The sequence below is a fragment of the Oryx dammah genome, unplaced genomic scaffold (genome assembly GCF_014754425.2).
Source record: "Oryx dammah isolate SB20612 unplaced genomic scaffold, SCBI_Odam_1.1 HiC_scaffold_19, whole genome shotgun sequence".
Classification (NCBI taxonomy): domain Eukaryota; kingdom Metazoa; phylum Chordata; class Mammalia; order Artiodactyla; family Bovidae; genus Oryx; species Oryx dammah.
This window is the reverse complement of record NW_024070203.1, coordinates 41,040,075-41,112,163: the sequence shown is the minus strand read 5'-3', so window position 1 is coordinate 41,112,163 and position 72,089 is coordinate 41,040,075. Positions and strand designations below refer to the sequence as shown.

At 42.3% G+C, this 72,089-nt stretch overlaps 1 long non-coding RNA gene across 1 annotated transcript; it reads right to left on the bottom strand.

Annotated features, from left to right (window-relative positions):
- Nucleotides 1–36,029: 36,029 nt before the first annotated feature.
- LOC120878619 lies at nt 36,030–50,944 on the bottom strand. The gene is made up of 3 exons (XR_005724591.1): nt 50,934–50,944; nt 37,450–37,456; nt 36,030–36,466 (listed from the first exon to the last, which is right to left on the bottom strand). It is a non-coding gene; the product is annotated as an uncharacterized LOC120878619 (long non-coding RNA).
- Nucleotides 50,945–72,089: the final 21,145 nt, after the last annotated feature.

Here is a 72,089-nt window from a genome sequence, read left to right as displayed (position 1 = left end):
AGGCCCTGGTATGTTTGTCACGGTGATCCTTAGGATGGGAATCGTTTGGCTAGATTATATATACTATGTTCAGCAGACAAAGCTCTACTGAAGACTTTTTGGTCCAGTCCTACAGGTATTATTTACTAGTGAAGTTTCTTAAGGGAGAGTGCAAGAAGGAAGTACCATAGCTTTTGTTAAAAGTGCCTCCCTCTGGGCAGGACTCAGTGTTCAGTCCAGCCTTGGTTATGAATCCACTGTGTGACTTTGAATAACTTATGTAAACTTTCTGGGATGCTGTTTCCTAACCTGGAAAATGAAGAATTTTTCTGAGAAAGATTCTCAATCCTCTTATTAGAATCTGAAAAATTACTTCCCTTTGTAGGAAAAAATTTCTTAATGGTTAGCATAAAATTCTACTGTGGAATTCTCCAGGCAAGAATATTGAAGTGAGTAGCCATTCCCTTCTCCATGGGATCTTACTGATCCAAGGATCAAACCTGAGTCTCCTGCATTGCAGGCAGATTCTTTACCATCTGAGCTACCAGGGAAGCCCAGTATTCTACTACCAATGACCAAAAGATATAGACTGTGTAACTAAGAAGTATAGATTGAAAGGACATATTTCTTAAAAGGAAAAAAATCCTAACGCTCAATATTTACCAATAAACAATCCAGTTGTCAGTTGAAGTCTTTTTTCGTCGCTAATGAAAAAATACAACACAGATGGTTACTGACTCTACCTTGAAGAGCAGAAATGACGGAGCTGGGGAGAGGATGAAGAGGGTTCATTCTGTTGGATCTTTGCAAGGTTCATATGTACATCACTGCTGCTGCTGCTAAGTTGCTTCAGTCGTGTCCAACTCTGTGTGACCCCATAGACGGCAGCCCACCAGGCTCCCCCATCCCTGGGATTCTCTAGGCAAGAACACTGGAGTGGGTTGCCATTTCCTTCTCCAGTGCATGAAAGTGAAAAGTCAAAGTGAAGTCACTCAGTCGTGTCCGACTCTTCACGACCCCATGGACTGCAGCCCACCAGGCTCCCCCGTCCATGGGATTTTCCAGGCAAGAGTACTTACGTCAGCTCTCTTGAGTCAAGTCATTAGACAGTTTTAGAGATCTCTCAGGTGATGCTAGTGGTAAAGATTCTGCCTGCCAGTGCAGGAGATGCAGATTCAATTCCTGGGTGGGGAAGATCCCCTGGACGAGGAAATGGCAACCCACTCCAGTATTCTTGCCTGGGAAATCCCATGGACAGAGGAGCCTGGTGGACTATACAGTCCATGGAGTTGCAAAAAGTCAGATACGACTGAACGACTTATAGTACAGTACCACATTTCTAAGCTTCAAAACTTTGGAGTCCTTGAAACCCTTTCAGTATAAAGAATTAAGTACATTTAGCAGAAAAGGCACACAGCATAGACAAAATCCATTTTTAAACTCTGGGCACAAGATAAGTCAGTGAATTTCTCTGAGTATCGGTTTTCTCAAATAGAAACCCTTGGGGGAATAATTTCAAGATTCACAAAACTATTATGCAAAGCTAGTTAAATAGAATGTTTAAGTGCTGAAAATTCTGAGATTTAGCCGTTTCTTCTTTTTAAATGATGCCTAACCCTTATGACTGCCATCTAGTGGCCACTTTGTAGTAATTACATGCCTTAAATTCCTTGGGCTCATGAAATCCAGAACAAACGTGTATGGCAAATGGGACTTAAAAGTGCAGTTTCAGTCCGTTCCCCAAACCAGTAAGTGCCAAATATAACCTAAATTATTTTATTTAAATGTTTAAATAGATGTATTTTATTAGAAGCATTAGGTATTTGTTTGTGTTTTAACTACTTTTCGCCTGGGAGATCTACTCTGGGAATGTGATTCAAGCTGGAATTTGGATCTTGAACAGATGACTACAAGACCGAAAATGGTGAAGAGTCTGCCCGTGACAGCGAAAACCTCTCCTACCTCTTGGACCCACAAGTCTACTTGTTACTTCTCATTTGTTGTGTCTAACTCTTTAGTTTTCCATCAGGTTTTAAGGGCTCCGTATACTTTGAATAAAATCTCCATTAATGTGAAAGTGACAGTTGCTCAGTTGTGTCCAACTCTTTGTGACCCCATGGACTATTCAGTCCATGGAATTCTCCAGGCCAGAATACTAGAGTGGGTAGCCTTTTCCTTCCCCAGGGGATCTTCCCAACCCAGGGATTGAATCCTGGTTTCTCTCATTGCAGGCAGATTCTCTACCAGCTGAACCACAAGGGAAGAGCATTTAATGTACGCGAGGCAGATTTTATTATGTTCTTTCAGCCAAAGGACCTTAACGTATACCTTAAGAACCAGAGTATACAAGGCAGCTGCAGTATTATATGCATCAAAGCAATGGCCTTAAGAGCTGCCATTTATTACCCATCCTATGGGCTTCCCAGGTGGCTCAATGGCAAGTAACCGCCTGCCAATGCAGGAGACATGGGTTCAGTCCCTGAGTGGGGCAGATCTCTTGCAGAAAGGAATGGCTACCCACTCCAGTATTCTTGCCTGGAGAATTCCATGGACAGAGGAGCCTAGGGGCTATAGCCCACAGGGTCACAAAGAGTCAGACACAATTGAACGACACACACACAAAGAATACTTAGCACAAACCCTAACCTAGTAAATTCTCAATACCTTTAGATATTACTATTACTAAATGAACTAACAAATACACATATGCCCAAGTTTAGGTAGTTAACAAATGCTAAGGTAATATTTGTAAACCGTGAAGCACTATTCAAATGACAAGTCTGAATATTATTAGCATTTGCCTTAGTGATGAAGCTTTCACTTCAGTCATGGTCCAGTAAGAGATGAGTCAGAAGGGAAACTAGGGCACACAGCAGATGGCTCTCCTAAGCATATGACCTACACAGTCTTGAAAATCAGCCCAGGCACTGGTCAGCTACAATCCTTGGGTATTTTTCATCTGAATCTCCATCAGCTATTTTCTCCTCTTTCCATCCTTGCTAAAAAGAATGACCTTTCTTCTCTAATGCACAGAATACTCCAAGGAAAGCATTAGAAGGAGTAAGTTCAAGTCTGGCCTCTGACTTTATCCTCTGCCAGAATCAGGGCTTCCCTGGTGGCTCAGATGGTGAAGAATCTGCCTGCAACGTGGGAGACCCAGGTTTGATCTCTGGGTTGGGACGAGCCCCTGGAAAAGGGAATGGCAAACCACTCCAGCTTTCTTGCCTGGAGAATTCCATGGACAGAGGAGCCTGGTCGGCTACAGTCCATGGGTTGCAAAGAGTCAGACACAACTAAATGGCTAACACACTTTCCCCTGGCATCATTCTCCTTCCTGCTGCCTGCATTTCAGCCTGGACCATGGGAATGGATTGGAGCTCACACCTGGATGTGTCTAAAGTCCCTTGTCTATAGTTTCTCTGAAGACATCTGAATGTGGCTGAGCTGTTCAAGAAGAACTTGACGGCCTGCTGATGGTTCTTGGACTCATCGACAGTGAAGCTGTGTGTTTCATAGGACACAAGACCTTCTGCTTCTCTTTCCTAATTGTCTTCATTTATTGCTTTGTGTCCCTCTTGTTGGACACTATGGGCATCAGATAATAAGCAGGGCTTCTGATAGGCTTGGGATACAACAAAATGGGCCAAAACTAATGCAGAGGCACTGCCAGGATGGGCTGAGTAGTTATTGTAGTGTTAGACCATGATTTTGATCCTGTTTAAATGTGTCTAATTTAATGAACTCTTGCAATCCTTTTCAAGGATGCTGATGATCTGTTGGCACACCACAACTCCACTTCACCAGTTCCGAAAGCAAGCTTTGTGCATCTTTGGAGGTCCCTGAGATTCTGGGGGTTCCCTGAGGCCAAAACAACTGTCATAATCATGCCAGGATATTCTGGGACCTTTTTTATTGGGTGGACATTTGCACTAATGGTGCAAAAACAATAATGGGAAGAGCTCTGGAAATCAAGAGAGTGGTATCTAGCTGTACTTTTCATTTGCCATTTTGTTATTCAACACCACACACTAATAGTAAAAAAAAAACAGAAAATGTCAGTTTCACTTAAAATGCCCTTAAAGAGGCAGTAAACAGTATTCATTTCATTAAATCTAGAGTTTTGAATGCATGGAACACCATTTTTACTTAAAAAAATGACTGACAAACAACGGTTATACAGACTGGGATATGTGGCAGAGAGTTTCTTAAAAAGCTGGACAAAGTAAAACCTATGACTTGAAGGAAAGCAACTCACAGGATTGATTGTTAGTGGTAAAAGTTGAATTCAAATGAAAATTAGAATTTTTGAAAACAAATTTACCGCTGTGGGTGTGACAGTTTCCTAGTACTTAAAGAATTTTCCGGTGAGATGTGTGCTAAGTCACTTCAGTTGTGTCTGACTTTTTGAGACTCTATGGACTGTAGCCCGCCAGACTCCTCTGTCCATAGGATTCTCCGGGCAAGAATACTGGAGAGGGTTGCTATGCCCCCCTCCAATGGGATCTTCCTGACGCAGGGATTGAACCCACATCTCTTATGTCTCCTGCATTTGCAGGCGAGTTCTTAGCACCACTGGTGCTAACTGGGAAGCCCAATAGGCAGTGATATTAACAAATATGACTTTTTGATACTGCATAATAAAAATCTGTGAATATTTGGAAAATTTACATAACTCAGTACTTTCACAGTGACCAAAGCATGGTGTTAAAAGTGGACTTTGATCTTACACTGCAGTTCACCTTTAAGAAATGGCCTTTCAATGAATTTTGTTGTAGTTTCAAAGAATATTCAAATCACCTAAAAATGTTATTAAAAAACACCTTCTTTTTCGAACTACACATCTGTATGAGACTGGATTTTCTTCATCGACTTCAACCCAAACAACATCACAACAGATTGACGTGCAAAATCAGATAGGACGATCCAGCTGTCTTCTATAAAACCAGACATGAAAAACATTTGCAGAAATAGAGAAACAATGCCAAATTCATCACACCATATAGCTATTTTTCATAAAAAAATATGTCATTTGAGTAAATATGCTATTATGCTATGTAATGTTTTGTGGTATATTTTTAATATATTCCAGTTTTGGTTTTTTCCTATGATAGATTTTGATAGGCATAATTAACATAAACTACAGCTCTTTGGGATCCTCAATAATTTTTTAAGAGGGTAGAAGGGTTGTGAGACCACAATGTTTGAGAAGTACTGCTCCACTTGTCCGAAAATCCTGAAATATTAAACAGCCGTTAAATGAGAAATAAAGCCCCATTGCCTGCTATGGTGACCTTACTATAGCTGCAACCATCTTTCCATCAGCTTTCCCTCCTAGGGTGCCCCTCCCTCACTCTTGCTGCCTGAGAAACGGTGTGGGTGTCCCCTTTAGTGAGGAGGAGCACAGAGTGCAGTAAAGATGCCGTTGAATCATTTATATACGGCAGTTCTTCCAGGTCTTTGTCTCCTTCAGGTCAGTTATCTGATTTCTTTTTCCACACCTGACCTATCCTGGGACACTCCTCTGGGTGCACAAGCACCTCTCAGCCAAGATGGATCTCAAAGTGAAGGCTTCTGGGAGGAGCAAGACTCATTATGGCCTGCTGTTACCCCTTGACTTTTGATACATGAGAAACCTTTCTGCGCATGTATGGTATCTCCCTTGTCCCAGAAGAGAAGAGAGCGGAGGTCCTTTAATCCTTTACTCGAACAGGGTTTTGCCCCTCTTTGTCTTTGCCATGACCATTACCTTGATTATTGTCATGACTATTACTTTAAGGTGTTTACAAGGGTCAAACACTGGCTATTTACCCTGTTTCTGTTGTTACTTCCATTTCAGAGGGCAAACAGGAGGCTGACTGTAAATGCCTTAACTGGAGGCCACCTATCTCTTGTCTCAAGAAATGCTAACTATTGTAAGTGCCAGCATGAAGCCCACTTCTTAAAGTCCCATGAAATGCAAATAGAGGCCAGTTGTAAATGTCTAACCTGGAGCCCACCTGTCTCCTAACTCAACATCACCTCCCAAATAAACTGCCTACCACCATGTCAGAGTCCCAGGCTCTCAGTTCAGTTCAGTTGCTCAATTGTGTCCACTCTTTGCAACACCATGAACTGCAGCATGCCAGGCCTCCCTGTCCATCACCAACTCCCAAAGTTCACCCAAACCCATGTCCATTAAGTCGGTGATGCCATCCAACCATTTCATTCTCTGTTGTCCTCTTCTCCTCCTGCCCTCAATCTTTCCCAGCATCAGGGTCTTTTCAAATGAGTTAGCTCTTCGCATCAGGTGGCCAAAGTATTGGAGTTTCAGCTTCAACATCAGTCCTACCAATGAACACCTAGGACTGATCTCCTTTAAGATGGACTGGTTGGATCTCCTTGCCGTCCAAGGGACTCTCAAGAGTCTTCTCCAACACCACAGTTCAAAAGCATCAATTCTTCAGTACTCAACTTTCTTTATAGTCCAACTCTCACATCCATACATGACCACTGGAAAAACCATAGCCTTGACTAGACGGACCTTGGTTGGCAAAGTAATGTCTCTGATTTTGAATATGCTGTCTAGGTTAGTCATAACTTTTCCAAGGAGTAAGTGTCTTTAATTTCATGGCTGCAATCACCATCTGGAGTGATTTTAGAGTCCAGAAAAATAAAGTCAATCACTGTTTCCACTGTTTCCCCATCTATTTCCCATGAAGTGATGGGACCAGATGCCATGATCTTAGTTTTCTGAATGTTGAGCTTTAAGCCAACTTTTTCACTCTCCTCTTTCACCTTCATCAAGAGGCTTAGTTCTTCTTCACTTTCTGCCATAAGGGTGGTGTCATCTGCATATCTGAGGTTATTGATATTTCTCCCTGCAATCTTGATTCCAGCTTGTGTTTCTTCCAGCCCAGTGTTTCTCATGATGTACTCTGCATATAAGTTAAATAAGTAGGTAAATAAATAAGGTGACAATATACAGCCTTGACATACTCCTTTTCCTATTTGAAACCAGTCTGTTGTTCCATGTCCAGTTCTAACTGTTGCTTCCTGACCTGCATATAGGTTTCTCAAGAGGCAGGTCAGGTGGTCTGGTATTCCCATCTCTTTCAGAATTTCCCACAGTTTATTGTGATCCACACAGTCAAAGGCTTTGGCATAGTCAATAAAGCAGAAATTGTTGTTTGTTTGGAACTCTTGCTTTTTCCATGATCCATCGGATGTTGGCAATTTGATCGCTGGTTCCTCTGCCTTTTCTAAAACCAGCTTGAACATCTGGAAGTTCACAGTTGACATACTGCTGAAGCCTGGCTTGGAGAATTTTGAGCATTACTTTACTAGCGTGTGAGATGAGTGCAACTGTGTGGTAGTTTGAGCATTCTTTGTCATTGCCTTTCTTTGGGATTGGAATGAAATCTGACTCTGAGACACACTTAAAACTTGAAGCTTACTCCATGTGGTAAAAAAAAAATCCAACTACCAATGCGGGAGTTCGATTCGTGAGTTGGGAAGATTGCCTGGAGGAGGAAATGGCAACCTGCTCCAGTATTCTTGCCTGGAGAATCCCACGGACAGAGTAGCCTTGTGGGCCACAGTCCATGTGTTGCAAAGAGTCAGACACGACTGAGCATGCACACTCACTACATGCGAGCCCTGCCTGGCAGCTGAGGATGGAGTTGCTGAACAAAGCCGGTTGTACGAAGAATGTGAGTCTCCACTGTGTTGGTGATGTGCAGCTATGGAGTGATTTTAGGCAGATGGGAATTTAATCAGGTTTTTCCATTAAATAGATAATCTGAATTATCTATTTCAATGAATGTATATAATCACTGTACACAGAGACATTGCACTCAAGTACCCTCTATCCACAGTGTGAAATGGAATATTTCCTGCCATATCAATAAACAAGGATGTCACAGCCATCCACGATTCTGGCTCTCCAAATGTGAATTTCTGAGCCTGTAGGGTGCCCAGAAGGAACGGTGCCGGCTATCTGGCAGCCACTGGTCACTCAGACTGCATCTTCACATACATAGAAAAGTGCTAAATTCCTTGAGATACCTGATTTTCCTTAATTAGCAATCATCTTTTGATGTTCAGACTGCCTGCTCCTTGCTGCAAACTTCTATATAACCTGACTTTTCTTCCACCTCTTTGAAATGGTTCTTTCAGGATCACTTGAGATGCTGCCTCCTGGGCTTGAAGTCCTAAAGATTCCCATTGAATAAAATGTAACTCTCAATTTCTAGATTGTGACCATTTTTCAAGTCAACAACAGAAAGAAATAGAACATTAGCAGTGCCTCAGAAAACCTCTGTAGTATGATCAGCTTTTACTTTTTAACAGGTTATTGTGGGGGCAGCATAGCTCATGAACTGGAAGAAGATTCTTAGTATTGGGGAGAAAAATGAACACCCACTCATCTTTCAAGCCTTGGCTATTAAATCCCTTTCATGTAAAGTCTCCTCAATCCTAGGTTGAATCACTTCCTTGCTGTCCTTGACAAACTCTACATTTTATTGTGGCAATTAAAATCCTTTACAGTGCTTACTCGACTGTTGTTCTGTCGCTAAGTCGTGTCTGACTCTTTTCGGCCGCGTGAGCTGCAGCACCCAGACTTCCCTGTCCTGCACCGTCTCCTGGAGTTTGCTCAAACTCATGTCTGTTGCGTTGGTGATGCTATCTAACCATCTCATCCTCTGTCGCTCCCTCCTCCAGCCCATAGCCTTTCCCAGCGTCAGGGTCTTTTCCAGTGACTCATCTCTTCACATCAAGTGGCCAAAGTATTGGACTCTGCTTTTCTAAAATCCTTCGTGGTGCTTACTTGACTCTGCTTGTCTATCTTCAGATATAATTCACCTACCTTACAATTCACCCATTTAAAGTGTACAGTTTTATTGGTTTTAAGTATGTCTACAGGTTTGTGTAACCATCATCACCATCAATCTTAGAGGCATTTTATCACCTTAAAAAGAAGTTTTATCCTCTAGCTTTCACTCCCTCCTGTCTCTTCAACCTCTGTCCCTACTCTCAGCCTCAATAACCACCAGTCTACTTTCTGTCTCTATGATTTCCCTCTTCTAGACTTTCCTATGAACAGGATCCTATAGTACATGGACTTCTGTAACTGGCTTCTTTCACTTAGTATAATGTTTTCAAGATTAATCCAAAGTGTAGCATGTATCAGGACTTCCTTTCTTTTAATGGCTGAATAAAATTCCATTGTATGGATACAGCATTACATGGGTACTGCATGACCTTTTGTTCAGGTCAGCTGGCTACTTATTAGTCCTCCGTATTTGCAGCTCCATGATGCAATGCCCTTCACTCTCATTTTCCTCCACCATGACCTTATCCCTTCTTCAGTGTTTGGGGTAAACGTGATTGCTGTACAACGTGCTCACTCCTTCCCTGACTTCTTAGCTGGCTGGGATTTCTTTTGCCTCTGAAATTCTAGAGTCCTTATTTATGTTTCTATTGCTCAGCCTTCTACTGGGAAATGTTCTTGCTTTCTCTCAAGGGTAGCTTTGAGAACAAAGACTGTGATTTCCTCTTCCTGGGTATATCGCCTAAGTACAATTATTGTTTGATAAATATTTAAGCAAATAATTGCTGGTTAAATGCGTGAACAAATATTTAAGGAAAATTGTTGGATAAATATTTGAGGTGGCAATCACTGATTAAAGGAGTAAACAAACATGCAAGTGGTTCTTACTATGAATCACCTTTATAAAAAAAATGTGGAAGGGGTGGTAGTGTGATGGCGGCACCGTACTTTGTGTGGGTGGCTCCAATCATTATTACTCAGTTGTCTACTTGGAAAAGTCATTGGTCATAAGATGAATGGGATGGGAAAGTGGCAATGACTCAGGACAAGCTCACCCAGGGAAACAGGCTTAAGCATTTGTTTTACTGAAAACTTGTTGGAAACATAATCCTTTCATATGAAAAGAAGCTCATCATCACCTCACATTCCTAAGCAAATTTCATAACAACATCAGCAACAACAAACGCAATCTAGTGACTTAAAACACAAGGATGTTAATGACCTTGTGTTCCCTTATAACAGGCTACAGGTTAGGTAGCATCTGACGATGTGGGCCCTTTGAGAGAGGTAGTTCTAGCAACAAATTTTCAGGGCCATGTTAGATTATTGCACTTCTCTCCACACAGAAACCCAGGGTGTGTCTAAATAGCCACCTTTTGTATTTTACTCTTGCTTTTTGTAGCACTTGGTGGTAACTAGACAGACTGTGCTGACGTGAAATTAGCACTAATATAAGGAGCAAGAGATGCTGAGAGAAACTCCTCTAGACAAGTCTTTATGCACGTGAGACTTGTGTTCTCACTGTGAGGCCTAGGTATGTGGTGTGTGTGTGTGTGTGTGTGTGTGTGTGTGTGTGTTAGTCACCCAGTTGTGTCCGACTCTTCGCGACCCCATGGACTGTAACCCGCCAGGCCCCTCTTTCCTTGGGATTCTCCAGGTAGGAATACTGGAGTGGGTAGCCATTCCCTTCTCCAGGGGATCTTCCTGACCCAGGGGTTGAACCCAGGTGTCCTGCATTGCAGGCAGATTCTTGATTGAGCCACCAGGGAAGGGATGGTGGGGTGCATGTTTTCAAATAAAAAAATCATGGGGTTTCCATTTTGGAATTTTCACCATTCTAATTCCTGATGATGATAATGAAATATTTTGTGTTCCAGTTAAGGTATGGGTTTCAATTTTACTTGCTCCATTTAAAAATACACTCAAATTTTATATAATATTCTCATAGAAACGAGCATTTTAAGCAATTCATCATTATTTCTATGTTTACTCTTTGGTATAAAGATGGTTCCAAAATCTTTGCTTATTTGCTTTTATAAATCATTATTTAATCTCAGTATGATCACTTTTACCTTTAAGTGCATTTCCTGTGAAATACGTTAGTAATTTTTTCCTTTTCTTTCCTATGATAACTTTCAAGTTACAGCATGAATATTAAGCATTTCCAGTTTCCTTATCTGTAGTGTTGTTGTTGTTGTTGTTAAGTCCATTGAGTCAGTGATGCCATCCAACCATCAACCATCTCATCCTCTGTCACCTGTTTCTGCTCTCAAAAAGAAAAGACTGTATCAAACTCTTGGGAGAACGTTTTCTCAGCCTATCTTTGTCAGTTGCATCGGTCACTAGATGGCACCAGCAGCTAAGCTGATGAGTGAAAAAGCTTTTTGTTAAAATCTGTTGCCAACTTCTAGCAGGAGTTATCATTATCATCACTCTGATGTTTTTGTTTGGAAGAGTAGTCACTAATTAGAAAGAGAATATCGCTACCTGATTTTTTTGCAATTAGAGGGATATATTTTAAACACCATGCAATAAATATTTCCAGATTTTAATATTTCTATGTAAGTAGTTTTCATTGAGGCAATTTATTCTCCACCTATAAAGACTTTCTTTATGACCAACAAAGATAGCATGTTCAAAAGCAGAGACATTACTTTGCCAACAAAGGTCCATCTAGTCAAGGCTATGGTTTTTCCAGTAGTCATGTATGGATGTGAGAGTTGGACTGTGAAGAAAGCTGAGCACCGAAGAATTGATGCTTTTGAACTGTGGTGTTGGAGAAGACTCCTGAGAGTCCCTTGGACTGCAAGGAGATCCAACCAGTCCATTCTGAAGGAGATCAGTCCTGGGTGTTCTTTGGAAGGAATGATGCTAAAGCTGAAACTCCAGTACTTTGGCCACCTCATGCGAAGAGTTGACTCATTGGAAAAGACTCTGATGCTGGGAGAGATTGGGGGCAGGCGAAGGGGATGACAGAGGATGAGATGGCATCACGGACTGGATGGACGTGAGTTTGAGTGAACTCTGGCAGTTGGTGATGAACAGGGAGGCCTGGCGTGCTGCAATTCATGGGGTCGCAAAGAGTCGGACATGACTGAGCGACTGAACTGAACTAATAAAGACTTTCTAGTAACTGAAAAAATAATGGATACAAGTTGCCAAAATAATTCAAACTCCTAAATGGAGACCTGGGTCCGATCCCTGGGTTGGGAAGATCCCCTGGAGAAGGGAATGGTTACCCACGTCAGTATTCTGGCCTGGAGAATTTCCGCTAAAGTCCATGGGGTCGCAAAGAGTCGGACATGACAGCGACTCTCACTAAAAACTAAATGTTCTTGGGCTTCTCTGATGATCAGACAGTGTAGAATCTGCCTGCAATGCAGGAGACCCGAGTTCTATCCCTGGATCAGGAAGATCTCGTGGAGAAGGCAATGGCAACTCCAGTATTCTTGCCTGGAGAATCCCATGGACAGAGGAGCCTGGCAGGCTACACAGCCCACGGGGTTGCAAGAGTGAGACAGGACTGGGTGACTCGCACTTTGACTTTCGAATGTTCTCACGTATTGAATTTGTCAGGTAACTCAGTCTTCCTCCTCTTCCTACATTGGTTCCTCAATCCTGGAGAGCCCCTCTGCAGGCCTCTGGCCGATTGCGAGGAGCAACTGAAATGGACAGGCAGTGTTGGCATGCACATTCGGCCGGTAGTGCGGTATGCATGTGCCTCGAGCCCTCTATTTCCATACAAGCTCTGCTCAACTGTGGACAAAAGCCATCTGATTCATCTAAGAGCTCTAGACTAGAATTAATTATGTCTAGAAATCTATATTGGAGAAGGCAATGGCACCCCACTCCAGTACTCTTGCCTGGAAAATCCCATGGACGGAGGAGCCTGGTGGGCTGCAGTCCATGGGGTCACTAAGAGTCGGACACGACTGAGCGACTTCACTTTGGCTTTTCATTTTCATGCGTTGGAGAAGGAAATGGCAACCCACTCCAGTATTCTTGCCTAGAAAATCCCAGGGATGGGGGAGCCTAGTGGGCTTCTATCTCTGGGGTCACACAGAGTCGGACACGACTAAAGCGACTTAGCAGCAGCAGCAGAAATCTATATAAGGACAATCCTTTCCATATTCATGAATGACTTCCCATTTCCCTAAGATTTTCCGTAATTGCCATCTAAGATTTCTCTCCTGTCTTGGGGAACCGTGTCCACAGGGGAGGTTAATCAGCCACACACCACTCATACCCAAAGGACGAACTGCAGCTTTGTTTCCCCGCGGTCTCCTTCCTGAGCGCCCTCACAGAGCCCTGTGTAGTCTTTCCACTTTGCCTTGCACTTTTGGTTGAGCTCTTCTCCTACCTGGATCCCTTATCTCTTCCCTCTACCAATGCAGTCAGCTGTTTCTTCAAGATTCACCTCCTCTTGACACCTGCTCTGTCTCCCTCAATCTGATGTTTTATTTTGTCTTGATTCTCCTAGGACTTTGATTCTCTATTAGAATATACAGTTGAACACATTGGTCAACACTTCTCTAGATACTATGCTGAGGGATGAGGACAAAGCCCTGAATAAGAGACATATACCTCTCTCCTCACAGGCTTCCCTGGTGGCTCAGATGGTAAAGAATCATCCTGTAATGTGGGAGACCTGAGTTTGATCCCTGGGTCTATATATATATTATATATATATATATAATATAATTCTACAAAGCACATGTCATGTACTAAGAGTATTATAATGGCCAAAAAAACTTTTAGTTCCTTTTGTGAAATTGTGAGTTAGAGTAATTTTTTTTTTTCTGTTACTCCAGTTGACATGTGGTCAGCACTTGGGATGTTAGTTTCTGGCCAGGGTGCCCCCTGCATTGGAAGCACAGGCTTAACTGCTGGACCACCAAGGAAGTGCCTAGAAGCAACTTTTACAAAGAGGAATCTTCACTGGCTGGGCCCCAACAGCCTCTATGTTGCAGATTCTGCTTCCTTTTCCTTGAAAAGCTCCAGAAAAACCCTCCATCCTAGAGAGAACCTCCTGATTCTCACTTAATTGATAGAGATGTCTCTATAGCTTGGATCTTCCCTGGGGGCTCAGATGGTAAAGAATCTGCCTGCAAGGAAGGAGACCTGGGTTCGATCCCTGGGTCAGGTAGATCCCCTGGAGAAGGGAGTGACTACCATCTCCAATATTCTTGCCTGGAGAATTCCATGGACAGAGGAGCCTGGTGGACTACAGTCCATAGGGTAGCAAAGAGTTGGATGTTACTGAGAGACTAACACGTTCTATAACTTAGCTGATAGAGGTGTCTCAATGCATGGTCTCTGTTTGTAGTCTCTAATTTGAGTTGAATGTTGAGTGTATGAACAGAACCCCTATAATTTTATGTACTACAAGAATACAAGAACACAAGAATGATAGTAAGATGAAACTAACCACAGGTCACTGTATTCAGTCTGTTTGCTTTACATAAGCACCAGAAATATGGTATTTGACATTTAAGAGAACATTCTGAAAAGTGGTCAGGAAGTACTGTGTAATATGGCTTTCTTTTCTGCTTTCCTAATCTTATTGATTATTTTTCCAGTCATAAAATAAACTCCCAGACTCTGCCCCATGGCTTCCTGTTATAGCAATGGAAAGGATGCCAAGCAAAGATGCTGAGGGCACAGATACCTTCTCTGCTGGACTGTGCACACCCCACTGGATTTGCCTTAAATGAGCTTAGTTGGCAAACAGTGCAGAAGAGACCCCCGATTCTTGAGTACTTGCCTCTCTATTAAAAGTTTACCGCAGTTAGAGAAATGGTGGACTCACCATTCTGAGTCTGAGGAATGATCATGGAAATAGAAATAAGAGGGTTCACCTGAGGAAGAGGGAGAAGAGAAGCCAAGTTATCTGCCTTCTGTGATTCAGTTAAGGGCTCCTTCCGAGTGACTCTCTGAATGCTTGGGTTGAACACTGCCTTGTGGCTCCATGGGAAGTGAGGTCCCAGTCCTGTTTATTTAGGATGTTTAGCAGTATTCCTACCCCTCATCCATTTGCTCCAATCGTAACACACCTTCCCCCATCACAGTAATTTAAAGCGTGTTCAGACAGTACCAAACAGCTCCTGGGGGTAAAATTGGCCCCAGTTGAGAGTGGCTGGCTTCACTTAAGCGTCACTGGGCATGTAGATGACTTGCGGGCCACTTGCTGAATGACCCAGGATAGTAAAACAAGGGCAGAGGCCTAGAGAACATAATTCTCTTTACACCTTACATGTAACAAAAGAAAAAAAAAGACTCAGAGGCATAGTGGATACTAAGCTGTGAAGGACATCTTGGAGTTGATTTAATTATTTGGGATTTTCTTTTTACATAGAAAAGGATAAAGATATCCCTGGTGGCCCAGTAGTTAAGACCTCGAGCAGGGTACATAGGTTGGATCCCAGGTCAGAGAACTTAGATCCTGCATGCCTCCCTGTGTGGCAAAAAAATAAAAATAAAAATAAAAAAGAGAAGGTTAGAGAGAGTGCAGCCCCAGAGGAGACCTGTTCTTAGACAAAGAGCTGGGCTAGGACTTAAAAGCCCAGCTGATTGCTGAGCCCCACATGTGTTTTTCACCTGCACTTGTAAGGTTTATCCTTTCAAGAAAAATCCCTAGCTAATTTATAGATAAGCATAGTTTAATTACTGCACAACATTATATCTTATAATGGGAAACCACTCTGAAGCTGGAGCCGTATAGCTCAAGATAAAGCATGAAAGGGCTTCCCAAGCCATCATTTAAATTAACATGTCCAATGACAAGATAGAGAAAGTATTGGGAAGGAATATACTGTATTTATTTGAAAATGCGCATATCTATATACGGGTATCCCTGGTGGCTCAGTTGGTAAAGAGTTCACATGCAATGCAGGAGACCCGGGTTTGATTCCTGGATGGGGAAGATCCCCTGGAGAAGGAAATGGCAACCCATTTCAGTATTCTTGCCTGGGAAATCCCATGGACAGAGGAGCCTGGTGGGTTACAGTCCATGGGGTCACAAGAGTTAGACCTACCTTACTGACCAAACCATCATCACCACAGGTCATAATGCTCAGTCATGTCGGACTCTTTGCAGCCCCATGGACTGTAGCCCAGCAGGCTCCTCTGCCCATGGAATTTTCCAGGCAAGAATACTGGAGCAAGTTGTCATTTCCTACTCCAAGGAAACTTCTCTACCCCGGAATCAAACCCAGGTCTCCTGCATTGTCTCCTGAATTGGTAGGAGGATTCTTTATCACTAGGGCCACTTGGGAAACTCACCTCCATGATATCTATATATACATATTCAATTTGACTAATGAGAACACTGTCAGGCAATAGATAAAATTATTATGCATTTATTTTTCCTATCTCTGTCATTGATCCAGACAGTCCTCCTCACAAAATATCCAAGTAAGAAGCAGTTATACAGAACCTGGGGGGAAAGGTGAAGCCCTTCGACACACACTTCTGTCAGCTGGTTCAGGACTATGAGCAGTCAGAGCTGGAAAGCAGAATACCCAGGCCACTCAGGCAAGGAAGAAGCCATGTTTTAGTTTGGTAATTGCTTCTTCTTGAAAAGAATCACTCTTTTAAAATATTTATTTACTTATTTGGCTGCATTACATCTTAGTTGCAGCACACAGGATCTTCATTTGATGCATGGACTCTCTAGTTGTGACCCATGGGATCAATAGTCACGGCAAGTGGGCTCAGTTGCTTCACAGAATGTGGGATCTTAGTTCCCTGACCAGGGATCGAACCCAAGTTCCCTGCATTTGCAAGGTGGACTCTTAACCACTGGACTGCCAGGGAAATTCCAAATCACTCTTTTAAAACAAATTGAAATCTGAGTTTCAACCCTAGGTCAACCAAAGTCTGAAAATAACAGAAAGAAGGAAATGAAAAAGAATCCCTTTATTACTCCTGCAGTGGGATGTTCTAGGATTTCCTTCCCTGGGAATCTTTCAACGCAGAGCAGACAGCCAGCTATCTAGGCTGATGTGACTGGGCGCCTGCCTGGAGAAAGAAACATGGTCAGGCAATTTGGGGATTCCTGTAGCTTCCTGATTTTAGGACATTCTCTGTCTTCTCAAAGGTGTATGTTATTGAATGAGAATAAAGAGCATAAGGAAGAGTTCTCAAGGGGCAGAGTAAACTCTGGTCATGCGAAGTGAAAGTGAAAATGTCACTCAGTTGTGTCCAACTCTTTGTGACCCCCACGGACTGTAGCCCGCTAGGCTCCTCTGTCTGTGGAATTCTCCAGGCAAGAATACTGGAATGGGTTGCCATTCCATTCTCCAGGGGATCTTCCTAACCCAGGGATCCAACCCAGGTCTCCTGCATTGCAGGCAGATTCTTTACTGTCTGAGCCTCCAGGGAAGCTGCATGCTCCCGTACCCACACCGCCCCACACCCCCCCCCCCCAAATTAAGAAATTTTAAAAATGAACACATAAAAAAATATCTTCTGCTAATCCATCTTAAATCGTTAGTTATAGACACTCCTAGATGTTAGGTCATGAGGCAAGGGGAAAACATAAAGATGCTTAGAAGTGGACCCATTCTTCCAAACAAAGGTGTTATTCAAAAAATACTAATTTAACTTTAATGCCCCTTTGGCATCTTTTCTGCTGCCTTCTCTAAATTTAGGATGCCCTAGGATAAACATGTTTCTGTGCTCATTACACTCAAGTTTAACTTCAGATCTCCAGGTCTCATTGGCCCAGGTGCACAATGAAGCTGCTATTAATGGCAAAGACACACAGGCATCTCCTGCCCTTCCAAAAGCTCCAGTCCCTTTAAATCCCTTCCATCTGCCTAAGGGGACCTCAGGGGCTCTTCTGCACTCTCCCATGAAGAGTATGACTCTCTCCACATCTGCCCTATGAAATGTATTATTCTCTCTCTCACGCCTGATACAGCACTCCCTGATCCCTGTGTTGGCTGCCTTCAGCTCTAAGTTCCTTTTCCCAGGGCTTTTAAAGTTTTTATTTGTTTGACCTCAGCTTTATTAGAGACTCTGATTCTATTTGAAGTGCTATGATCTCGGTTGCCAGATTTAGCAAATAAAGCTACAGGGTGCCCAGTTCAATTTCTATTTCAGATAAATAATAAATAATGCTTTCACTTCATACCTCAAATATCACATGGGACATAATTCACTAAAAAATTATTTGGTGTTTATCTGAAATTGAAATTGAATTGGGCATCATGTATTTTATAGGACCATCCTAGCCCCACCCCCTGAAAGTGAAAGTGTGAGTCTCTCAGTTTCAGTGGACTCTTTGCGACCCTGTGGACTGCAGCATGCCAGGATCCTCTGTCCATGGAATTCTCCAGATAAGAATACTGGAGTGGGTAGCCATTCCCTTCTCCAAGAGATCTTCCTGACCCAGGGATTGAACCTGAGTCTTCTGCGTCTCCTGCCTCAGCAGGCAGAAGCTTTACTGCTGCACCATTTGGGGAGCCCTTTTCATCTATGTGGGAGATTAGCCACTAGCCCAAGAAAAAGACGTAGAGCTCTAATATCAGGCGGTTTCCCAGAGGCAACCACACTGATGTACTTTAACCTCCAAGTCAACAAGCCCCCTGTGCTCAGACATTCCAGGAACCGTTCTAACCCCTACTTGTGACAGCAGAAAACTGTGGATGACCAGACATTTCTGAACAGCCTCTGTACAAGAGTCAGAAGACAAAATATACCCACTGAAGAAAAAATGAGAAAAATTCAGAAGCCAATTATTTTAGGGCAAAAAGTAAAGCCCCGTTATTAACTACTACTACTGCTACTAAGTCACTTCAGTCGTGTCCGACTCTGTGCGACCCCATAGATGGCAGCCCACCAGGCTCCCCTGTCCCTGGGATTCTCCAGCCAAGAACACTGCAGTGGGTTGCCATTTCCTTCTCCAGTGCATGAAAGTGGAAAGTGAAAATCGAAAGGGAAGTCTCTCAGTCTTCGAAACCCCATGGACTGCAGCCCACCAGGCTCCTCTGTCCATGGGATTTTCCAGGCAAGAATACTGGAGTGGGGTGCCATTGCCTTCTCCTCCATTATTAACTATAGAAATATAAATCTAATACATAGTATCAGAATGCAGATCAGTGGTTGCCTAAGACCAGGAGTGGGGGCAGAAATTAACTGGAACAAAGCTCAGGAAACATTGGGAGGGTGACGACAGCGCTCTGTGTTTTGATTATAGTGGGTTACTCAGGCGTATGCATTTGTGAAAACTCATTTAACAGTGGGCTTACAGTAGTGCGTTTATTGTGTTCAGAATGAAGAGCGTTACCTGCCATGTCAGTAAACAAAGGATGTGGTTGCTATCAGGCCACTGCAGTCCACCCCCAAGGTGAGCCCTGAGGGAACTTAACGTGGAGACAAATGGGCCGCCCACTCCCAAGCCCTTAGCCACTGCAGCCACCCCCAACAGTGCACCCTGAAGCGGACTCAGGATGGGAGAGAACAGGGTAAGGGCCCTAGATGGTTAAGGTGCATATCAAAGGAATGATTTCAGCGAGCCCAGATGATTGCATCTTCCCACACAGAGAAAACTGCTCAATTCATTAACCTGAGATATTTGAAGAAGAAAGGTGAAGTCATTCAGTTGCGTCTGACTCTTTATGACCCCATGGACTGTAGCTTACCAGGCTCCTCCGTCCATGGGATTTTCCAGGCAAAATTACTGGAGTGGGTTGCCATTTCCTTCTTCAGGGGATCTTCCCAACTCAGGGATGGAAGCCAGGTCTCCCGCATTGTAGGCAGATGCTTGTACCGTCTGAGCCACCAGGGAACACAGTGATCTTTTGATGGTCCTGTTCTCTTGTCTTTGTTGCAAAAACCCCAGTGTATGCTGGCTCCTTCCTTGCCACCTCTGAGCAATCCCTCTGAGCAGAGAGGCTCCTTCCTGTGCTTTAAGTCCTCAGAAAGACTACAAACAAAGTATAATTCTCAACTTTTAGGCTATGCACTTTTTTTTTTCAGTCGATAGTATGTAAATGATACTTTAATAAAGTTTCCTTTCAAAATCCCTGTTATTAGTAACTAACATCTTAAGAAGGGTAAGAAGTTATTGCATCCATGAAGCAAGAATGAGATGCTATATAAAGGTGAAGGAGACGCATTCGGGGGGAAAAAGAACTCTTTGATGTGAAAAAGTCAAAATGAAAAAAGAAAGTTGAAATTTCCCAGAAAGTAGAGCAAGAAATAATGAAATAGAAAACAGGAGAGGAAAAAAAATAAGACAATTAAAGGACCTAGGTATTTTAATACCTAAATAGTAGGAATTCCATAAAGAGAGAATATAGAAACTAGTGAGAAAATAATAATTCATGAAGACAGTATAGACCTGAAAGACATGAGTAGACAGTGTCTACGGAGAAAAAAAAGCACAACCTTAAAATGGAGTTATGTTTTATTCAGTGGACAAATCTGAGGACTTAAGCCCAGGACACAGAATCTCAGATAATTCTGAGAGACTGCTCTTTTTACTGAAAGATGTGGTGAATCTGGCTGCTTTCCTCCCAAAAGCCAATAAACAGTCCCTCTGTACCTGATGGTTGCTGTTGTTCAGTCTCAAGTCGTGTCAGACACAACCCCGCGGACTGCAGCACACCAGGCTCCCTTGTCCTTCACTATACCCTGGAGTTTGCTCAAACTCACATCCATTGAATTGGTTGGAGATGCTATCCAACCATCTCATCTTCTGTCGTCCCCTTCTCCTTTTGCCTTCAGTCTTTCCTACCATCAGCATCTTTTCCAATAAGTCAGCTCTCTGCATCAGTTGGCCAAAGTATTGGAGCTTCAGCTTCAGCATCAGTCCTTACAATGCATCAGTCCAGTTCAGTTCAGTTGCTCAGTCGTGTCCAACTCTGCGACCCCATGAACTGCAGCATGCCAGGCCTCCCTGTCCATCACCAACACCCGGAGTCCACCCAAACCCATGTCCATTGAGTCGGTGATGCCATCCAGCCATCTCATCCTCTGTCATCCCCTTCTCCTCCTGCCCTCAATCTTTCCCAGCATCAGGGTCTTTTCCAATGAGTCAGCTCTTCCCATCAGGTAGCCAAAGTACTGGAGTTTCAGCTTCAATGTCAGTCCTTCCAATGAACACCCAGGACTGATCTCCTTTAGGATGGCCTGGTTGGATCTCCTTGCAGTCCAAGGGACTCTCAAGAGTCTTCTCCAGTTCAAAAGCATCAATTCTTTGGTGCTCAGCTTTCTTTATAGTCCAACTCTCACATCTATAGCTGACCACTGGAAAAACCATAACCTTGACTAGATGGACCTTTGTTGACAAAGTAACGTCTCTGCTTTTTAATATGCTGTCTAGGTTGGTCATAACTTTCCTTCTAAGGAGTAAGCATCTTTTAATTTCATGGCTGCAATCACCGTCAGAGTTAATTTCTTTTATGATTGACTGATTTGATTTCCTTGCAGTTTGTTTTGAGACGGGTTAGTTTTTCTTTTTCTTTTTTTTTTTTTTATCATATCTGGTACACACCTGAAATCTGGTTTGCACATCAGTGTTGCCAGATGTCCCCACACTGGTGAACCCTGTGTTTCCCAGAACTCACTTGTGACTTTGCCCACTGACTTCCTCAGAAGCAACTCTTGGAAACTGTCAAAAATTGAAGCCAGACTCACAGAATCAGGACAGTTTATCTGTTCCTGGAAGCTCCTTCCTGACAGTGGCAATATTACCTTTTTTGTACCCAGCTAGATTTGAGCTTGCTGCTCACTTTTTCAAAAATAAATAGTTACCACTTAGGGATGCCTGTGTAAGTGGTAGAATTTTAAAGAAAAGCAGAAGAATGATTAACACAAAAGTCAAGATGGCAGCTACCTTTGAAGGGGGAGGAAGAGGCATTGTATCAAGGACAGATATACAGAAGCTTCTAAGACAGAGTGGTGTTGTAGGACCTAACCTATAGAGTACATACATGGTTGTTTATTTTATATATATTTTGGGCATGTGTATGTTTTTATTTTTTTTAATTGGAGGATAATTGCTTTACAATGTTGTGTTGGTTTCTGCCATACAACAACACGAATCAGTCACAGTTTTATATATATATATATATATATATATCCCCTTCCTCTTGAGCCTCCCTCTCTCCTTTCATCCCACTCCCTAGGTCATCACAGAGCACCAGGCTGGGCTCCCTGTGTTATATATCAACTTTGAGAAGTTCAAAGTCATTTTTATCCCAGATCCTTTATTTTTGATAAGGATTGATTTTATTTTGTCCTCTAAAAGCTTGTAGAAACATCTTTCTTTTTTCCCTCTAGCATTTCGAAAGTTCACAGTGATAGTCTTTGATGTAGCTTCCCGTACAGAAGCGTATACGCTGATGCTAGTCTCTCTGTTTGTCATACCCTCTCCTTCCTCCTCTATGTTGTCACGCCCCTTCCCTGCATCTGCCTCTCCATTTCTTCCCTGTGTACTTTAGATATTACTTAAATTGTACATATATACTTGTTCGTATACATGATACAATTTGTAATTAGCAACATATCCTATGGCAAATGTATTACGCCTTGCAAACTGTAACTGTTACATGTTAACTGTTAAGACGTTCAAGTACGGCTCACATCTTTCCAGATGCCCTGTGAGTTTCTATAGATGTGAAAGCCTTGACTAGCAGGATTGCTACAAATCACGTTTCAGACATTTTATCTTCAGATATGTTGACTGGCAACGTTTCAAAGTTGCTAAAGACATATAACTTGATTTCAAATGATAAATATTCAAGAAGACCTTTCCTTCTTTTCTGTCAGTTCGCCACTATAAACAAACAACATGGTAATTTAATTTTAATTGATCAATATACTTTATGTTTCAGATGATAAAACTGGTCTGTAATTTCCAATGACATTCTTTTCCCAGAAATTCTTTATTGACTGGTAAGACCCAGAAATGTCTCAGTCATTCTTCCCCAGTCAGTGGAAACCAAGAGAAGAGAAACTGCACAGGCTATGAGAGAACCTTGACTAGACTGATGGCATGTGAAGTGGGAGAGACACATGAGACGTTATTAAATGATTAGCTTGGATACTGATGGTCTGGAGAATGGTGAGAAAATGAATTTCCACATCTCTGTTGAAAAAAAAAATCAGAATTTATTGGTTTGGTTGCTGGGCTCATTCAAGTCCTATACTTGTTAAATTTAGAAAATATTTCTCATGGGGTTTCAAGACTATGCCACAGCTAAAGGACTATAAATATTTCCCAAATATTTATTTTGATTAAAATGCTTTACCATGCTACTCAAAGAAGGAAGCCCTGACTGAGAGAAAGTAGGTGGTAGTTTGCTATCTCTGTTTTCTAATCTGGAAGATGGAGCACCAAAGACTGTAATATCAGATTCATCTACTCTAATAAGGTTGTTCATTGTGGACTCCTTGCTTTAAAAGACATTGTTAAGAAGATATTAAATAATAAAGCTATTTGAAAGCTAATTCAAGTCTTTCATAGAATTTCTATAATTGCAACTCATCAGGAAGATGACAAGTGTTTAAATGAGCTAAAAACCTAATATGCCTTGGATTTCTAATACAGTGTAGGTTCTTACTCAATGCCGACTTGTACTTAGGAGGACAGGCGGCTAAGCATTCTCCTTGCACCCACATTGGAAGAATACTTCTCCAGTTAGCCTTGAACCAAAGGCTTATTTTGAATAAAGGATAAAAACAAAAGCAAAGTAAAACTATGATCTAATTTTCCTGCTACGGTACATACTGACATTGAGCAGACTAAAATTAACTCCAGCTAATTTTCAAGTAAGGGAGGAGTGCTTTTATGCTTCTCTAGACAATTTAGTTTCTTGGTTCTCTTTGCAAGTTCCTCCCAAATTTTAAGTTGCCATTGTATTATAACTTCAAGAGTCAAAAAATGGCTGTCTCAACAATTGTATGCATGTGGCCTACAATTTTCTCAGAATATGATCAAGGGCATTTTCTGAACCCAAACAAAAAATTCAACTTCTGGTTGAATATACTGCTTAATGCAATATATTTTCCATAGTCTTTTTATTGAGTTTTCTTTTCCCCTCTATAATAAGCTATGATCCTTGTGTTCATTTAAAAAACTTAGATAGTATGTCTGGTGGTTATTCCTAACGTTGAAGACTCTATCAGTACCTTTTATCTTTAAAAAGGGCTCCTCCTGTTGCTAGGCAGTAAAACAATCCACATGCATTGCAGGAGACTCCGCAGGGGACGTGGGTTTGATCCCTGGGTGGGGAAGATCCCCTGGAGAAGGAAACGGCAACCCACTCCAATATTCTTGCCCAGGAAATCTCATTGGCAGAAGAACCTGGAGGGCTACAGTCCATTGCATTGCAAGAGTCAGACACAACTTAGCGACTAAACAACAATAACCTTTAAGAAATGTTTATTTAGGCTATCCAAAAAGATACAAAGCAATCAATATGATGAGCACCAATGTACCTGGCTTAAATAAAAAGCATAGTCAGTAGAATAAGTTTCGCCATTTGGGAATTTCATCTCCTTTTCTTTCCTCACTAAAGATGATTATACTCCAGAATTGCTTTCTGTCATTCCCACAGTTTTATTTATACTTTACTAAATGTAAATGTAATAGTTCTCTTTTCTCAATATTCCTGACAATGTTTTTTCTGTAAGACTGTGTAAATTTCCTCAACTTGATGCAATAGTGATGACAATTCATTGTACACAGATTTTTAAAAACGTGGTCTGTGTTGTGGGAAGGTCTTCAAATGATGATAATTTGGACACATGTGTAATTCTTCTCTAACCGGGAGTCATCAATATTTATTTGAGACAGCTAAAGATTGATCCCAGAGGACCCAAAAAGTATGACAACATTTCTTTCATCTTTAGAGCTTTGTCTCCATCCTTCACTCCCAATCCGCAAGCCTTGGGAGGAGGGATAGGAGGGGTGCTGTAGGGTCACTCTGGACCACTCTGGATGATGTTCAACCAGAGGCAGCATGTATTAGGGGCAGTTTGGATGCCTTGTCTCTTCATTTGCACCTACATCGGGCAAATCATCTGCCCTCCAGATGAACAGGTAGAAGGATGTAGACAAATGCTAGCACATTAAATCAGATCTTGTCTTTGAGAGGCTAGATGAACATAGTACTTTTGAGGACTTCGAAGGAGGTCCCACCCTTCCCTTCAGTTTTCATTTTAGATGGGATTAGCTATGTAGAGCTATCGCCTAGTTATTCTGATCATATATTCATTCAGTAAGTATTTTAGAATAAAAACTGTAGAAGGTATGGGTGGTCCTCTGAGCCTAGTGGGATAGAGAGCTACACTAACAAATAATTATGATGCCACAAATCTTTACAAAGGAGATAATTTTTTTTTTAATCCCAGATAGGCAAGGACATAGAGAAGAAAAACACTGACTTATTTAGAAAATGACTTTAGGCATGATGCTGAAATGAAAGATGAAGCAAAGTCAAGAGAAAATAAGAGACTTCCCTGGAGTCCAGTGGCTAAGACTCTGTACTCCCAATGATTAGGCTTGTGTTCAATCCCTGGTCAGGGAATTAGATCCCACATGCTGCAACTAACACTCAGTGCAACCACATAAATAAATATATGAGAAAATAAAAGTCAAGTTTGTCTATCAAGTCTAACTAGATTCCTGATTTTAGGTACCAACCCCACCATTTACCAGATGTGTATGTCTTAGACAAGTCAGGTAAACTCTCAAAGCCTCAATCTCCTAATAAAATAGAAAAAAAGATAACTGTCCACACCTCTTAGAGTTATTGTGAATAAATCTATTTGTTGCTGTTGTTCAGTCACTCAGTCGTGTCCGACTCTTTGTGACCCCATGGACTGCAGCACACCAGGCTTCCCTGTCCTCTACCATCTCCCAGGGTTTGCTCAAGTTCATGTCCATTCAATCAGTGATGCTATCTAACCATCTATTGTTCATTTGCTAAGTCATGTCTGGCTCTTTGTGACGCTATAGACTGTAGCCCACCAGGCCTTCTGTTGATGGGTTTCTCCAGGCAAGAATACTGGAGTGGGTTGCCATTTCCTTCTCCAATCTAACCATCTATGAACATATGTAAATTGCTGAAAGAATTCACTGCCACTCAGTTGACAATAAATATTAGATAGTCGAGGGTCATTCAGTCATAATGCATGGAACAAAGTAAAGTTTTCTTTGTGCCCAACATGGGGACTTAACTCTGAATTTCCTAATTTTATCTGAATAATCTGGAGACAGATATTACCTGCAAAACCACAAATTCATTCACTTTGAGGCTCCGTGATTTTTGGTATCTACTGAGGATTTTTGACATCAGCTGCATATTTGAGTTGGATGTCAAGCCCCATGAAATTTCTAACTTTGTCCCTTTTGTAGGATGTCAGGACATTTGTCCACTGTGCCCCATAGGCACTTTAATCTCTGCTCCACCTTCTGAGTCTTTTATATCTCATTCTGCCTCTGGGAATGGTATTCTCTGCCTTTCCCTTTCAATATCATTGTTGGAGTCTTGTGTCTAACTGTACTCAAAACTTCCTATCTTCACACGGGCTTCTTTGGTTTTTGAATGCCATTATTGGGAAGATGAAGGAGATAAATATAGAATTTCCATTTCCTTTTCATGTGGAAGTCTTGAGAGCCTCAACCTTGGGCAGTTGTCAGTAGCAGGCTTTTTAGAAAGCATGCTCTGTGCTTTTATTAAACCCAGACTTCTCTGGTGTGTGAGTGAAACAGTCACTGGCAGAGCTCTAGGCAATCTTTCCACAATCCCCTCTTTTCTCTCCCCTTCCTGGGCACACCATCACCCTATTGGAGTGGGATTCAGGGTAGGGGAAGAGAGCATAAGAATAATTTATCTATGGAATAAGAAGGGAAGGACTTGGGAAGGAATGTGAGGGAAAGAGAGGAAGGAGGGAGAATGGAGCAAGAAATCAACATGTGTATACACCGTGTCATACCCAGGGGACTGTGCTTTAAACACGTGATCTCCAGTCATCCTTTGTAGGTGTGCATGTGAGGGAAGGAGGAGCTAAGCTGTGGTGTGAGAACCTCTTTAGCAAGTACAGTGCTTCACGAGCTCTCTTTGGAAAGTAGGTGGGGCAATTCTTGGTGGTCTAGGCTTAGAGAGTTTGGTTAGGACTTCACGGTTTCACTACAGAGGGCACAGGTTCATTCCTGATCGGGGAACTAAGATCCTGAAAGTCGTACAACGGTGGCCAAATAAAAGAAAAAGAGGAAGAAAGAAAGTAAATAGATATTTTGGAGATGGGAGAAGACACACTTATACATAGGTGTTTTGTAATATTGTTTCCAGTTGTTGGTAAGAATATTTAATGAAAGTCTTGGATTCTGAAGTATTTGTTTTTAAATAATAATAGTAGTAGTAATAATAGACATTTGTTTTCACTTCAATTTAACTGCAAGTAAAAGAGACTCTGAGAATTATCTATATTCATTAACTCATTGTCAGTCTTCGAAAGAATTGAGGAAGTACTCGTGATGTATAAAGAAGTGTGTTCGGCACTGCTGTAGATACACACCGTTACAAGCACCAGAATCCATTGTACTAGACCTAAAATCTGTAGTCCTGAAAATAAAGTTAACTATGTAGTCTGAGAAGCGCAGCACTGAGGAATGAAATTTGATCAGGGTGTGGATGATGGCACATAGGTAGGCAGGTAGGAGGGAAGAAAAGAACTTCAGTAGACAGAGAAAAAATGCAAATGAAAGTCAGTGATTTTGGAATCACTTGAAAAGGAGGGCTCTGTGCTATAGTCTGTGTTTAAAAATATACCAAGTCACACACACAGCAAGCCCATTATTATCCTCTAAATGTGACATCATGATAGAGAACCAGTATATGTAATTTTTTATTTGCTCTTTATAGAATTAGCACTCTGAACAAAGGCTACTGAGTCATGGGTTAGGCTGTGAGCTTCCTGTGAGTAAGAGTGAGTGAGCACTAGATTATCACTGAAGAATATGACTATTAAAAGACAGTGGTTGGGGTGTTTATTTTGCTACTGTCTGATGGCTCTACAGTGAAGAGTGTATGTACTTACTCCCAGAATGTTTCTCTCTTTCACTTATCTCAATTTCCTATAACCCAATACTGATCCTTAAAAAGAGCAAAGAAAATCTATGCCTATGGATGAAAGATATTCTTATACTACTCATTAATATTCGCTTGGGGGAAATATTCAGAGAAGTTTCAAAAATATAATTGTGCTCCAAGGGAACTCAATTATATTTTTGAGACATTCTTATGGAGATGACTTTCCATATCAAATATAGCATTTAGCATTTGATCAGAACTAAGGCTACAATCTTGCCTCGCAAACACAAAAGCTAAGACATAAGGACAGTTACGAATATGCTACTTGATGTTCGGTGGCAGGTAGAGGTTTGTATGCAGCCTGGATGCAAGCCAGTGAGAAACTCCCAGATTAGCGTGATACAAGGAGACAAAGAGCAGTGGATTTTGCATCAGAAGACAGCGAGCTCCAGTTCCAGCTCTGGAGCTGTCCTGTCCTTAAGCTTCTTACCATGTCAGTTTCTTATATCATACAACAGGAGAAGTCTTTCCTCATGGCAGAGCTGTGGGACTTGTAAGCCACACGTGTGAAAATGCTGCAGAAACGATCAAGTGCTAGACAATTGAAGTTTAATGTTGTGATTACAAGGGGCTCAAGTGAACGGTACTCAGACTAGCACTTAAGGCAACCCTGGCAACTACAGAATTTCTAGCATCTTTAGCCTCTGTCTGATGGACACACTGCTGAGGTCTGAGTATTTGAAACAGCAGGGTTGAAAACTGTTAATGGATTTTGCTACTTTGTAGAGTTTAAAAACTATGCTTGTTAGAGGACAGTTTGTTGGTAACTGCATTATACCATTATTAATTGATTTTTGAAACATATAACAGTGATTAGTCTGAATTATTTTCAGTCTGAAAGATAATATGCTCATAGCCATGTGATTCTGTCCCAGGGAGAAAGTGTCCTCAATATGTGAGTTATCACCAGCCCTCAACGCTTTTGCATGAAAAAGTGACGATACCAAAAGGCAGAGATGTGTAAGAATACACATAATTGGTCATGTGGAAGCTAGCATCCTAGTAACTGAATTAATTGTTGTTGTTTAGTTGCTAAATGCTGTCTGGCTCTTTGCAATCCCATGATTTTAGCCTGCCAGGCTCCTCTGTCCATGAGATTTCCCACCTAAGGATACTGGAACAGGTTGCCATTTCCTTCTCTAAGGGATCTTCCCAACCCAGGGATCGAACCTGCATCTCCTTCACGGCAGGCAGATTCTTTACCTCTGAGCCACCTAGGAAACCCAATTGAATTAGTTATCATGTACTTAATACCACATTGGTGAGGATATGGAGAAAAGGGAACCCTTCTATGTTGTTGATGGGAATGTAAATAAGTGCAGCTACTTTGGAGAATATTATGAAGGTTTTCCAAGAAGTAAAAATAGAACTACCATATGACCCAGCAATTGTATACATGGGTATATATCTGAAAAAAAAAACAACACTAATTCAAAAAGATACATGAACCCCAATGTTCATAGAAGCGTTTTTATAATTGCTGAGATGTGGAAGCAATCTAAGTGTCCTTCAGGGATGAATGGATAAAGCTGTGGTATATATATAATGGAATATTAGTCATAACAAAATAAACGAAATTTTACCACTTGGAACAGCATGGATGGACTTGAAAAGTATGCTAAGCGAAATAAGTCAGAGAAAGACAAATACTGTATGATTTCATTTATCTTTGAAATCTAAAAAATACATCAGGCTAGTGAATATAACAAAAAAAGAAGCAGACTCACAGATATAGAGAACAAATTAGTAGTTACCAGTGGGGAGAGCTGAAAGGGGGAAGGGAAATAAGGGTAGGAGATTAAGGAGTACAAACTATTATGTATAAAACAAGATACAAAGATGTATTGTACAACACAGGGAATATAGCCAATATTTTGTAACCTTTAAAAACTGAGTCATGATATTGCACACCTGTAACTTATATGATGTTGTACATCAACTATTCTTAGAAAACAAATAATTAAAAATAAATAAAATTACCTTTTTATTTCTGTGCTATCAATGACTACTCTTATGAAAAGAAGAGAAACAGTGAACTAGTATTTGGGTTTTTTCCTGCTGTTGCTGCTGTATTAATACATGAGAGCATGATGACAAATTTATGTACACTAGACCTTGAGCCACCTTCTGAAGAATCCACAGATCCTTCTGGGTTCAGATACCACATATTGTGTTAACTACATCACTGGTGACAATTCTAAATAAAATACCGCTGTTTCAATAAGAAATCATGGTGTCCTAGCCCTCTATAGCAAAAACTGATAGAACCTTCTTCGGAAACAACAAGTACATTGTAAAAGTTTGCTATATATATATATTTTATTATGCATTAAATTAGATAGCATTGATACCATGCCTTATAATTAGGTGCAAATCAAATGCTAAAGAATGATACATACCTTTCCAACATGATCCAATTAATTCTAAATCTGCTGATTATAGTCTCGTGTATTAAGGACTTATTCCCACTGCATTAAATAAATGCATTGTTAAAGACTGTCTCCCCAGATAGATAAAACGTCATTTATTAAGTTTCATGCAAAGCTATCTAAATGGAGGGTAATGCACTTGGAGTCGGTGTCAGATTTCCTACCGTTTCTCAGCCTTCTGTGGGTGATGTGTCTGTCTCTTTGCGTGCAGTCTGAACGTGCTTTAGTTTTTCTTTTTCCTGACCATAGCCTGCATATTGTTCATGTAGCTCAAATACTCTCTCCTGAAGTTTGGGCACAGCAGCTGTCTGTTACCAATTCCTGTCTCAGGGTGATTGGTCAGAGAGACTGGAGACAGAGAACGCCATGGCGCTCATGTACGGGGTGTCCTGCTTGTTCAGGAAGAGCCATGATGTCCTTATGTGCTATCGATTAGGACTACGACTCAATTCTCTATTTGCTAACATTGGAGTTTAGAGATGTCCGTATTTTTGCAGGTGTCTTAAAATTTTTCTTTATTGCACGACATTTGCTTTACAATATTGTGCTGGCTTCTGCCATACACGGACATGAATGTATCAACATGCTCTTGCCTATTCAGGAAGCACCATGATGTCCATACGTGCTGTATATTAGGACGATGACTTATTTCTGTTTACTAACACTGGAGTTTAGAGATGTCTATACTTTTTAATAGGTGTCTTAAACTCTTTTTCTCACTGATGCACATTGTTATCAAATTAACACAGAAAAAGTGTAAATTGCCCCCACAGCACTACAAAAACTTGGACGCTTTTCAATACTTCCCCACCCCCACCCCAACTCTCGTCCCCTGTAATCAGAGAGATGGAAAACAGGGTCAGTGTTTTTGAGGTCCTGAGAGTCCTTCACGGAAGGCTTCCTGTCTGTACTAGAGTCTCCACGTTCTTGTGAAACTGGCTTCTTGCTTCCCGTGTTCTGTCGCTGGAGAAGACCCAGATGTTCCTGTGAAGAGTCCTTTCTGACTTTCAAAAAGTAGCGACTGACTCGACAGGATTCATGCAGTGGATCAGGTCTGGCTCTAAAGGCATGTAAGCCCCTCGCCCTCTTGGATCCTATATGCTCTTGTTTGGCTGGGATTCCTGTGCTGTATTAGGCTAAGACAAAAAGCACAGCCCACACAGCAAGGGCTTTCATCGGCAGGTAATTTATTTTGGGAGTAAAGCCAGGGAATGGAGTGGGATGGCGGGGAGCGGGAGGCAGATAAAGAAACTGCAACAGGGAAGGAGGAAAAATCCATCCAAGTGTGATATGTGAGTTGGCTGTGTTGTAGACTTGATCCTGCTAGCATCATATGAGCAGTTGTATAGAACCTATCTCGGTGTTATTCATCTGGGGGACTGAGGCTGCAAGGCATAAATGTGAGGCATCTAGGCACCCCATGGAGTCCTTTATTCACAAAATGCTCCCAAATACCCTGAGACAATGTCCAGTCTTAGAGCAACACTCCTGATTTCCTACATGTCAAGTAAAAACAAAGTGCTCTCCTTGGCAGTTTGTTGCACATGGATTAGATTATATCACATCGCCATTACTATTAAGGTTGTTGTTATTAGAATGAATTGAATTTTGGAATATATCTTAGTTATCTAATTCCATCCTTTCATTTTTCTAATGAGAAAACAAAGCCTTAGAAAGGTAAGCATATCTTAAGTCACTTCGTGGTGTCTGACTCTGTGACCCTATGGACTGTAGCCTCTATAGGCTCCTCAGTCCATGGGATTCTCCAGGCAAGAATACTGGAGTGGACTGCCATGCCCACCTCCAGGGTATGTTCCCAACCCAGGTATCAAACCCGTGTCTCCTGCATTGGCAAGTGGCTTCTATAGCACTGAGCCACCAGGAAAGCCCCTAAACCTTCCTTACACTGCACCTTTTTCTAAGACACTGTAGCAACACCTTCTTTTTTCTCTTTTCTTTGGAATCAGACCTGCATTGCATCTGACAACCCATGTACCTGTAAGAACTGCTGCCACCCATTTTCTCAACAACAACAAAAAGCATTGTACATTTAATTCCATCTTGGCATTTACTTCTCAAAGAAGTCAGACTTACTCTCCATGTCAACTAAGATTTCCCCCAAGTATTGATTCTTTCTGGATATGCCTATCTAGTGATGAGATTCACTATTTTTGAACTGGTAATTTCCTTTAATTCATAGCCAGAAATTTTAGAGCTACAGAGATAGTTGGCGAACTGGCCCAGAGTTTTTCAAAATGTACACCAATTGCATTAGAACCAGCTGTGCTAAGTCGCTTCAGTTGTGTCCGACTCTGTGCAACCCCATAGACGGCAGCCCACCAGGCTCCCCCGTCCTTAGGATTCTCCAGGCAAGAACACTGGAGTGGGTTGCCATTTCCTTCTCCAATGCATGAAAGTGAAAAGTGAAAGTGAAGTTGCTCAGTTGTGTCCGACTCCTAGCGACCCCATGGACTGCAGCCCACCAGGCCCCTCCATCCGTGGGATTTTTCAGGCAAGAGCACTGGAGTGGGTTGCCATTGCCTTCTCTGAGAACTAGCTGTGGTGCTAATTAAATGTATCTCAGACCTGCCTTCTGAAATGAAATATGTGAGGATGGGCCCTAAAAACCTAAATTTTAAGACTAGCTCCCAGGGTATTTTTTACTTCATTTTATGGAGAATCACTGCTCAATTTCATGTAAATTGGAAATCCAGTGAAAGAAAGAAATCCAAATTACCCAACCAATTAAAGCTGGAGTTCAGCCTAAAACATTGGTCTCCAAATTCCAACGTAGGCAAATTAGGTATTTACGTGGTATACCATATTATGACAACCACATCTCAAAACCGGAAAAATTCCTCCCTCGGACTCTTGGATGAATTGAGTAATCAGAATTTATAGGAAAAGATCTTTGATGCTTCGGCACACAGGACATCTATTATTATCTTAAAAAATCTGACAAATATCAGTACATTTTCAAAGACTTGGTCAAGGTGATACACAACAGTTATGAACAATCAATTGGAAAGACAAAAATGATCATTTTTTCCTAAAGCCATAAACCTAAACACTTCAGAGCTACACAATGCAGATTAAAGAAGAGTTTTAAATTATATCTGTGGGAGTATATTGGAATAGACTTTTGAGTGATTCATTAATCTGATGCTTATTTTAAACATATGAAATAATGAGGTCATGAAGAAATTGGTCTAATTATGGTGACCAGTTTAATGACTCAATTAGATTTGGTTAGTGACATTTATAACCCCTGTAGAAAAACAGTATATAAATTGAAAAGAATCTTGATTGAAGAAATAGCTCATTAAAATAAAAGAGAGAAAGCAAACAGAAAAAGGAAAAATGAACAGGAACAAAGCTGCTGCTTATCAGAGGCGTGCATAAATGAGAGATAAGGGCAAAAGCTCCAATACTCTGGCCACCTGATGTGAAAAGCGCACTCACTGGAAAAGACCCTGATGCTGGGAAAGATTGAGGGCAAGAGGAGACCGGGGCAACAGAGGATGAGATGGCATCACCAGTTCAATGGACTTGAGTTTGAGCAAGCTCCAGAAGATGGTGAAGGACAGGGAAGCCTGGTGTGCTGCAGTCCATGGGGTCGCAAAGACAGACACGACTTAGCGGCTGAACAACAGAAGGGCCAGATGCCAACTTTGGACACATATACATGTAGTAAAAATGGGAAATCATTTGACATGGGAAGTAAAAATCGGTGACAAACTGAAAAAAAGTATAATCAGTAAACACTAAGGTCATGCATGAGTAGTAAAACCACAAGTCCTGTGCAAGTTAATAGTTTATCATCAACATTAGATTAGCTTATACGATTAATGGTTTGCTCAATTGATCTTCAAACTTGAAATGGAATAGTTAAAAGCATTCATTGTGGTGGCCCCTGGCATACATCGACATGAATCAGCTACGGGTGCACATGTGTTCCCCCATCCTGAACCTCCCTCCCACCTCCCTCCCTACCCCACCCCTCTGGGTTGTCCCAGAGCACCGGCTTTGAGTGCCCTGCTCCACCACAATATCGTAAAGAAATTATCCTCCAATTAAAATAAATAAATAAAACTTAAACAAACAAACAAGAAAAGAATTCATTGTTATAAATGGCAGAGAGAAGTGGGTTTACAACAAAAATATAACTGTATTGGGCTTATTTATCCTAAAAGAGTAAAACACAAATCAGCTTTTATCATGAAGAAAATGCTAATTGTTGAAACAGGACTGAAAGATATTAATAAAAGGAGTTAAATTATAGAACATTTATGGGAGTAGAAAATTTAACATTGAGAAAGCTTCTGGATAAGACTATAAGCTTCATAAAGATAGATCACATTTCTTTCACCTGTTGTGTAACTCGGATGAATGAGAAGGGCCTAGCGCGTAAGAAGCAAACTGATGAAATGAATGAACAAATACATATTTTTAATCATTGGAAATCCAGGAGAGTTTGGGTGTTTACCATGACAAGAAGCCTTTAAGGAAAAATTAATTCAGGTCCTTTTATACATCTGATTCTGTGACTGAAGAGTGTGTTTAATCTTACTGGTCTAAAAACTTACTTTGCTGGGTTCCGTTCTTCAATTCAGATAAGGGGAAGCAGGGAGAGAGAAGTGGAAAGACAAAGTAGAAAAAACTTCATTCCTTGCAAGGACATTCATGGATTTAGAAAATGTTAATTACTGCAGAAATTTGTTGCAGTAACAACAGCAGGAACGTGGAGAGGAGAGTATGAAAGAACCAGCCAATTTTTTACAATGTTTATTAACAATTCTCTCGTACCATGGGGTTTTACTATGTCAATTAGCTAATAGCAAAACGATAGCTGCAAGACAGATGAGTCCAGGTCACAACTAAAGTTGATTTTATTTTTTCTACAACTACGTTTTAAATGGAAATATAATCTCCAATAGATATTCACTGTTACTAGCTTCTCTCTCTGTACATATGTGTATAGTACACACCCACCACTACACTTTTCCTTCCAGTTTAACACAACTGTCGGGTGCTTACTACGTTTAGATATTTGTGCTTTCTGAATTGAAAACTTTGGTAAAAAGAATCCTTTCACAGAATCAGAATCCCTTTAGATATATCCAGGTTGTAAAAACCACTTTATTGAAGAATGTATTCATGGAGTGCTTGTAGCCAGTCTATCTGATTATCTGATCTCGGCAGAACAATTAAAGTGAACAACTACTGTAGCCTAGCTCTGGGAATTGAGAGCATCAAGTCAGGCCAAGACATCCAGAGAAGGAATCAGTTCTGGAAAACTAATGCTACACAGCTCTTGGCAAAAGAATGTCTTTCTCCACTTGATGTTTTCATAGCCGCCCAAACTCCATTACCTTTGAAATGACATTGGCCAAGGTTGTTAGTATTTAACACATCAATCTGGGACTCACTTCTCATACTGACATCACCTAATGGGAACTCATGAGAAGGCACTGATTAAGTCTCCTGTGTATCTAAATATATCATGAATATTGCTTAGAACACTGAAATCAGCAGGGAACAACGTATCACTGTTTTGTATTTAAGCAAGTCGACAGAGGAAGATATTTTGCCCACATATGCTATAATAATTCTATAATATTATTATAATTTTAAAAGTTTGAGCTACCAACAAGGAAAGGAAAAATACAATTATGCTCTTCAGTCCATGGGATAAGAGTTGAATAATAAAGTAATATTTTGTCAATTTTATTCTCATTTTTTTCCCTCTATTTTTCTTTAACACAACAAGATCAAAATTGCAACACATTTCAGTGAAGAAACACTCTTTGAGATAACATCTAGTAATTCCTTAAGAGTTTTCTACATAAATATCTTATACTGAAATATTAAAAACAGCATTGAACTTAAATGTCTTCTTAGTTCTTGCTTCACGTTTCTCAAAGACTTAATTGCTTTCCATTTCACCCCATTTTGCCTTGGTAGTATTTTCTGCTTCCAATAATGAGATTTTTTATTTTCCTAGGTATTTGCTATTCATTGTAAATATTTTCCCCTGCACTTTGTAACTTCTGATCTTCTAAAGGATAATCAATTCCAATTTCTTGATATTCTAACTTTATTCCATCTTTTTTTTTTTAATTTTATTCTCTCTTACAGCACTATTCACCCATATTTCTACTGGATTATACCAGTTCTTAATAGTGGCTGATGGAAAATGCAGTGACAGCTGAACTCAATACTGGATTAAAAATGCTGGGTATGTTAAAGCCTATTCTTTCTAATCTGAAGTCTGCGATTAAGGCTTTTATTTTTGTGATCAACAAGTATTAAATTCTATATTAATTTCACCGAGTGGGCATAAAAGAGGGTACAATTATTGTTGTATTTAATTCTTAAAAGTATCAGTAATTAGTTGCTTTTACTATATTAGCATGACCTGTAAAATTAATGTTTAGATGAATATTATTCCTATAAAAGTAAATGTTTCCATGGATTCTAAATAACCAGAGGAAGTTAGAAGGAGTGTTTCAGTTATAAAACACTACTCTTGTAAAAATGCACAGTAAGCACTAATTACATACGAATTCGAATGGCAAATATTTTTGTATGCTCTTCATTTTGGGCAGTATCCCTGGCATTATGGAGACACTCTTTAGTTTGTTTGCTTCCATTTTTCTTTTAAAGAATAGAGCAAATGATTTTTAAAAGAGAAAAAATATTTTGATATGTATTATGCATTTTATTTACTTCTAAAAGTTGGTTTTAAACTTACTATAAAAACTATTAGGAATATAGAGAAACTGTGTCATTGTGTTTATTCTCTCCTGGGTTAAATATGAATTTATTTAGAAAGAAATGTAAATTAAGTATGAAGAAAATTAATACTTTCATTTTTAAAAGAATGCTTAGAAAGAAAATATCAAAATTCTAACAATTTTTATACTTCAATTATAATGCCATTAGGTTATAAATGGATTTTTTGCAGAAGTAGCTTTCAGAAGACTAATGGACCTATAGTAATATGGAATTTTACAATTTGGCCAAATATTTCACTTAGTTTAATATTTAATCAAAGCTTTTTTATTACAGCTAATTATGTAACCATATAATTCTAAAAATCTAGCTTAATATTCTCAGCAACCTTATAGCTTAATATTCTCAGAAGAATTTTCATTTAAAATTAAAATTAAACAAGTGATATTAGATAGCTATTTCATTCTGACACCATAAAATAAACAGAACTTTATTTTTAAAATATTTATTTAGTAACCACATAATTAGTAGAAGCATTTTATTACATTAGCACTGATATATTCAACAACAGTCTTCATGGCAAAAATGTGTGTGTTTAGAAATAGGATGTAATTTTGAAATTCACAACATTGAATTCATACAGCTGTATACTAATTTTAGTAATATACACCCTATATTTCATAAAAATTTTAAAGGATTTTTAACTTTAAAAAAAACCTCCTCCATTTAATTTGAGAAGAGATTTTTCCATACCGAAAAACTCATTTTTAGTGCAAGTAACACTGATGAATCGCCTATGCTGGGACCATATCTTTTCATTTCTGCTCAGAGTGGACTCTTTTATGATTAATTCTTTGCAAACTAAGTATCCATATAAATTCATTACAAAGATTTCACAGGTAGAAAGAATGTACATATTAGTGTGAAGCAAGTTTCGATCTCTTCCTCAGGGATAACTCAATTTCTTATTCTGAAAGTAAAAGTCTGAGAAAGATTGAGGTCAATTGTCCAAGCCAGAAAACAATTATTTATCTCAGTCCTTAATTTTTAAAACTTTATCTTAAAAAAAAATTATACAACCTATGCTTGATATCTTTAATTATTTTTCCCCTATTAGATCTTAGTAATTGGAGAAACTAGGAAAAGTCTTCTTTAATCATCTATTCACCACAAAGGCTTTAAATTCAATTTGCAATTTTATATTTCCATATAAAATTTAAGAAGGAAAGGATACAGAAATGTAACTATTTAACAGACTGAAACCTTCAGAACATTTTTTACACTACCGTCCAGAATGAAGAAAATTATCCGAGGAGTGCTCAAAATCAAAATCAGGTGGTCCCTTCATACAATATGATGAGAGCTTTTAAATTTCACAGATTAAATGCTGCTAAGAGCTTAATATTTTCACCGCTTATTGCAGCTCAGTGCCATCTGGCTTTCGTAAGTGATGTCCTGCCTCTTTCGGGCAGCAGAGGGCGCTCTGGCGCTGTTGACAAAGGATACCTTCTAGTGCACGGCGCTAGCGTCTTGTTCCCAGGAAGGAAATGTACTATTTCCCTGGAGGGTGGTCGGTGAGTATCTCAAAGGGTCAAGCTGTCCCTCGGTTATTCCGAGAAGCCTTAATTTGAGCCATCGAACGAGAGTTGTGATTGTCAACACCACCCCGCCGCCCCCCCACCCCCGACTCCCGCCCCGGCACGACGCAAGAAGCAAGGATTGCTTTTACTGCAAAAATGCTGAGCATAGAATTTCAGAGCAGGGAAACTGGCAATGGACGTTAGGGTGGCTGATTATTTTTAAGAGAAATACTCTTTAAAATCTAGAAATATTAAGGGTGATAACTACTCTAGGTTTAATCACGGTAATCAGATGACCAAATTGTATATTCCCTTATCTAAGTGGTATTTTACCTTCTCTCTTTCATATCATGTAATTTTTAAACAGATTAAGCTTTCTGCAGAACCGAGTTTAGACTGTCCTTAAAAGGAAGGATTAGGGTAAGGAAGATTAGATGTGTCCCAGTTATGTAATATGAGTTATAACACAATTCAGGCAGGAGTGTTTTGTAGCTGTGGATCCTTGTTGCTTCATGAAATATCCAAGGGAATGCAGACATGGGACGTAGCTCAGCTACGTGAATACTGCAAGGAAATCAAGGCTTCCAGGATAAGGTGGAATGCTTTAAACCCACTTCAGTGCCCGTGGACTGATCTTAATTAGCTCAAAAGAAATATTCTCCAACTCCTTTCTTTTACCATTCGGGTAAGCCTTTTCCCTAATGTGTTTTACCAACTCGTTCCACAATTGTATAAAATAAAATATAAACTTAAGACACTGCCGGATATGAAAGAACAAATACTGCCAGTTCTAAAATCAGAAGACAAAATCTACCCTGAGGGAGGGGATGAGGACCTCCCCTGCTGAGGATATTGTATTATGCTGCTCTGTTTTCCTGATTCATTTCCTACATCTGTACCATTCAGGTGTAAAAGAAAGGCTCTGATGAAATCAAGCCCCATTTACGGCACATTTCTACATCTTGATCGGTCTTGCTGCTTCCATTGCTCGGCCTGGATTGGTTTATCTATTCCTAATTTTAACATCGTTTACTTTTGTGAAGCTAAAAGCAAATTTAAGGAAATATGCAACATATATATATATACACACACACACATATATATATATATATATATATTTAGTTCAGGCTGGCTACAAATTGGTTGATTTTCCGTTTCTTTCTCTCCCCCCCTCCTTTGATCCGTTCTTAGAGCACTTCAGATTTTTATTATTTAATAGTGTCAATATGTAGATTAGGACGATGAAATATGCTCAGAGATTATAAGATTTAGTGAATGTGTTAACACTAACCCCAGCGACCCTTGGCTTTAAAGTGAATCTTCTCTTCCTCGGATTCAGTAAACACCCTGCCTTTTTCCATCTGCCAGATCTAGGAGAAGAAGGATGCTGCCACTGTGGTCGGCTTCTTTCCGCAGTGCGCATTTTAGGCTTCCTGGCTCTGCAGTGCCTCCAGCAGGCCGGAAAGCGCCGAGCAAGTTGGGCGCACCGAAGCGGTCTTAGGGCTCGACACCCTGGGCCCGTCTCTGAAGGCTGTCCTTCTTCGAGTCTGACCCGAGAAGGCAGGCTGGGCTTCTGCTTGGCCTCACCTAGTCAGTTCCTGCCTTCTTGGTCAGTCTTCAGGCCCACTCTTGATTCCGGCACTAATGCCTTTGGTGACTACACCAGCACTGTTCTAAGGTGCGTAGCTGAGTACTTTACATTTTATGTTTTAAGGAAGATGACTTTCAAAAAAAAAAAAAGAGCCTTCATTCTCCTCATTCTCCTTCTTGCAGGTCCTAGATTCGAGTTTCAGCCTAAATAAATTGTTCCCCAATGTACATAGATTAACCGTTATCTGTCTACGTGAAAACAGACGGTACAAGCCAAGTGTGGCGAGAGCTAGAGTGGTCTATTGCGGTGAACTATTAGATTTCGCTGTATATGGCCTTACCCTACTTTTATTTATTTTTTCTTTCGCAAACTACCTAATATCCAGTTATTCTTTGTGGGGGAGGGCTGGACGGTCCTATTGCTTTGGGGTAAAATTGCATTAAGGGAAGAAGGCCATGGTCAGCACCGCGGACAGCGCCGGGAGCCGGGAGTGTGGCCACTTCACTTTCTCAGCTACCCGCCTTTGTTCTCAGCCCCGTAGGCCAAGGCAGAACAAAGACATCTATCAAGGTTCGCTTTCTCAGCTGAGTTCGTCTTTGGCTCCAAGGCCGTGGTGCGGAACTATTATTTCCTCAACAGAGTCCAGCTCTTTGGCTTCCAAATAAATTAATTTGCCTGGTCCTTCTAAAGTTTGTGGCCTGGCCTGTTCCCCCTGTCCTACTCTGTTGACTGATTTGACCATTGCGACTACATCGAAAGAAGGAAATCATTTTTTTTTTTTTTTAAGCGAAGCAAGGCCGACTGGAGAATGGGAAGTGAGAAGGAGAGGTAGGGCGAGGGTGAGCCCGGAGAGCGGGGATGGGGGGCTGGGATCTTCCCAAAGAAGCTGAGCTATTTGAGATTTCGTGTGCAATGTGATGAGGGCGCCATTTAATGTTATGATCCTCTCTTCTGTTTTGTTTCCGCCTCTTGGTCCAAGATTGTAAACAATCACACTACCTACTCTTGAAAGGACCACTGCTTTCTAAACGCCTCAACTCTGTAGAGTATTTGCACAGGGAACCATTGCTCTCCTGACAGCTGTCACTGAAGCGCCGGCCTCTAAGGTCTCCCTCGGGGATTTTCCTGCGGATTTCTGAGGCCCTTAGTGAAAACTATGACCCTTTTGCTTTCGGAACACTAGGCTGGTTCTGGAATCAGTCTGAGGGTCTTTTGGTGGCCAAGGATGGATTCTTTCTACCTCCGCCCCTCAGTGCCCTCCCACCCCCGCCCCGTGCAAGTGCCTTTTGCGCTTTCTTATCCTAAGAAGTTCTGGTGTCCTTCAAGTGCAGCCGCCCGTAGGCTCCGCTCTTGGCATTCACCGCGTGCCTTAATTGTATGACATTAAATCAAGGTCCGCTGTGAACACGGAGGGCAGAGTCTGATCTTGATCCGGAAAGAAACTGACCTACTGCAAAGATCACACTTCTCCTCCTGCCCTTTTCCCTTGCCGGGAGGTCGAGTCCCTAGGACTCCCCGGGAGTCCTGTAACCCATAAACATGGCTCCGGTCTCAGCTCGCCTCCTGCCACAGCTGCCAGAGCCGCTGCTAATTAGTCTGGAAGTGTAGAGGATGCATGTGTCTGCGTATACATATGCATATATCTGCATGCCATTTACAGCGCACCTAGAAATATACAGACGCCTATAAATCTAGTTTTCAAACGACGGGCGTGGGTCGAAGTTAATTCCCCCTCTGGTTCAGAACTAACTTCGTAATCATTTTACGGAAGGCAATTAACTGAGTTGGTCCGCCCTGCATCTCCTCTAAGTAGCTTGTGAGGAAGGGCAGATTTTAAGGACCGCGCCACTGCATGTTCTGCAGAAAGCTTTGCCAATCACTTCCTGCTGTCGGGGAGGGATCTAGCACACACAAAAGACAACCATCTTACGTATGTGTAGGGAAGATAAACACGCAGATACGCCTAGTCTCTGTGTCCTCTGAGATCGCGACCGCAGTTTCGCTGGGGAGGTTTGGGGGAGATCAGAGTCCAGGGGCCGGCTGGGTCATCTTTCTTTGTAATGCGGAAAAATTAACTCAACTGCACCTGCCTAGTCCCGAGAGAGCTGGGCGGCCCATCTGGTCCAGCTACAGCTTTGCTGTAGAGAAAAGGCTGCTTGCTAAGGCTGTCCCACCGCCCGGGAGCGCGGACCTCGGGTCTGGGCCCGCCTGGGGAATACGGTTCGGAGTAGCTCAGCGCAGCCGGATGCGCAATCCTCAGACTGCGGCCACAGTCCAGAGGCTGGCGGAGCCGGGGCCGGGCCGAGGGAGGGCGAGCAGGACAGAGAAAGGGGTGAGGGGAGTTGACCTCTACGGGCGGAGCCGTCAGCGCAGCGGGCCGGAGGCGGCGGGCGCAGCGGCTCTTTTCTCGGCGTCCCCTACGGCGCGGTCCGCAGGAGGGAAAGGCCCACTCCAGCTCCAGTGTCCGAGAAAGGGAGGACTCTCGGCCCCCGCGGCACCGGGGGCGGCGTAGAGTCTGGCTGTGGCTGCGGAGACCGCCGGGAGCCGGTCTAGCGCGGAGACCCCAGAGCGCGCCCCTGAAAAACAGAATCACAGCGCATCATTAAGAGAGGGAGGCGGGAGGGAGGAGGGGGAACCTGGGCGGGGGGAGAAGGGACAAGAGGCGGAAGGGAGCAGGCGAGGGAGATGAGGTGACGGGAGGACGGCACCTCAGCCGGCGGGCCTCAATCTCCGTCCCCAGGCTGTCCCCAGGCTTCAGCTGGGCGCGCAGCCCGGGGGGCGGCGCGGTGGCGGAGCGCGCTCCTCCCGCTGCGGAAGCCGCGAGGTGGGGGCCGGACCCTGCGGCATCTTCGCGGCCAGAGAAGGGGTTTCGGGCGCCGGAACCTTCAGAACGCGTCCGCAGAGGGTCCTCCGGTGCAGTCCAGCCGTCCCGGCATGGTGTACCCCCTTTCCCCCCTCTTCACCCCATCCTTTACACCGAACTCTGGATCCGCACTCTCCAATCCCCACCCCTTCTTGGCTTGGTACCCTGCAAACTGCAAGATCGGCGAGTCCCAGCAAGAAAATCGAAAAGATCGATGAGAGAAAGCATCACAGATAACACACAGCCCTGGAAATCCGAAGGAGAAAGACCTGCTAGCCCAGCTCAAACCTGCAGAGATCCAGAGCGTTTTCGATTGCTGCTCAGCGCGTTCTCGGAGGAAAGAGGAGGCTGAGAGGCTTCGGTGGTATAAGGTGCTTTAGGGTGGGAGGTGGGGGTGGGGAGGGGGTGGATCGGAGCGGTCCAGTCTTTCCCCCTCGCTTGCTGATCCAGAATTAGGGATTAATGGCTCGCTCCAGCCAAACAAATAAGGCATCTGCCTTCAGCAGAAGAGGATTACACGGGTTGCTGACGTCACCAGTCAGACAGATGTTGGCTCCCAAAGTCCTGAGCAGCTCGCTGTGTCCTTGAAACCAAAGAGCCGCAGAAGGCGCTCAGCCCCCAAAGTGCTGCGCCTGGTACAGCGAAGGGCGAGGACCCTGCCCTTGCCTTACACCCACTGGCACCAACACAGGGGGCCTAAAGACAGCCCGCCACCCCCACCCCCCACGACGTCGTGCCCCCAGCCTTCAGACCTCTTCTCACAGCCCTGCCGTCCATGCTCCGGCTCGTATAAACCAAGTCCAAGTCATCATTCCGGGCTACCTCTCCTTAAAATGGAGACGAGAGCCCACCACAGCTTCAGGACCTCTTGTCTGAATCCCTAAATCGAAGCTCTTGGGCTCTTAGCCCCCCACACAGACGACCAAGAAACAGCTAAATAAGCACCTGAGGCCCAGACAGAGTCCAGGCTCCAGAAGAGGGGCGGACTTCGGGGCAGCTTCTTAGTTATGTGCGCAGGCAGCAGAACCAAGGTTGTCTGCATCTCCCCTTCTCGCCCACTGCCATCCTTTACCCAGGCCAAGATTTAGGTTTGTGTTTAATCTCATCACGGATGCCATTTTGGACTAATGTGCCTTTCTAAACAATGACCCCTCTCCCAACTGATCTCCGCATCCCAAGCAGAATCCAGGGCCAGCACTGGGTGTGCCAAGGGGACCTCACCATGGTCCTGATCACTGCATTTTCTTTGTAAGTACTTTGAAGACATTGTAAAAAAAGAAAAAAAAAAGTGTGTGTGTGTCCAAAACATATCTAGCACCTAACTGTAAAATTCTATACATTCAAGTAACTGCAATTTCATTCTATAGTCAAATTCAATGAGTAAAGATCAAATAATTAATTTAGAAACCCTAAACTCTCTTTAACTTGATATCATTTTAAAATTTAAATATAAACTATTTTCTTTTCTTTACACCTGAATATTACCTTTGCTTTATATTATTTCCCAGGCCTCTACAAGTCACACTGAAGTCAGGTTATGAAATAAGCCAAAAGATACACGAAATTGGAAATTTAAATGAGCAATTTTGAATGTGTTATGTAATCCACAAATGAAATGGCTTTAAATGAAGTTCAATTCTGGAAAGGAATAAAGGCAATTCATACAATGTAAGAAGCAGCATAAATTGATCTCCAACACAGGGCTGCACTGAACTAACCCTGTGCCCTAAATCAAATGTGTATATATGAAAAAAACCTGTGATTTACTTAGAGAAAAATGTTTGCTGACAATACTGCATTGCTGGTTATATATTACAGTGCCTAAACATGAGTAGAAGGAGTAGCTGGATTATATCTCCATTCATATTATTCCTGTCTATCAAAGTGGCATTTAATTTTTCCAATTCTGTGCATTTAGAAATTCAGTCACTGATAAAAATCTATTTAATTTGCTCCAGTGTCATTCAGCTAATACAGGCTAAAATAGTAAAATTTCTCTATCCTCACTCTGCTTGAAGGCCTTATAAGAAACAGCTCACATCTTAAAAGGATGGATTTAAACTTGTTATTTATGAGTAACAAAGGGCGGACCTCCTGTTAGATTAATAACATATACTACTCCAGTAGGGTATATAAGTCATTGTTTCTTTGCACATAGTAGGATGTTTGAAATGCCACAATGTAAAGGAGTCTAATTCCTTATAAAAATCTAAAGATTGTTTTTTTCTCCCGACATGTTTTGAATGTAAGCTTCCATTCTGCTCCCACAAAATTTTACAAGAGCTGCTTTTTTGCTCAGTGATTTCATATTAGTTCGCTGTCCATGGTCTTGATCCACATGAAGGGAGGTGATAGGGGTACCTTTTGAAAAATGGAAATCAGGATGCCTAGGCACCAATTTGATGCCTTAACATTTTAAGATAATGTCAAGAGGGGAACGTCTGTAGGGTTTAAGTCCTCTTTTCTATTCCAGTTGTTTTCATTTCTATATATTTGCCACCCAATTTAGAGTACAAGAAGCCGATGGGAAAAGTTTGCATTACATTACTTTTGAGCTGGTAAAATCACCACCGCGTTTAGGGCTCCAAAGAATTGTAGCCAGTAGGAAGTAGTATTTTCCAACCTGCAGTTTTTCATTGTTCATTTGTTTTTTGCTTTCAGAAATGTAAGGCATTCTTGTAGAAGCATCCTTGTCCACTTTTACATATGGCTTAACAAAATGCAAAAATCTTCACAAAAATGATAAATAAAGAAAAAAGGCTAAACAGCAACCTTCTTAATTCTCTGTACAGATAGATATAATCACACACATACGCACATACACCAGCACTAAGAGTATTAAGCTAAATCCCTTCTTTAACCTTGTAATTTTTTTTTTTCTTGTGAAGCAAAGAAGGCATATCCTCTAGTGGTTAAGGCTGCTTCCTTCAGTCCAAAACAACGTTTCACCTTCAGTTTAAAAAACAAAAGATTGACCTGGCAGAGTAACATTTAACCTCTCCTGGGGTTTCCTTGAGGGGTGAAAGAATAAAGGAAAACTTCCCTCCATCTTCCACACACTTAATTGTCTTTTGTCCTTTATCTTTCCCTTCAGATTATCAGGAAAAGTATGATATATATAGATAAACACATAAACAGACGCTTATTTTCTGAATCTCTGAGAACCGCTGCGAATCTTTGAAGGGGATCGACCTGCACAAACTGGTCATATATTTTTGTTTTGATACAAAGTAGTCCAACGGTAAGAAAACAGGCTCTTGCCTCATTTGAGGTCGGTACCCACCCCAGGCCACCGGGACGAACTACAGCGATTCACACTTTTCAGGGCAAGAGAAGGCTACTTTCCAAAGAAGTCTTTAGAACTTGGGAAAATCCTTGTACCGGAAGAAAATGGCCTAAACACAATAGGACTCGCCATTTTCTCCTTGTGAAGCACAAAGCGCTTGGCGCTGCCTGGCGCACAAAGAAAGCGTGAGCCCGCGGAATTCTTGCGCATTTCCAAGAGGGGGAAAAAAAAAAAAAAAAAAACCCTCCCTCCCTCAGAACCAGAAATTCTCCCGCCTGGGCGCTCTGAGACACACTCCGCCACCCTAGCTGAGTCCCTGTCACCAGATCTTCTCTTTGAGGTGCAGAAGAAGGCGCGATGCCCCATAGCCAGCTAACTAGGAAGCTTCCTAGCTTCTATCTAGGAAGGCGCGATGCTCTCTAGCCAGCGAACCACGGCCAAGACCAAGTCTCGTAAACCGAGGGCCCGGGCCAGCGGCGGCCCCAGTCTCCATCCTAGGCCTGGTGGGGGGTGGGGAGGCGGTGGTGGGGGATGGGGGTGCTCGCTTCTCTCTCCTCCTCCCCCGATCTCTCCTCCAATTCCATCCCGTCCCCTGGGTACGTCTGGGAGTCCGGGAGCTTAGGGACCTCGGTGACCTGATTTCCATCCACTGCCGGGAACCAACCTTGCATCCCAGAGCCGGGCGCGAGGCTCTCGAAGGATGCTCGCGACGCGGGAACTCCTCGCCTGGGCGCCCCCCGCCGCTCCCGCGCGCCGCATCCAAGCCAGCCAAGTGCCCTGCTCCGCCCGCCCACCGCGGGCGAAACGGCTGCTGCTCCCGCTCACGTGCGGGAAGTGCAAGCTTCGAGGAAAGCCCTGGGAAATAAAACCACCCGAAAGCAAACCCGTGCCCCCGACTCACAAAGCGAACATCCCCTACCCCGCCGCGACGCAGAGTTCGGCTCACCCGGGGTGGGGGAAATGTATATATATATATACATATATATATCTTACTTACGGCCCTCGCGCGTTTGGGTAATCCGCGTCTCAGCCCGTTCGGTTGGTTTGTTTTCAAAATATAAACACATCTCTCTGTATTTGACTTTGCACATCTTCCACCATTGAGAAGGAACGAAAACAAAAATCTTGTAGCCTAGCGGGGCTGGGGGAGGGGGATGGAGGTTTTCATTGTCTACGCTCTGCACACGCAGCCGAAGGAAAGACGCTCAGAGCCGTGTGGGGCTCCTTCTACTTTCTGCTTGAAATTCAGAAGCTTTCAACGCAGTAAAGCGGGGGTTTGGTCTCCCTGCCTCCCTCCCTCTGCGCTTTCCTCTCTCTCTCTCCCCTTCTTTGCCTCCTCTCCCCTCCCTCTCTCTTCTCCAGCTCGAAGTCTCAGTCTCTGTCTCTCTCTCCCTCTCTCTCTTTTTTTCAAAAGAGGGCAGGTCGCTTCCTGCATCCCAATGAGTTAAATCACTCACTCACTTCTCATGCATCAGCAGCCTCTTTAACAACCCGAGGGCTGCAGGCACAAAAGAGCATTTAGCTGCCTCCAATTTGTGTAGAAGGCCTGTCCTTAATTTGTTTTTGGAGTATAATTAAATCATGTATTTCACGTAATATGAAAATACCAAGTTCCCAACTTTGAGCGAATGAACTGTTAATGGTAACCTTTGAAAATAGACACCCCTTCTCGTGGGTGTCCTTCGAAAAGACCTAGGACGTCCCAGAAACGGAGAGGCCATAGATTTGGGCCCCCAAATCTACCCGCCCCTCCCCCATTTCACACGTCAAGGTCACAGCCATCTGATTTCCCCCATTGATTTAAAATGGAGAGTTTTTTTTTTTTTTTAATCAACCTTTTGCCTTGGAAAAGAATGAAATCTTTTTGTGGTGTGGGAAGATCTGAAGGATTAAATAAATAAATAAATACATCCTTAATCTGAAATACAACACGTAAGCAGAATCGACCATGATCAGACGTTGGAATGGGGTGAGGGTGGGCGTTGTGCAGGGGCGGGGAGGGGGTGAAGAGGCTGACACACCAGGCGGGAGTGTGAGGTTTTCACCCTCCCCGCCCCCCAGCCCTCGCCTGGCGAATTCTGAGGGTCTCTCGGTTTTGCTCGGGTTTCTTCCGGAGGCTGAGTGGGCCTTACTACCAGGCGACAAGGCCGGCGCCTTTCTTTTCTCTTTCTCTCCCTCTCTCTCTTTTTTTTAAAGCTCTCAGAGAGTCTCGGAGGGGTCTAAATCTCGCGGACACCGCCCAATGGTCGGGGCGGGGGGTCCTGGGTATGGCTCCCCCTTCCTCGGAAGGGTTAAGCACAAAGAGCAACTCTGCCTTCCTGCAGTTTCTCTTTCAGGGAAAACCCCAGGCCCCGCCATTGTTCTCCCTCACTGGAGGGGGCCGAGGGTGACAACTGAGACACACCTCCTCTCTCTTCCCCCGCACTCACCACCCATCTCCTCCTCACCCCACCCACGGCCACTGCCGACGAGACACTTGGGAATATTTTCTTGTTCCTGAGATCCCTGTCTGGGAGACCATGAGATCCAACATCACTAATATCTTGGTGATCATCTGCCTTTTCTCCGGCAGTATCCCCTGAAGTCGTCGCCCCCCCCACCCCCCACCCCCCACTTTCTGGTTCTAACAGCTCCTGTTCGGAAACAGTGCGCTCGGATACCAGAGGGGTTAGGGCTGCTGGTAACCGCACGCCGTTCCATCGAAAAGGAATGAAACCATGTAACGCGCCACCTCCCGCTTTTGCATATTCGCCTTGTACCCTACATCACCGTGGGGTTTTGAGGAAGGCCATGTTTCACCTTGAACATTTATCAAGCCCGCCTCTGCTTAGCCCTAAGCAGGAGGAGGCACAGGCCGCCAGCACCCAGCTTACATCTGCTAGAAAAATTCAACAATACTCGCAACGGGCTCTCTTGCAAAAAAAAAAAAAAAAAAAAGATGAAAACCAAAAATGAAAGAAGATTTTTAGAAAATAGGATGTATGTGTGTGTGTATGTATATACATACATACATACACTCAAACAATGCTGGGTTCGGGGTCTCAAGTTATCTAACAGACCCAAGGCCTCACTGTACCGGGTGTTTTACTAGCGGCTAGAGAAACGGCGTTCTCTTCGGAGAGTCTAGAAGGAATGCGCTTCATCCCCCTGCCCTTTATCTTTCGCCGGATGATGCTCATTCTATCCGTTTCCAGTTTATTGACCTGGGATGTGGGACTGTTAAAGATCGGCAGCATCTTGCCAAAGCCGGAGGGAGGCAGAGTCACGCGGTGCGCACAGTATCCGGCCCCAGGGAAGGTGCGGCTGTGTCCACTGGTTAAGCCAGAAGGGTCTGCTCTGGGGGTTGCCCATTTCAGACGACCTCAGTGGGCCCCTAATCCAGCAAGTTCCCCACCCCTTCCCTGGCACTATCAGTGCCAACTTCGCCTCATCTTTCTGGGTCCTGGAATTTCAGCCTTTTCGGTGGGCAGGCCTTAGGAAGAAACCCGGGCTGCGGGTGTGTTTCCGACTTATGGGCCTCTCCCTCGCCCGAGGCTTATTCTAAGTGGAGGCTGCAAAGAAAAAAACTAAAGAGATCAGAGGCGAATGCTAGAACATTCGCCCGGGCCTTGCAGCCCTCCTCCCCAAACAGATGGCTCGGCCAGGACACCTGCAAAGCAGCTCAAGCCGCCGCCTCCGCGCAGCTCTCCGGACGCGGGCCACTGTGTCGGATCAAATAAGGTTACCTAACAGCTGGGGCCCAGGGACCCCTCAGTCCCTTTCTCTGGGCACATTTCAGTCCCTTCGGAGCACAGAACTTCCGATCCCCGGTCTCCCGCCCTTGGCCCCAGGAATCTGAGCGGGCCACTGTTTTCCAGCCCCGGTGTTTTTTTTTTCCCCCTTCGGGTTTGCCAGGCGCACGAACCTCCTCCTGGCCTGTGCATCTCGTCGCCCGGGCTTGGAGCTTATGAAAATGTAACCCAACTCATTGCCAGAAGTTGTTGCTAATTAGTGGATAATAAACTTCTGTAGCCAGGGCACAAAAAGTCTTTTAAAAGTGCAAAGGTGTTCTTTGTTATGGCATCAGAAAAGGGATTAGCATATCAATTGGACTGGGGGGACCGGACAATGAGCCCTCCTCCCCCCTTGGCTGCCCTTAGTTCGCCGCCCGCCGCCTCCACCTCCTCTCGCCGCCCTTCCTCCTGCTCCTCTTCCTCTCCGGGCTCTCGAGCTGTCAAGGAGCGGTCGGGGAGCGCGGGGCGACAGGCCGCGGCCCAGCGGGCAGGCGCAGTGCGAGGCTCCCGCCGCCCACCAGGCCTGCGCGGCCCCTAGCCCTCATTCTGCCCCGCGCACAGGCGCGCGCCGGGGGAAGGTGGAGGCGCGCGGCGGGACGTGCGGGGACGCGGAACCCGGGCGCGGCAGGTCCCAGGCGGCCGCGAGGGCGTGGGCCCGGCGGGTCCCGGGGGGGAGGCCTAGCGCAGTCCCGCACGGCGCCCCCTCCCAGCCTGCGGCTCGGGGCCGGCGAGCCCTGCGCCCTCAGCTTCCCCCCGGGCCGCGCGAACCCCCAGCGGACTTTCCACTCCTCAGGCCACGGGGAGCCGCCAGCTCCCACCGTTGTCCGGCCTTTCTGGGCCGCCCCACTGACGCCCGACCCTCGCTCGCGCGCGTCGGGCGGTTAGCGAGTCATCGGGGCAAGCCGAGACCCTCGGTGTCTTCAGGGGGCGGCCGATCCCGGGATGGAAGGCCGCCGGGGCGAGGCGGCGAGAGGGACCGTGACCGGAGCAGGCTCGGCGAGCCATCCCGAGACCCGGCCTGGCCGCGCGCGCCCGGCTAAGAGGGAGCAGCCGCCTCCCCGGGGTCTACGGAAACGTAGGGGGCAGCCCCGGGCCGGGGGCGGGAAAGCCGAGCAGACGAAGCCTCTCGGAGACTGAGACGCGGCCCAGGCCTGCGGGGCCCCGGCCCACCCCCTGTCCTGCCGCGCCCCCGCCCGGCCTCGCGGGTCCCGGAGCGCGCCCGGGGCAGGGTCGCCGGGGCCTCGGGGCCGCCTCGCGCTCGGAAGCCGAGCTGGGCGCGTGGAGAGCGGGGAAGGAGCCGCGACGGCGCGCTGGGCTCGCGGGCGCCGAGCCGGACCCGTCACTCTCCGGCCGCCCGCCCGCGCGCCCGCCTCTCCGCCCCGAAGCCCCCGCCGCCCGGGCTACCCTGGCGAGGAATCATTTTCTTCCCTTTTTCTGCTCCCCTCCCCCCGTTCGCCTGTCTCCCTAGAGGCGGCTTCCATCATCTAAATGCATTAAAAAAAAAAAAAAAAGGAATCTCCGGGGCTCTCCTCTTTTCCATCCAGCTCGCCTTCCCTGACACTGGTGTTGGGCGAACAAGCACCAAACTCACACAAGTTTCCCCCGAAAATCCACGGCTCTAAATGCCATAGGGAAAGATGTCGGGGGAAAAAGTGGAGGCCGGTGTTTCCCCCAAATGCAAAACATCAGAGAGGGAGCTGAAAGGAGCTTTACTTTCCCTGCGAAATCTCCATTGTTGCCTGGCAGACAATGGCAGCCCGGGCGACTGTGGGGCTGTGGGGCTGAATAGGCGATCGGCGGGATGTGTGCGGGTCAGTGCTTGGGGTCCCGGGCCGAAAGCCCCTTTCTCAGCTTGCCACAATAAACCAGAGCAAGGTTTAGTCTTTACTGGGTCACCGGCCATCCTCTATTATTCAACACTTCACAACAAAAAACACTTATTAATCAGCGCTGACCAGAGGCCCCTTTTGAAACAAGAGAAGAGGGGAGACAGAGGGAGAGGGAGAGAGGCGGGTGATAGAAGATTGAGAAGTCCCGGACAGATCTTTCTAAAGCCAGAGCCAGCATAGGGTCCTTTCCGCCAGTGGCCAAAGTTTATTTGACACAACAAAGTTTCTAATCAGGCCACGGAGACCTGGATTTCTTCTCATTTGCCTTCCTGCCCGTCTTTTTCCTCTGAAGATGCTGGAGACTTTGTTGCGAGGAAAGATGGCTTTAGGTCAGATTGCTAAGGCCTGATCTTAAAGATCTAATTGCTATTGGAAGAGAAGCCTGTTTCCCAGCTGGGCCTCCACTCTGGAGACGGCGCAAAGGAAGAGACTGTCCAGGTCTGTTCTGGGCACCCGCTGATGGATGAGGTGTCAGGCCAGTAGTCATGTGAGGACTGGTTTCCAAATGGTATGAGCAGTAGTCAAATGTGGTACTTTGGGGTGATACTGAGTGCAGTCTGTAGATTTTGTACTTCAGGATGTTTCAGTCCGGATGTATGAAAAGGCTGAACTTGCTTGGTAGAATGAAGAGAAACTGATGATTCCTGTGCTAGGCAAGGATTTAAGGGAAAGCATGTGATGAGTAGTTTTAGAGAAGGAAATGATTCAAAATGTTCTAGACCAGGAAAATCAGTGGGTTCTTTGCTCAACTTTGATAATTTTTACAGGGCTTATCTGATGTTCATAACCTAATTGTATTTCTTTCATTTGTCTGGTTCCATGATAATTATGAACAATGCTCAGACATATATGGACCCTCATATATATCAAAGTGAAGTGCTACATACATCATCAGCTTTATGGATGAATTTAATCCATTTGGAGCTCAGCTAGACATTTTTGATGGCAAAATTTTGTCGCCTTTTGATTTGGGGTCGGAAGCCAATATTTCTTGGTGCTTCTGCCTGTTTTACATTACTCAGGTTGTAATTTAGCCAAGTGAGCAAAGCTCTTTTGTAATGGCTGATGTGTACAAGTGAACAGAGGCAGCAGATATTGAATCTTGGTTGTCAAAAAACATAACACAATTATTTTCCTAAAGAAATAGAAGTGAGTGTCAAAGCAGTATTCTTTTAAGTTTAAAATTTCGTTTGTGGGCACTTTTGGATTTCTGTGTAACATAACTAACCATCTCACTTGTTATAATTCAAAGAAATCTTTAAACCCAAAAAATGTATGGATGGGAGATTGTGACTTCAGCAAATTAAGCTGTTGAAGTAGATGGCTTGGTAATGAAAGCAAGAATGCAGAATTACTCTGTAGTAAACTACAGTGGTATTTACCAGAGTTGATGCAGTAAATGCAAAAACTGGGTTGCATGGTTTGGTCTCAGAAAGTGTTTTACTTAGATACCTACTATTTGATTTTGGCTTTTTAATGTAGAAAATATTGTGTTACTCAGATTTTGCAGAGCTCAACGCTTCTTGCAATGGAGTAATCAACTGTTATCTGAATTATTTAAAGCCTGGGATTAAAGGCCTTGGAGTCGAATGCTGACAAGCTCTCACATGTAGGCAGGGGAAAGTTTAGTATTCTTCTCTTTCTGTATATACTTTGAAATAATTTGGTCATGTGTGCTGAATTATTTTTTAAATGTATGCATAGGAACAATGAATAATTCTTTCACAAATTGTTTTCCAAATGAGCAAATAAGATTATTCTGAAAAAGAGTAGAAATCTGTTTAATCTCTAACAGTGTGTCACCTAAAATGGAATGTTTTAAAAGGACTATTCTTTATAAAACATATTTGCCAAAGAAAGCTCCACTCTCTCGGAAAAGTGTTTAGAGGGATACAGAGAATATATTCCCTTCAAAATCCATTCATGGGACATGGCAATTTTATGTCATCTTTTTCCCTTCAGTATTTTGGTTGACTTCCCAATTTGCTTAAGGGAAGCATTATTATACATGTGTGAGTGTATTTTTACTTGTAAACTGATGGTACTGATATACTAAATGGGACTGACCACTCACAGATTATCTTCTGAGCGAGGTCTATTTGCAAATGGTTGAGAAAACCTCTGATCTTAATATATAATATACTGAGTGTGCATATGTATCATAACATAGCACATCACTTTAAGACATATTTATAGACTCCAAGTACTTTTCTTTTCCTTCTTTCTTTCAATTTTTGGGGGGAGGCTAAGAAATTAAGTACATAGCCTTGTAATGACATTTCCGTAAACCTACTAGTGTATTTGTATAGAAATTGGAATAGCTTCCACATTTGTCAAAGGAGAAAAAAAAATACATAAACATGGTATTCAGCAAATGTTTAAACAGAGAAATGTTGTTTTTTGGTATCATTTACCATGGAAGCAATAGTTATTAAATTTAGTATATCTTTATGAAATCACTGTTATTCCAGAGTACAGTTATTCAGTAGTGTATATATATTGTTGCATTTTTATTAAAAAATAAAGTACATCTATACCAAGAACCTAAAGTTTGGGTCATGGATTTAACATATCACAAAAATTACCTTGTAGGTAGCTAAGTCATCTATATTCTGAAAGAAAAAATAGCCTAAAAAATCCATCTGGACACTAAAAAAAATGGCATGTTTAAATAACTCTCAGCTACAAGAGGAAACAAGTATCTTGATACAATTTGTGTATATTTTTCCAAAGGAAGGTTAGGTGTCAGAGCCTATGGCTATAAAATAAAAAGTATATGCTATCTGATATGTTTATTTTGAAACATATTTCAATTTTTGCATTTTTTCTTCCTGGCAGATGCATATAATTCAGACGCTTTTCCATCTTGACAGAATTTGTCAAGCTCAGTTCAAATTTATATTAATGTGATCTGACGAAGTATAGTATCAATAGGTTATCATGAAGTATAAATGTAAACTCTGCCAAATGTTCTTTAATACATGTTATATCCTCTTTTATCTGAAAATCAACCAATGCAGTTTTTCATGATAGACGGTTAAAAAGGAAATGATAGAAATTTGACTTGCCCCTTATGATTTGCCCCATTGCCAGAGAAGTCTGGTTAGTTGTATAGCTCTAAGACTTCTGTGGCGAGATTCAACCTGGTACTTATTTATTTATAAACTTTCACCTCACCAGAGATTCAAAGTTATATTTAGGAAACTAGGACTTCACATGATATGTGTTTATTTGATTCTGTAAATACTTCATGAGAACACCAAAAGTAACTTTTACTGGCGAATTTTCATTAGGTTTACATGTATTACATCTGAGCACCTTGGTGTATTTTTGTATTTACCATGATATATCTCAGTTTTTGGAAATGAAGGAAAATCAAGCTTCTGAATGAAACTCCTCCCTTCTCAATTATTTTCACAGTTTTTCTTAGTTTAATATTCCCTTCAACTAATTGAATTTTGACACATAGGATATGAACTCCATTTTGACTTATATAACAAATTTTCATCCGGAAATCTATCTGCTTATATAACCACTTGTGACAAAGCAGAGTATTCTAGACAATTTCACAAAAGGCTCCTAAGATGCGTGTGTGTGTGCGTGTGGTTAAACAGTTTTAATTTTAGTGCTTTATGGATGTTTATTAAGTCTGAAAGGAATTGTTCAGCACTCTCTTCCTTGAGTATTTTTTTTTCTTAAATGAAATCTAAATTTTAGAAATGTCTACAAGTTTTTTTTTTTTTTCTTTGTCTTGGTAATCAGAGACTGAAACTATAAGTTGGATACAAGGTTTTCTTTCAATTCGGGAAACTATTGGCAATGCTATAGGACAATAGCTATGTTGAGGTTATAGGAGAGAGCCAAAGTGTTTTCATTTATTGTGTTTGTTTTTGTGTTTTTATGGATTAGAATGTAGCTCCATGTCTTTGTACTCCTCCAGTGCTCCTGTGTGTTTTATTGCTTTTGTGGGAAATCTAATGGAGGCACGAGTGTGAGACAGGAGGGGATGTAGACAGTAGAGTCTGAATTAGGGGGAGTTGGTGTGGTACTGCTCGTGGTACTGAACCAGTCTTGTGTGCCAGGAGAGGATCCATCCTTCAAGCTTTTCTTTCTCTGTCATTCTGCTGCCTCTCCACTCAAAGTGCCTAAGAGATCCCAGGAAAATTAAGCTCTTGTGAAAATCATTTGTTCTGTACCTGATGACAACCATATCGAGAGGCAGGAGCGTGGCTCAGGTCCCGAGGCAGGACTGGTCCTTTGGCGTTCCTGCTGATCTGCAGCAGCATAATCTCATGTTTTATGTGTGTGCACGACGTCTCAGTTCCCAGTAGTTTCCATGTACGTTGCAGATGCATGGATTCCATATTTAAAATGAAAACCCTAAGAACAAGAGCATTTGCTTGAACATATTTTGTAAGAAAAAAAGCATTAGAAGGGAAAAGGTCTTAGCTTTGGGGAGGGAAAAAAAATACATGGCCATGCAAATGGGTAATTGCACTGTATCCCAACTAGCTTTAATCAAACTTCAGTTTTCTGAAGACCACGGTTCACTGATGTTTATGAATGTCTCAAGAGTTTTTCTAGATACTCCAGCTTCTTCTAAAAGGCAGCCTTTATAAAACCAGCCAGCTGAGACTCTGCAATATCTCAACTGCTTTTTATCCCACAGTGGTTTCAATGATCCCCCGAGACTCAGAGATGAAGGGGTTTCTACATATATATATGTATTTATATAGCTAGGATGAGTCACTCAGGGGCCACCTGAGGGAGAAATTGAGATGGGGGCTCTGAGACTGGGTCAGAAAGGCTGCCAGTCTTGATATGACAGTTCCTTGAGTTTTTCTGAAGGAACTTTCCCTCAGGAGCAGAGCCACAGTTTCTCCAAAGTGGTTGAGTAATACCAATTTCATGCTTTGGTGAGGACCTGGGTTTGTTGGCATCAATCCTAATGATTCCTACAGCTTTAAAGAAAATGAGGTTTGTGATTCAGCGTTCATTCTCTCTTCCTTCATGTCCTCTTCAGACTCTATCTTCCTCCTCCATCACCCTGTTGGATTCTCTCTCCTGCCTCCTCTTCCAGACCTTAGTGGCACCAAATCAGCCTGTGGACAGATACATACTCCACTGTAGGTTTGCTTGCTTTGTTGCTAAGTCACTTCAGTCATGTCTGACTCTGTGCGACCCCATAGACGGCAGCCCACCAGGCTCCCCTGTCCCTGGGATTCTCCAGGCAAGAACACTGGAGTGGGTTACCATTTCCTTCTCCAATGCATAAAAGTGAAAAGTGAAAGTGAAGTCACTCAGTCGTGTCCAACCCTCAGCGACCCCATGGACTGTAGCCTTCCAGGTTCCTCTGTCCATGGGATTTTCTAAGCAAGAGTACTGGAGTGGGGTGCCATTGCCTTCTCCGCTTGCTTTGTTAGCTTCCTTTAAAACCTCTCAGGTGAGGGCTTAAATAAAGTCTTTTCTCATTTTGGTCTATTTCTTCCTCTCTTTTTTTTTTTTCTGAATGTTCCTCTCATCTCAGAAGCGAAATGTCTTAGACTGGTGTCCTTGCTGAGTGTGAGCCTCCCTCTGGTGTCTGGAAGTCAGGCCACAGGCCTGGAGAAGACCAAACTGCAGGTGTAGTTTTCATCAGAGGTGGGCTTAAGGTAGCCTAAGGTTACTGACCTGAGTCACACCTCTGACACTGCCTAAGCACAACCTCCAACTTGCAGGAACTCTTCAGGCTTTTGAAGTTTTCTGGATATGGAAAGAAAGGGAATAAGTCACCCTTCCTAGATAATTCTCTTTTGATCATGTTCACTTCCTCTTCTCAAGTGTGCCTATGTGTGTGTCTATGTGCATGTGTGTAAGGGGAGAGAGAGAGAGATGACAAATAATGGTTGGCATAGTTGTTGAGATATGGGAATAGCCTTAAAGTTGAAACGCAGACACACATAAGCATAGTTATCAAGGACTTCTCAGAACATCAAAAGAAATCAAACTAGGACAAATAATCGTGAAATTTTACAATGTCTCTAGTTTGGAAATATACTTCAACAGGTGGATCAAGAGAGTAAGGGGATTCAAAACCCTGAATCGCCAGGGAAACAACAGAATTGTTGCATTGTAAGAGAGGTTATCTGTGGTGTTGCCTGGTCTTTAAGATGAGGGAAGGTGGGAAAGAAAGGGAAACGACATTTGGTTGGGTTTACTACATGTCAAAGGTTCAACCAGGCTCTCTCACAGCATATTATTTTATATATTCTCACCAGAACCCATTAAGGTAAGTATTAGTTGTTCTTCATTTTAGAGATGAGAAAACTCTGGAAGATTATACAACCTGACCACAGTCATATAGATAATACATTTTGGATTCCAGGTTAGAATTCAAATAAGCTTGTTTTCAGAATCTGTAGTCTTTTTTTTTTTTTTTAAACTGGAAATATCTCACATGATTTATTTTCCTCCTAATCATTTATGGCAGAAATAAGGATCTAATCACTATGGATTTTCCCAGACTCAGCTCTGCTTTCTCCTCTCTGTGGTTACCTTAGGCTTTGGTCATAGGGGCAGAGGCCCCTAAGCCTTTCCACACATTCCTTTCCAAAAGCTCTGTTCTTTAGCTCAGACTGTTCAGTTCCCCTCGGTGCCTTCACCAGGATGTTGACTTGGGCTGCCTTTTGTTCACATGAGTGCAAACTGATGGGCTTGGGGGCCAAACCTATTTATACACCTATCTCTACATGAAACAGCATTTTATGTTGCATTATACTGTGGAACAGAAAGAAACTGGGCAAAGGCAGTAACAAAGGCAGTTTGCGCCTCAGAAATTTGCTTTTGGGATTTGATAATTCGTTTTCCTTCTTTTCCCAGTTCTTTAATATTTATTTTAAGAAAGCCTTTTTTTTTTTTTTTTTGCTATCCTACTTCACATCCTAATGCACAATCTAGCCAATTAAATCGTGAATCTGAACCTTCAAGGGCTTGGGCTAGTTCTTTATTGAGGTTAGGCATCAATCTCTAGCAGAATTAACTCTTTCAAGCCCTTGAGTCACTATATTGCAACTATACTGTATTTATTAAATGTTTGCTATTAGTGCTTAGTTCTCAAAGAAAAGAAATGAGTATATTAGTAATATACGTATATTGCATGGAGTTTTCTAGATATGAGTATATTTTTAGTACATTGAATGTAATTCTCTGCTTCAATTTTCTTATCATGAGAGTGGTAATCTTTATTTTAATAGGAACTGTAAAAGTTTATTAATAATGGTGAACACCTTGAAAATTATAAATAATATCAGGTGCAAAAATCAAAATATAAGTACTAAGCTAGAAAATATTTAACTTAAAGTTAAATTAATCCTTCTATTTCCTTATAGTTTCTTGTTGAAACATTAATTTTCTTTCAAGAGTCTTCTGTTAAAATCTTTAAATGACTGTTGCTCATATAAAAGACTATTTCTGAAAAAGTAAAAACCTTATTGTTAATAATCTAAGAATTCTTTTCATTGAGTTAAAAACTAGAGGAAATTAGGTTTAAAAAGATAGAGTAGTACTTTTAAAATTACAGTAGTTTGGTGATTAAAATGATTTGGTAAAAGATGATAGAAATATGAAAGATAGAATATTAAAGTTTAATATAATGGCTTCTAGATTGGAATTAAACATTGGACATCATACCAGGTGTGTGCTTCAAAGATACAAATGACCTTGCAAGTTATACGTTTGGGTGTAAGTTAGTACTGTTCAAAATCAAGGTTTGAGGGTTGTTGTGGGGAGCAAAGGAAAAGAAGCAAGAAGGACACTTATTCATATGAATTCTTTCAGATTAGTGCTATAATGTAAGTGACCACAATATTAGCTGAATAATCATTAAAATTTCAGTTTTATTTGGAGCTAAATCTCAGGTGAGCTAGTATAGTTCTTTGACTTCGATTTAATTTCTTCATCCCCAAATGGAGATAAAATTGCTTACTTGCAAAAGAGACAGTGAATGCTAATTAATTAATGGGCTTGAACATTGCTAATAAATTCCATTTTCTTAATTTGGTTTTGAAGGCTAACGAATTCAGAGATGCTACAGATGCAGAAGCTCTGTATTCACATACAGTGTATCTCAATATTTGGGTGGTTCCAGTGAGTCCTGTGGACAGAGGAGACGAGGGCTATGGTCCATAGGGTCGCAAAGAGTCGCACATGACTGAAGCGACTTAGCACGCACACATACAACGAGTACCTAACAGATTCAAAACGCAGATGAATTTCTTGGAAAGCTTAAAGCTCATTTTAACTAACCGAATAACAATGGAACACTTGGTAGGAAACACTGAATTCTGCTGGTTTTACCTATAAAGCTTAAGATGTGTGTGTGTGTGTGTGTGTCTGTGTGTGTGTGCGTGCATGTGTGCATGGACATGCACACACATGTGCTCAAATATTCAGTTACTTTTGTCTTCTAAGTAGAAGGCTAGAAAAATATATTTGGAAAAATGAACTGCTAAACCACAATGAATCCAAACTATCTCTTACCTTCCGTTTCTGACACGTGCGCCATGTCTGAAGGTGGGGCAGCATCTGCCGGTGGATGAGCAGGCATGAGTCTAGATTGAGTCAGTTTATCTGACAGGCTTCACCTCATTTTAAGAAATTATTTGAGGTTTTCAGGAATTAACTCATCACAGTAATTTGTGCAGGGAAGTAAGTTAGACCACATGGTAGCCTTCCAGGGTGACTGGGTATCACATGGATGTGGTGTCTTGGAAAAGGCACCGGGCAGGAGTCCTCACTGCTAGGGCTGGCTCCATCTCTAACCAACTGAGTGAGACACGGAGCAGTGCCAGTTTCCTCAAATGTAAAGTAAGTGCAGTGGGTTCACATCACGCCCGTGTGTGTGCGTGCTCAGTCACTTCAGTAGTGACTCTTTGGGACCCCATGGACTGTAGCCTGCTGGACTCCTCTGTCCATGGGATTCTCCAGGCAAGAATACTGGAGTGGGTTGCCATGCCCTCCTCCAGAGGATCTTCCTGACCCAGGGATTGAACCTGTGTCTCTTTTGTCTTCTGCATTGCAGGCAGGTTCTTTACCACTAATGCCACCTGGGAAGCACCACATCATGCCCACCTTGTGCCAACTCTCCTAATTTCTAGGTTGATGGGCTCCCCATCATTTTACATGGTGTTTTCAGAATTTTTCTGTGGACCAGAAATCCACTCCAGGCAAACTACATGGCAGGGAGTATTGCCTGCAGAGAGCCGTGCACATATTCAATAAATACATATTGCTTGAAATACTTGATGATTAATTAACCATCTAGAAAAAGCCTGTGATCAATGCTGATGACTAAGCCTTAATGGCAAAATAGTTAAAATTTATTGAGTAGCTCTAATGTGCCAGGCCCTCTGTTTGCAGTTTGCATGTGATATCTCATTTAAGCAATCATCCAGGAAACACATCTAAATCTTTCTGGAGAGCTTTGACACGATGGTATTATTGGCCATTTGTCTCAGGAAAAGTCTTTTCTGTTGGACTTGTTTGGAGTTTCCCTCATAACATCATTTGAAGAAGTTTAGAAAAGGAAAATGGATTTGCATTGGGAGAAAGGGCTAAATACCCATGGAAAACTCAGACTAAAGCATTGAATATATAAATTGCATCTTGAAAGCTGTAGCCAAGATCTTGTTTGAGCCAGAATCTTTCTTTTCATCCATGGTTTCTCCCCTTTTCTGAATATTTAAATAGGCAGAAATATAGGCAAGAAGTGTTTTTTTTTTATTTTATTTATATTATGTAAATATTTCATCTTCTTCTGGGACTTCCCTGGTGGTCCAGTAGTTAAGACTGTGTTTCCAGTGCAGGAGGTGTGAGTTTGGTCCCTGGTTGGGGAACTAAGATCCCATATGCCATGCCATGCAGCATGACCAATAAATAAATAGATAAATAAATTAAAATAATATGAAGAAAGAATAAAATTAAGAGCAATAAATTAAAAAAAAAGATTCCATCTTCTCCTGTCCATCCCAGGGATAATTTTTTCTGTTCAGACACTATCATCATGTCATGGAATCTTATGATGGCCTCTTCCTGGTCTCCCTTCTCACTCTTTTCCAATCTATTCTCTTTTCTTGCTGCCATAATATTTCCTAACACTCAAACCAATCATATTTAAAATTCTTTAAAATATGTCCCATTATAGGATGTTCTTTTTGGCATTCTATATGGGACACTGCCTCTTTGTCACCTCTTTCTTAGGAGAAAGGAGCTGGCCCCTCTTCTGGATTTCTGTGCACTTTGATACACACTTCTTTTTTTTTTTTTTAACTTTTTATTTTATATTGGAGTATAGCCGATTAACAATGTTATGATAGTTTCAGGTGAATAGCAAAGGGACTCAGCCATAGGTATACATGTATCTGTTCTCCCCAAACTCCCCTCCCATCCAGGTTAACATGAACTTCTTTTTACCAGTATATCTTATAAATGTCTCTCCTGTTAGTTTGAGAGTTTTCTATAATGAAACATCTTTGAAGCATATCAGTGATCGGCACATTTTTAGTAATTATTAAAGGGATAAAGAATTTGGGGAGCTTGGTCTATTCTGGGTGCAAGAGAGGAGACATAACATCTCAGTTCATTAAAATTGCTTTTCTAATGCACTATCTTGTTCGATTCTCATAAAATCCCAACCCATAATTTTGATTCATGAAAAAACCTTGGTCCAGTGCCTTAGAATTCCTGACAGGCAACCCATCTGGCCTGGTGACCTGGCCAGAAAAAAAAACAAACAAACAAACTAGAAACCATACTGTATTTCCCTTTCTGTTTCACACCCTGTCCCTCCATCAGCAACCCCTATCAACTCCGTTTTTCCTACGTCAGATCACGTTTCTCTATCTTCACCACTATCATCTTACACTGAACCACTGTCATTTCTCTTGATCTATAGCAGTTTTTTGTGGACTGGTCTCCATATTTCTTCTCCTGACCTTCCTGCTCCCCAAGCTTAGCCATCCCCCACAGAGCTGCCAAAGTTAGTTAGTGAACAGTTAGTTAGTTAGTGAACAGTTAGTATGTGAATCAAGTCATTTCACTCTGCAGATCAAACCCACACAGACCTTACTACCACACTCAGAATAAAATTCAGAGGCTTTGCAGTGATCCACACCATCTACCTGCCACCTTCTCTTCCAGTTCCTTTTCTGTTTTTTTTCCCCGACTTCCGTTTTAGCTATTCTGGCCTTCTTATTCATGGATTTCTGTGCACTTCAATACACACTTTTTTTTTAAACTTTTTATTTTATATTGGAGTATAGCCGATTAACAATGTTGTGATAGTTTCAGGTGAATAGCAAAGGGACTCAGCCATAGGTATACATGTATCCATTCTCCCCAAACTCCCCTCCCATCCAGGTTTTTGCCTTATGAAACTAGTGGATTTTTTCCCTCTTTTCATTGGTTTCTTATAAGTTTAGAGCTAAATTTATGGTCTATCTCCAGTAAGACTATGATAATACACATTTAAGAAAAATACCCAAAAGTTTCTGGCTTAGCTTTACTTTCCTGCTATTATATTCTCTTTCTTTTTATTAATTCAAACTTAAATTTACTCCTTTCTGACTTTCTTATTGTAAAATCAATATACTTGTTTACGATGAGAAACTCAGAAAATACAATAAAAAGTTGAATGATATTCTTATCACACTGCCCCCAATCCTCCAGTAACCCTCCCCCTATAACTTCTATTGTAAAGTGTAAACACCTCCGCATGAGTAAAGATCCTGGCTTATTATTACCTCTAGCTTCATCTCTCAACTCTGCTTTTTCACCAGCTGTGTTTGCCACATCCTCGCTGTCTTCCAGTTTTACTGGCTCCTATTTCATCTTGGTTAGCTTCTGACTTGTGTGCTCAGTTTCAAAGATCCTTCTTGTCCCCAACCAGGATGATGGGCATGTTGGGATGAAAATGCTTGACTTCCGGAGTTCACTTTTCTGGGATGTTTTTTAAACTATCAGAGCTGTCAGTGGAGAAACACATCAACATAACATCAGCATCCTGGTAGGAGAGAGGCCTCAAGTGATCTTGAGCTTCCTGCCCAGCTGTGTCCCACAAAGCCAACTCTACCTGCTCTCCGTCCTCTTCAACACCTGCCACATGGTTTTCAGACACGGTGGGTACATACACCTCTGGGAACTAGTCTTTATTAAGGGCAGTGATCAAGTCTTGCCACAGGCTCCATCTCCAACAATCACCAGTTCCTTCTGGATGGTGCCCATGGCAACACCACTATTTACAGAGGCACAGCAGTGTGCAGGACTCAGAAATGCAGATAGTTCAGTAAATAGTTCGTTCTTGACTCCCTGATCTTCCTTAAAATGGTCCACACAGTCTGTTCATATGCAGAAGGTTTTTTTTTTTTTTTAAAATACAAATAAGAAAGCGAGCATCTCAAATTTAGATGAATATTATTCAGGGTGTTGGATTTACAGGCCATTATGAGGAAACTGATTTTCACGTGACTACATTCTGGTCATTCTTCAGGTTTCAGTGGAAACATCAGGCTTCCTGAGATGCCTCACTAGGAGTTCTCTGTCCGTACTGAATCCTAGCACTCTATTGTAAGGTGATGCCATTGCCCTGTTAGAGGACACACGCAGGGTCTTCCTTATTCTTCGTTGGGTCCACAGCTTTAGCTTAGCACCTGGCCCATAAGAAGCTCTTAATGAATGTTGATGTGTAAGTGAATAAATGAATGAAAGAAAGCTCTCGTTGGAGGAGAGTTTTTAAGAAGGATATGTCCAGGGTTTACTCTGTCCAACAGATTGGATGGATATGAGAGGTGGGCAGGAAGTAGATGTGAATAATAAAACACTTTGAATAAGTATATTCTAGGGAAAAGTATTATCAGAATCTTTTCCCTGGGAGTTTCAAGACTGCCAAAGCCCTCCTTCAGCAGGGTGTCTCTTCATCTTCCACATTAGTGCTTCCTGGGAACTATTGAATGCTTGAACATGGCAGAATCAAATAAGAAGCTGGAGAACTAGAATGTGACCTTTGTCATCATTCTAATTTTATTGACCCCTCAGTATTCATTTTATTGATTTTAAAATCAATGGTGTTTTCTTTGTGTCCATAGATGGGGAGCAAGCACTGTGAGCTTGCAGCAGACCTGTGGCTATATTTTCAAGCTCAGTCACTCATCAGGATGGCAGAGATTTGGCTCAAAAGAAATCTGTTTTCTGAATTAATGAAATAGCTTTTATTTGGCTCTGCCATCTTTATGGAGCAGTTAAATCTTTGCTCTAGGCAGAAGTGATGGCAATACCACTATTTATAGAGGCACAGCAGTGTGCAGGACTCAGAAATGCAGATAATCCAGTAAATAGTTCATTCTAGACCCCTGGTCTTTCATAAAATGGTCCAAATAGTCTTCTCATATACAGAAACTTTTTATGAAAATGAGAAAGCAAGCATCTCAAATTTTGACAAATATTAGTCAAGGTGTCGGATTTGGAGACCACTATGATGAAACATTTTTTGGGAGGTGTTAGTTCTAAACGGTCTTGCAGGTCTTCATAGAACCATTCAACTTCAGCTTCTTCAGCATAACTGGTTGGGGCATAGACTTGCATAACTGTGATATTGAATGGTTTGCCTTGGAAACGAACAGAGATCATTCCGTCGTTTTTGAGATTGCATCCAAGCATTGTATTTCGGACTCTTTTGTTGACCATGATGGCTACTCCATTTCTTCTAAGGGATTCCTGCCCACAGTAGTAGATATAATGGTCATCTGAGTTAAATTCACCCATTCTAGTCCATTTTAGTTCACTGATTCCTAGAATGTCAACATTCACTCTAGCCATCTCCTGTTTGACCACTTCCAGTGCCTTGATTCATGGACCTAACATGCAATATTGCTTTTTACAGCATCAGATCTTGCTTCTATCACCAGTCACATCCACAACTGGGTATTGTTTTTGCTTTGGCTCCAGCCCTTCATTCCTTCTGGAGTTATTTCTCCACTGATCTCCAGTAGCATATTGGGCACCTACTGACCTGGGGAGTTCCTCTTTCAGTATCTTATCATTTTGCCTTTTCATACTGTTCATGGGGTTCTCAAGGCAAGAATACTGAAGTGGTTTGCCATTCCCTTCTCCAGTGGACCACATTCTGTCAGACCTTTCCACCATGACCCACCCATCTTGGGTGGCCCCACAGGGCATGGCTTAGGGAACATTTCATGCAAAGATGGGCTTGATAAAGGACAGAAATGGTATGGACTTAACAGAAGCAGAAAATATTAAGAAGAGGTGGCAAGAATACACAGAAGAACTGTACAAAAAAGATCTTCATGACGAAGATAATCATGATGGTATGATCACTCACCTAGAGCCAGACATCCTGGAATGTGAAGTCAAGTGGGCCTTAGGAGCATCACTACGAACAAAGCTAGTGGAGGAGATGGAATTATAGTTGAGCTCTTTCAAATCCTGAAAGATGATGCTGTGACAGTGCTGCACTCAACATGCCAGCAAATTTGGAAAACTCAGCAGTGGCCACAGGACTGGAAAAGGTCAGTTTTCATTCCAATCCCAAAGAAAGGCAATGCCAAAGAATGCTCAAACTACCGCACAATTGCATTCATCTCACATGCTAGTAAAGTAATGCTCAAAATTCTCCAAGCCAGGCTTCAGCAATACGTGAACCATGAGCTTCCAGATGTTCAAGCTGGTTTTAGAAAAGGCAGAGGAACCAGAGATCAAATTGCCAACATCCACTGGATCATGGAAAAAGCAAAGAGTTCCAGAAAAACATCTATTTCTGCTTCATTGACTATGCCAAAGCCTTTGACTGTGTGGATCACAATAAACTGTGGAAAATTCTGAGTGAGATGGGAATACCAGACCACCTGACCTGCCTCTTGAGAAATCTATATGCAGGTCAGGAAGCAACAGTTAGAACTGGACATGGAACACCAGACTGGTTCCAAATAGGAAAAGGAGTACGTCAAGGCTGTATATTGTCACCCTGCTTGTTTAACTTATATGCAGAGTACATCATGAGAAACGCTGGGCTGGAAGAAGCACAAGGTGGAATCAAGATTTCCAGGAGAAATATCAATAACCTCAGATATGAAGATGACACCACTCTTATGGCAGAAAGTGAAGAGGAACTAAAAAGCCTCTTGATGAAAGTGAAAGATGAGAGTAAAAAAGTTGGCTTAAAGCTCAACATTCAGAAAACAAAGATCATGGCATCTGGTCCCATCATTTCATGGGAAATAGATGGGGAAACAGTGGAAACAGTGTCAGACTTTATTTTTTTGGGCTCCCAAATCACTGCAGATGGTGATTGCAGCCATGAAATTAAAAGACACTTACTCCTTGGAAGAAAAGTTATGACCAACCTGGATAGCATATTGAAAATCAGAGACATTACTTTTCCAACCAAGGTCCATCTAGTCAAGGCTATGGTTTTTCTAGTGGTCATGTATGGATGTGAGAGTTAGGCTGTGAAGAAAGCTGAGTGCCGAAGAATTGATGCTTTTGAACTGTGGTGTTGGAGAAGACTCTTGAGAGTCCCTTGGACTGCAAGGATATCCAACCAGTCCATTTTAAAAGAAATCAGTCCTGGGTGTTCTTTGGAAGGAATGATGCTAAAGCTGAAACTCCAATACTTTGGCCACCTCATGTGAAGAGTTGACTCATTGGAAAAGACTGTGATGCTGGGAGGGATTGGGGGCAGGAGGAGAAGGGGACGACAGAGGATGAGATGGCTGGATGGCATCACTGACTCGATGGATGTGAGTCTGAGTGAACTCTGGGAGTTGGTGATGGACAGGGAGGCCTGGCGTGCTGCGATTCATGGGGTTGCAAAGAGTCAGACACGACTGAGGAACTGAACTGAACTGATGATGAAACTGATTTTAAATACAATTTCTTCCATTGGACTTTCCATTGTGACACAAATTGAGTATACTCATCCAATAAGTAGAAACTTACTTTTTCTTTACTAAAAGTAGTTCTCATTTACTATGTGCCTGCCACATGTCATATAACCTTTTTGAGCTTTCACAACAACATGGTACTTGTGTGTTTTTACTCCAGATTTACTTAGGAGTAAATGAAGTTGCTTGAATTGTAAATAATTTAAAAACCAAGATCACAAGGCCAGGGTTCCACTTATATTTCTTTGATTCCAGAGTCCCCGCTCCTACCACGACAAAGATCTAGGAAGAATGGTGGAATTGTCAATGTAGAATCTAATGTATTGGCTTAGCCAAAAATTCGTTTGACTTTTTCTGTGTAATGGAATGGAGAAATCTGGATGAACATTTTGGTCAACCCAATATTTTAAAATTCTTAAAGGAAATAGCTAAGAGATTTCCCCCCCTAAATTGAAATTTATATCTTAAATTTATGAATAAGCCTATTGTGAAGATAGGAGATATTTCTCTTGGAGGTGATGGTGAATGCTCTGGAGAGAGAATAAGGTGGATAAAATTGTGAAATGCCTATTGACTCTTAGAGCTGAAAACATTGGTTAGAATAATACAAAGGAAGTGAGAGTGCACTGTAAATCCTCAAGTTCTGTATCAATTGAGGAGATGTGAAAAGACAGGAAGCAAAATGTTCAGTATCCTAAAGGGCAGCCAAAGGAAACAAGATAGAGAAGCAACAAAGAACACAGGAAGCTATGTATCAGGAGTGCCTGCTGTGTGCTAAGTCGCTTCCGTTGTGTCCAACTATTTGTGACCCTATGGACCATAGCCCACCAGACTTCTCTGTCCATGGGATTCTCCAGGCAAGAATACTAGAGTGGATTGCCATGCCTTCCTCCAAGGGATCTTTCCGACCCAGGGATCAAACCTAGGTCTCATGTCTTCTTCATTGGGTGGTGGGTTCTTTACCAGGATATCAGAAGATCAAGAGAGTATGGCCTAAGTGAGATGACATATGCCAATCACGGTTCTTAAGAGACAGATATCAAGGGTGACACTTACAAAGTGGTTTCAGATTCTGCTCTGTGATCAGGAGCAAGAAGGCATTTTCCTCCAAAGATCTTAAGGAGAAGGAACAAAGGCAAGAAGTATGGAAGTTAGATCTAGAACAAGTTAGAGAAGTCAGGTAGACTAGACAAAAGTTGGGGCTCCATTGACTGGCCTTCCAACCCCAAGGGCAGTGACAACATTTTGTCTCTTGCAAGTCTCTGCCAGCAGACTGAATGGCAGATGCCAAGGTCAATGAGCTGAGATCTCTGTCCAGTCTCAATGAGATCATCTTGCGAAGGCAGATGGAAGAAGCAGAGAAAAGGACAGATGTGAAAGCAGATGGTTGTCACAGACAACCCTCCGACACTATTGGTGGGAACACATCTGTCTTTTTCACACATCTGTCACACCTGTCTTTTGCCTCCCTCTTCCAATGTAAACTGAAACAACTGCTATGGAGAATAGTAGGAAGTTCCTTAAAAAACTAAAAATAGAGCTAACATATGACCCTGAAATCCCACTCCAGGGCATCTATTCAAAGAAGAACATGATCTGAAAGGATACATGCACCCCAGTGTACAGCACTGTTTACAATAGCCAAGATATGGAAACAATCTAAATGGATAGAGAAGATGTGGTACATATACACAATGAAATATTACTCAGCCATGAAAAAGAATGAAATAATGCCATTTGCAGCAACGTGGATGGGCCTAAAGATTGTCATACTGAGTGAAGTAAGTCAGACAGAGAAGGAGATATATCCTCTAACATCTCTTATACGTGGAATCTAAAAAGTAATGATACAAATGAGCTTATTTCTCTTTCAAAAGAGAAACAGTCTCATGGACTTAGCAAATTTATGATTGTCAAAGGGGAAGGATGGGGTGAAGGGATTGTTAGAGAGTTTGGTATGGACATGTACACACTGCTATATTTAAAATGGATAACCAACATGGTCCTATTTATAGCATAGGGAACTCTGCTCAATGTTATGTGGCAGCTTGGATGGGAGGAGAGTTTGGGGGGAATGGATACAGGTAAATGAATGGGTGAATCCCTTTGCTGTCCACCTGAAACTATCACAACATTGTTAATTGGCTATAGTACAATATAAAATAAAAAGTAAAAAAAAAAAAATCACAGACAGAACAGTGAGTTGTCATATAGCACCAGCATATATATAGAAGGTACTTTGAATGTACAGAAACAGTGATGACTAATTATGAACAGAAACACACACAAACTATTATGCAAAGTCTTACATGTTTTAATATCATGAGTAGAGTGCTATATACTAGCACAATTACAGAAGAATTAATTCTTCCCTGTGGCTTTAAGGAAAGGGATATTTGAGAGATCTTTAAGAGTGAGATTTTCTCCAGGCAGAGAATGAAATTAGATACCAAGAACAAGAAGGAGGATTCTGTAGCCTTGCTCTTTCACAGAAAGATTCTAGGGATAAAACTATAATCTATTCAATCAACCAAGAAGAGGCACTCAAACTGTAGACTCAACCACATTCTTCTCTTTCAATTATCACTAAGATGACCCAGAGTAAGTAGGTGCCCAGCTCCTGTGACCGTTAAGCTTATAATGATGGATTTCTTTATTGTGGAAATGTGTTTTGTTGTGGGTGTCTGTGTTTACAGGTAAAGCATAGAGGAGTACTATTGGAGTTCTAACCTCTGCAGTGGTTGTTGGAGAGAATTGTGTGTGTCTCTTGCTGCTGAGAGGGTCAAACATGGTGTGTGTGTGTGTGTGTGAATGTATATCTGTTTAAGGGGAGTGGCATGTATAGGCGGCAGAGTCATGGCAACACCAGGATACTGGGGAGAGGCTGTGAATCCTCCTAGCTGCCTTTGGATACCTATAGGATGACTCTGCTCTCCTGGTATTTGGCTGCTGGCCTTTGCAGAGATCTGGCCTGTCAGGCTCACATCTTGTCAATTATAGACCATGTTTTGTATGTGATGATATCCTGGCTTTCATAGACGGGGTTAAAGGAGATGGTCTTTTCTTTCAGAGATGGTTTTAGCTTTCAGATTATTTCCCTGGTCTAGGACTCCATGGACTGTAGCCCACCAGGCTCCTCTATCCATGGAATTCTCCAGGCAAGAATACTGGAGTAGGTAGCCATTCCCTTCTCCATGGGATCTTCCTAACCCAGGGATCGAACCTGGGGCTCCTGCATTACAGGCAGATTCTTTATCATCTGAGCCTCCAGGGAAGCCATGACTTTCGCAGGATGTTGTGCAGAACACCTTTAGGTGGTTTGCCATCGCTTCTTAACAGCTGCCCTATGGTGGGAAAAGTCAGGCACAGTATGTACCCGAAACTGGTAGAAATGTCAGCATGTGCTCCGCTGATATATTAATTCCAATAGTGGTGATTCAGAAACACATATTGCATATAAGCCATATGGGCCTTAAATATTTATGAAACCTAAAAGTCAGAAAAACAATTATTTGAATGTAAAAGTTAAAAATCTATTCCTATAATTTTTCATGAACTAAGTTTGAAGCATTTAATTTTTAAATGTACATATGATTACTGAAAGGACATATAATTGAAAACAAAATGAGTTCTTATTGATTACCTACTTTGCCAAAGACACTATATTAGGCATTATGGAGAAATAAAAAGGATGCCCAGAATTTGTCAGATTCTTATCTTGTTCTTCTGACTTTCTATTTTTACCACCCATTGAGTGGTAATTTCTCATTGTAGGATGAGAACTGCAAAGGAGAATAGGCAAATCTCAAATCAGTCTACTCTTTGTCTTTTCCAAGTATATAGCATCTAGGGAAAAGCAGACCATAGGAGGGGGCTATAAAGCAGTGATTGTAAAGAAGTTATCTTAGATTTATGAAAACAATGTTTTTTAGCATGTCTTCCAAGTGTAGTGTGGTACTAGAGTGATTCGGCATAAAACTCTGGGCTGCTGCTGCTGCTAAGTGGCTTCCGTCATGTCCGACTCTGTGTGACCCCATAGACGGCAGCCCACCAGGCTCCCCCGTCCCTGGGATTCTCCAGGCAAGAACACTGGAGTGGGTTGCCATTTCCTTCT